A 70,647-nucleotide genomic window follows, 5' to 3' on the forward strand; every position below is an offset into this window, starting at 1 on the left:
ACATACATTTACTCTAATAAGTTGCTTAATTAATCTTACTCGTGTATATATACATCAATGTACATACATACATATATACTTTTTAATGTGGTCATAAGTGAAAGAATGTATACTTATTCAATGGAAACAGAATTTCTTTAATGTTTATTACTTTGGGACAATCAAGTTAATCTTCATTTCTTAAGCTAATTAAAGACTGATTAAAATATGGAGTTTGAAGGTTAAGCTTGCTCATTAAATAATTCATAAGTTCTAAAAGATAAAATGTTTGTTTGCTTAAACTATATTTTTAAAAAAATTATTTTCTGTATTAGAGAAATTACTTTGTCGAGAGTTGGAAACTGCGTATGTACTCCAGAATTACACCAAACCTGCACACTTACAGAAATAAAAGTACCACCCATTTGTTGAAAATAATCAGTATTACCTCTCCATTTCAACAAATTCTCAGATGCAAACGTTTCAAACCTAAAGTGTTCATAATATTTTCCTCTGACCCTTTATTCTATACGATCAAAGTACCACCCATATCTCTCCTTCTATTAGAACTTTTCTATAAACTTTTTCGTGTTCTAAAAAGATAATATGACGTAGATATTTTTTAGTCAACCTAGAAGAAATGCTAATCTATAGTATGTATAATTCTTTTATTAGGAAACTTCACATCTCAATTAACAAAGAAGTTGTGTTCTTAGAGAAAAGGAAAGAAAATCTAGTGGCCTATTTGGCTAGCTATTTTTAAAACAGTTATCTATTTTGGAAAACAACAAATTGTTCTCAAACACATTTATAAAGTTTTTGGTAAGGTTTTTGGCCATTGTTTTCTGAGATTAGTTTTTTAACACAAAAATTAGGAAACAACATTTTGTTGTTTTTCTTTATTCTGAAAACAATTTTAATATAATAAAAGTCATACAGACCACCAATTTAATATCACCTAACAAGATTAAAATTTGTAATCACCTAAACAGGGTTAAGGAGTGACACCATCCGAATGGGACTAGGGCCGATGTCCAATGAGCTAAATGAACCCGAAGCCCAAGAACACGCGAATGGACCTATCATATGGAACTGCTCAAATGACCTAATATCCAAGACGTATGAACAAATCAAGCACCCGAAACACCATAATGGGCTCAAGATACTTAGATTTCCGAACGCCCTTTATTTTTCTAAAACAATAAAAAAATTGTTTTTTATTCTTTATTTTAAAAACAATATTTCAAAAATAAAAAGCAAAAAATACAGCCAAGTAGCCCCTACTATTCTATTTTGTTCCTCCAAGAATAGTTTATCGGCTTAAACTATATCTAATTATTCTAATATTATAGATAATTAAAACCCAAAATTTTTTATATATTCAAATTTCTTTACTAATCTTATAGGGGAAATTTGATAGGGGGACTCAAAGAACTTGATGAGAGGCATATAAATGTATAAGGTATGCTAAGACAAATTAAGCAACGTTTGACGGTAACTGATTAGTGAGCTAAGGCAATATGCTGCCATATAATATTTTCCAAACTATGTATTCTCCATAATACTTTTCTTCTCCCACCTTTTTGAGACTATATTAAATTGGGGAATGAAAAATTTTTGAAACAAGTTATTATTGCCCATTGAATTTTACCTAAAGAGCATAAAAACATGTTCATGTTCATGTTCTACTAATGTCATTTGCATTGATTCCAATTGGAATCTTGCATCTTATGCCTCCATCTCTGTTGTGCTCCTCTAATAACGAGAAACTGGTATTCAAGTAAAGATATTAAATTGCTTTGATCCATATTATGTGCCATTTTTCTACTAGAGCTTCAAATTTCATTAGATTCAAAACTGCCTTTTCACTTAGGATCCTATATAGCCTCCTTAGCAGATAAGGAGCTCAACAGATGTAAAATATGAAATTAATGGGTTCTTAGTTTCTGTTTAGGCTTTAGACCAACTAGCTAATATTCTATACCTTGTTTGCATATGGTTAGTAGACACTGCCAGAATAAAATAAGAAATTGGCTTTAGTGGCAGGTAAGGATGCAAATTGAATGGAAGGCACTAAATGATGGCCACTTGAGTGAGAATCATCAGAATTACAATCATTGATCAAAATGATTTGGAATATACATATATATATATATATATATATAGAGAGAGAGAGAGAGAGGGAGAGACAGAGCATGTTCACTATCTCTAAACCAATTCTCCAATCTAGAGTTTTCTTAGTGGCCAAAGGCAGGAGCAGTTGATCAAAGCCCAAAGAGAACCATACCAGGACTTCTTTTTTTTTTTTTTTTTTTTTTTGCTGAGGACTATACCAGGACTCAAGTACACATTAATTACATAACATATATAGTTTCAATATTCCATACCATGTTGTCATTCCCATTTGCACTTGATCTAGTGAGTATGCTTGAAATCATAGGTCAACATGATGCTTTCATCCATTCTCTTAAACACAAACACAACCAAATTTGCTCCAAGATCCACAATTTCCTACAAACTCCTCTGCTCTCTCCAATCTCACTTGTCCTTCACCTCCACCTTCCGATCCCACTCTTCCTTCCTCCCATTTCATTCTCTCAACAACTAACAAACTCGACACCACTCCTTTTTCTTTTCCTTCACCATCACTACTCATAGTAAGCCAGTTTGCCCCATTGCTGATCACATTTTTGCCATCCCCGACCACTCCACCAATGGAGACTTCTTCCTTTTGAACAATAACATCTACAAAAACCACCTTGTTGCTCTTCATCATCTCTGCATTATCACATGCGAAAATCTTTTCCCACCTCTGATCAAGTGTAACTTCGTAAAACTTAGATTTCTTCATCTGATCCTTCAACTTCATTTTCTTCTTCATGCACACACGAAAGGACAATACCACTTCCCAACAAAAACTTGTTCAGAAGATGATTCAGTGCCAAACAAGTAGAAGTTGAAGTCTGGGAAACGATTTCGAAGGGAAGAGTTGAGGCCTGCAGCTTCATCTATCCGGCAATTTTTGGTTGTTACCATACAAACATTCAAGCCCATCCACCTCAAGTGGTAGGGAGGAATCCCACCTGGAGTAACAAATTTTGCTGAAAACTCCCCATACTTGTTATGAATTATCTCAACTTGCTGGTAAGTGTCTGTGAGGTCCAAAGGTCTAGAATGAGGCCGTTAATATTGAACAAGCTTATAGGGATAGGGAAACTATGTCCATACCAGGACTCAGACACATTACATAGCATATATGTTGATTGTTGTCAATATTCCATATAAAAATAAAATAAAAAGACCATATAAATATGTGGAAAATAAATATGGAAGTACATACCCTTTATGCATCCATTCCCGCCATATGACATAGTATTGATTGGAAGATAAAGGCTGATTAAGAACTGGAATGAAAAGAGCACAAAATATATGAATATCATCTCCAATTTGATCTGTAATTGTCATATCCTTATTATGAGGGAAAGGCAGATCTTTGATACTAGATGCCTTGAAAATCCAAAACAAGCAGTAGTCTCAGCTTCTTTATCCAAGATATACCCAAAATTTGGACCCTCTGGAGGTGGTTCTGTGAGACGCTCAGGAAACCTTCCATACAGTGACAGAGGCCCTGCACATCCATGTTCTTTACTAATTGCTTTATCAATCTTTCTCTTACACAAGTAACAACGTATACACAAACACATATCTGGAAATGGTTATTTATCACCATTAATGTTGACTATTGTTTGGACCAGTGTTTCCCAAATTTTTTATTATTATTATTATTATAGATGTTTGATGAAGTGATTAGAGGGCCTGAAAAAGGCTAAAAGCTATTTTTGAGAATAATAAATATTTTTGGGGCTTATGAAGGACCAGAATAAGGTCAGTAGCATATTTTGGAGATTATTTCTTATTGTTGACGGAAAAAACTATAATTTTTGTTAATAGCTTAATTAAGGAAAAAAAACCTTCTATACAATGACAGGCCTTGTCACATACATTTTCTCAACTAATTGCTTAATTAATCTTTCTCTTTTTTATATATACATACATACATATATATATATATATATATACACACACTTAGAAATGCTATTTGTGATCCGTTGTGGTAACTATCAAAATGAAGCTTCACCAAGATCCTAATTGAAATTTCACCATTCACACCATCTTGTGGATCCCTTTAAGATACAGACGGCCAATGCGTAAATAAAATTAATAATTCACAACAAAGAGCAGTGTGATGATTACAGATCACAAGGGATCTGTGGGGTCAATTAGAAGCAACTTACAGTTGGTTAATGATTTTCATTGTTTTAATCGCTTTAAAATAATCTATTCATTGTTTGTTTGCTTGAATATTGTCGCCTGTAGTATCTAACTATCTATCTCTACCAGCTTTTTAACTCATTTCTTTTCCAAAAAATTATTTAAACAAAAAAAACACACCTCACTTATATTGATGTAATGTATCGTGCATTATATTTTAATAATGTATCCAAGGTCGACTGGGAGCAATCTGAACAGTGAAAAACAAATTTTCTTATATATACATGCATCAATAGGTGTCCATAAGCGTATGAAAACTAAAACAATAGGAACACGGATCGTCGCTGGACAAAATTCACTATTATATATATATATGCATATGTTCATGTATACATTTGCACTCAGAATGAATTTTCTTAATTACCACTTTAAGAAAGAACATCTTATTAGTTTTTACCAACTAATTTAATTATGGCATTTTATATAATAATAATAATAATCTAAGTTAGAAATTATTAACATAGGGAATAAAATGAATTAAGAATCGAAATAGGAAATAAATTAAATTAAAATTTGAAATATCTCATATAGAATTCCAAATTTTCAAGACCATTTGCGCCTGAATTTGTGAGTTATTCTTGAAATCGTAGGTCAGTACAATGCTTCTCTGTCCATTCTCTTCATCACAAAACTTTCCACCAACACAAAACAACCTAATTTTCCCCACCCAATATCTTTCCCACCAAATTCCCCTCTACCTTCGCTTGCCTTTATCCCTACCAACCCATCCAACTCTTTCTTCCTTGCATTTGATTCTCTAAACGACTAACATAACCCTATTCTCGTTTCTTCTCTTCCACCTTCACAACTTGTAAACCACATTATCCCAGCGCTCACATTTCTAATCTCTAGTCTATTATATGCATAGTTGGACTCATTTCCGCAAATTCACCTAGAAACTCTGCTGGGATCAATATCAAAACTAAGTGAAAAACTAAAATAAATTTAAACATTAAAATGTCATCAGCGAAGTGATAATCTAGCTCACATCTCCATTCATTTCTGTGTCCTCAGCCATTATAATCTCCATGTCCCTGCTATCTCGCTTCAAAACATTGCCAAGTCTTGCAATGGCCCCTGTCTGCTGTTGTAAGACCTGCCTCACACAAAAAAAATATATATATTTATATACATATATATATATATACACATATATATCATCCATCAGAGAATACATTGCCAAATAAAGATAAGATCCTCTTGTTCTGTCAGAGTTTATACAAACAACCAAAATATTTAGTCATTAGCAAATTAGAAGAGAGAAGTAAGAAGATTGAAAGAAAAAGCTTTATATAAACTAGCCCACTCACCTCTTGCATATCAGCAAGACTTTGTTCATCTATTTTTGTTGATCCAGGAAGATATACAGAGCCATCGCCACCTAATGAATTTGCTTGAACACGAGAAATAGTGAGCAGGCTTTGTACCCTCCTTGAAAGCTCTGCTCCAGATCCTTTTAACTGGAAATGACCAACAATTCAGTAACATCACTTGATCAAAGGCTATGAGTAGGATGGACAAAAAGAAGATAAAAGAAAGAAAAACATTACCTGTCTAGTGATTGCAGCTAACTTTTCAGCTAACTCAGCTTCCCCTTTCATTAAGGGTAATCTGTAACCCTTACCTTCCAGTGCCTCCACTATTCTCATCATCTTTGGCACACAACAACAGGCAACAAAAGTCAAAAGCACATATACAAGCAGTAAGCGCACAAACTACTAAAACAAGAATGACCCACATATTTAATGGCAATCAACAATGCATCCTACACCTGGTTTCTCCAATAAATCAATGACATTTTGTTATGCGAGATTGAAAGAACTCAAAATAAAGATAGGTAAGCACTAAACATCCAAACAAGAATTATCTTAACTAATTTACAGGTAGATTGGAAGCAAGATCTTTTCAATCTAGACAAACATAAAAGCTTAAGAAGGACAATCATGCTTTATCACAAAACAATGTTCAGCAACAGGAGACCACTGGACAAGCCACCTTGCACCTTGGACGAAAGCAGTTTGCATTATGGATATGTCATTTGACTCATGACTACAAAAGTAAAGTAGACACTGTTCCTACCCGTAAAAGACGCCTCTGAAGACCTTGCTCTTTCTGTCTCATTCTTTCAATCCGAGGAAGAGTGTCAGCTTGAAAATGCCTTTGAAGCTAGAACAACACAAATTGGAAACACGTCATCATATAACGTGCATACCATTAGACAGATGTGAAAAGGAAAAGGAGGTACCATTTTCACATTGCTTTGAGTAATTCTCAACCTCTCTGCATCTGATAGAATGACTTCATCTTGGAGCTGCATCAACAGTTTCACAACATGATTGAGTAACTAGGCCAACCAGAAAACTATACAAAGGGAGGAGAGTACAATCTTCGCAACAAATAACATCACAGAATTTCAAAATGCATAGTCGGCTATTAACTCAAAATTGGAAATGCATGGATGGAAATTGCTGTATAATTATACAAGCCTCAGCTATAAAGTACACTTCAGTGGCTAATTTTAAGATGTGCCCATCTAAATATATTTCAATTTGTCAATGTAAACAGCTTTATTCTGCACACAACAATTTATCAAGACACTTTCTTTCATATCAGACCTAACAGAATATAACACAAACAATGACAGCTCGTAAAACTACTTGAATTGAAAGAACACTTTTTTATTCTTCAAACTAACAAAAAATTACCTTCAGCCGTTGAGAAAGATCTTTGAAACCACGAACAAGCTGAGGCCATAGTCGTTCCCGGTCAGTACTTTCCATGCCTTCAAGCTTCCCCATAGCCTCTGCCCACATTATCTGGCAATGCAAACTACCATTGAAAATTAGCCAAAAGAACAGAGCAATATATATATATATATATATATATATACATATATGCATATGTATATTACAACACAAAACCAAAGAAAGCAAATAGCATTTTTCAGGTAGCAAAAGTTAAAAAGAAATAGAAAGGAATAAACTCACATCCGATACACCAGCAGGTTTCACCCTATATTGAGGATCAGTAACACTGAATAGTAAATGCTGCGAAAATGAAATAGGTTTCATCGTTTAGGATTTCTGAATTTTATGAGCATCTAAACACATTTTAATTACCTAAAAGATAACAGAAATCAGTGGGGAAAAAAAAAAAGAACGAACCTTAAAAGCATATTTAGGGTTTCCAGGATCTTCCTTGTAAGCATCAACAATTGCCTAATTCACAAAACAAAAAATGAGGCTAGGTTTAGGTTTTGCTAAACAAAAATAAATAAATAAATAAGATAGAAGTTAAAGAAAAAGTACTTGAATATCACGATCCGCGAGAGAGAAAGGGATTGGAGCCACCGGAGCCATCTGAGTGGTCAGTTGTGAACCAGGAAATGGAATGGACTGAGGAGGAGGAGTAGGAGTAGGAGTAGCAAATGGAGTCTGAAAACCTAAACCACCGCCAGTTCCCGCCGGCTGCTGAAACAACTGCGGCATCTGCTGTTGTTGAGTTTGGGAAGTGAACGGACTCGAGAATAAGGAGGAACCAAATCCGCCAGTGGCGAATGAAGGCGTTGATGGAGTCCCGAAAGCCGGAGTCGAAGATGGCGCTCCGAATGCTGGAGTTGAAGATGGAGTTCCGAACGCTGGGGTTGATGATGGAGTGCCGAAGGCTGGGGTCGATGACGGAGTGCCAAATGCCGGAGTCGACGACGGAGTGCCGAACGCCGGCGTCGATGACGGAGTGCCAAAGGCAGACGGCGATGGTTGAGCTCCGAACATTTTGCCCTACCCTCTTTCCGTCTTTCCGTTTCTTTCGAATTTGTATAGCGAAGTGCTCTCTGTTCGACCCTATTTTTTTTTTTTTAATTGTGAAAAATAATTTTTTTAAAAAAAGAAAAAGGAAATTTATTTAAAATTACATGAATAACAAAAATTTGTAATATTTTTATCAAACTTTTATTTAACTTTACTTGCGTGTTTTTTTGGAACAAGAACTTACACATCCTATTTTATTAGATTAAATTATAAATTACACAGTGATTCAACAAAGCTGTCCAAAAATTAATTGCAAGAAACAAAAAAAAAAAAAAAAAAAAAAATGTGAGAGAAGTTTATGCATCTCACAAGAGGCCTTTTATGACCCAAAAAACACGCAAATGAAAAGTTTATGTTTTTATTTGTCAAAGATAAAAGAAAAGTTCATGTTTAATGTTTTTCATTTTTTTTTTAATATATAATTAATTAATTTTGCTAATTTGTGTGTACATAAAATAAAATGTACTAGAACCACCATATATAGCTGAAAAACAGAAGGGGAGCAAATGTTATAAACTTCCAAAAAATTCTTTATGCTTTCAGATTAAATCCATCAAATCCAGTATATACATATACATACATATATCATGGTTATTATATTAAGGAAGAAAAGAAGTTTTTGATTACAGAATAAAATAAACTGAATTTGACATCATTGCACAAAAAAGCAGCTGCTTAGCATGTGGCAAGACTATGAAGTAAAACATTCACAAAATGAACTTTATTACAACAGTAAATTTAAGAACCAAATTATCACATTCCCATTTGCTTCTGATCTGGTGGGTGTGCTTAAAATCATAGCTCAAAACAATGCTTCCATCCAATCTCCTAAACACAAACCTCTCCACCAACACAAAACAACCAAATTTTGTCCACCCAATATCTTTCCCTCCATATTCCTCTGCACTCTCTACCTTCACTTTCTTTTCATCTCCACCAACCCATCCAAATCTCTCTTCCTCCCATTTCAATCTCTCTACAACCAACACACTCAATCCTACTCTTCTTTCTTCTCCTCCACTGTTGCGATTCGCAAACCACATCACCCCATTGTTCACACTTATAGCATCCCCTATAGTTGCACCTCTTCCACCATTAATGAAGACCTCTTCTTTTTGAACCAAAACATCCACAACAACCACATTGCTTCTATCATTCTCATTATTGTCACATGAAAAAATCTTTTGCCAGCTTTGCTCGAGTGTCACTTCGTAAAACATTGATATCTTCATCCGGTCCTTCAACTTCAAATCTTCATGCACAAACATGAAAGGACAATACCACTTCCCAACAACTATAGCACTATCAGAGCTTTGATTCGACAATGACAAATTGTTAAACTCCGGTAGACGTTTTCTTAGTGAAGGATCGAGGCCTAGAGCTTCATCTAATTGGTAATTGTGGCGTGTGCTCATAAAAATATTCCAATATTTTCTCCTTAAGAATTCAGGAGGATGCCCATCTGGGACAACAGATTTAGCTGTAAAGCTTCCGTGCTTTTTATGAATTATCTCTACTTGTTGATATTCATCCAGTGGATCCAATGGTCCTGGTTTAACATCTTGAATGCAACGGCAGCACCAGCAGCAAGTGATTGTATCCTCTTCCTTCGAACTAGTGCTTGCTTCCCTGTAAATTTTCCATGCTTGCATCTAATTAGAATTTTAATTATTTAGTCTTTGGCTTAGGCTAAACTATTTATTTGATCATTTAACATCAAAGATATCTTAGGGTGGTTAACATCTGTCAATTACTGCGCTTTATATACAAATACACCCATTAAATTTTCTTTCTAAATTTCAATTTTTTTCCTACAAAGCTATGAGGAAATAACTTGTTGAATAAGGTTAACAAAGAATCCCTACCCCTGAATATTCTTCCTTATTCGTATAGTACTTAAAATTATGCACATGATCAGTCTAAGTTTACATGTAAGCACAAAATAAAACAAAACAAAATCAAAAAACTTACCCTGTATGCTTCCCTTTCCTACTCATTACATAATAGCAATTGGTAGACAAAGGCTGATTAAGCACTGGAATTAGAACGGCACCATCTTGGAAGGTACTTTGGCCTGTTGTGAAGGAAATTGTTAGACCTTTGTTCTGAGGGAAAGGCAGGTCCCTGATATAAATATCCTTGCACAACCCAAAACAAGTTGTTTTTTCAGATTCTTCATCCAAGATAACCAAATAACCGGAATTTGGACCCTCTGGAGGTGGCAATGAAAGAGATTCAGGAGACCTTCTATACAAAGACAGAGGCCTTGTCACATACATTTTTATTAATTTTTTTTTTTCTCTGCTCTTTTTTGTTCTTCCCTGTATATTTCTCTTTCTGTATTGCTTTATTTATCATCATAAATCTAGAAAAAAAAAATTACAAAAATTAAAGAATTGGTAACTGGTGGTGGATTATTATCCACAAGATTGAGATAAGAAGTTGGCCACCGGTCCTTTTCACTGAAAATTCTAACTTTTATGTCAACTTATGTCTCATTCTGTCATTCACAAGATCAAGCTTATAGTACCTTCTGGGAAGGTTCAAATGTCTCTTTCAGCTCCGGGTGGCATGTAAGTAAGGTGCCTGATTTTTTTTTATTTTTTTTTATTTTGAATTTTTGGTTTAATATTGAGGGTGAACCTTTGGATCTTTGTATTAGTGGCTTTTGCATTTATAGACTATTCCTTTTGCGACAAAAATATGCGATGTTTGATTGCGAGCTGTTTCTATTTTTGGGCTAAGTTGAGTTTTCTCAAGTTGTACTAGACATTAATGACAAAGTGTTGATTTGAAATAATCAAGCACCATGACGAAGGCATATTGACAAATATGCATGCCATTTGAAAATTCATTTTCTTTAATTAAGTAGTTCAAAAGAAACGCATTAGAAGTAGTCTTCACCAAACCTGCGCGAACTTTTTTCAACAAAATGGATATAAATTATACATTCTTTTATGAAAAGTGCAATAGTACTCTCAATTCTATTTTTTTTTTTTTATATATAATTTACATCTTCAATAACCTTCTAATTTGACTTCGAAATAACCTTCTAATTAAATTTTGTCTTAGACTGAGAGTGCCAGATAACCAGAATTTGGACTCAGGAGACCATCTGTATAAAAATTGAGGCCTTGTCACATACATTTCCTCTCTGCTCTTTTACAGTTTTACTCCATCCCTATGTTTGAAGAATTGCCTTATCTTGTCATCATATGTAGAAAAGAAAATAAAAAAGACAGAGTTTCAAATAGTAATTTGATGTTCATTAATGGCTTAACCATATGATCAATTATTGTAGCCGGTTGTACAACAAGCCAAAAAGAAAATGTTCACCAGAATAGTCAATAAATTCAAATTAATTAAGAAATAGACAATATCCAAAGCGATTTATGACATTGGTTGTGGTCCTTTGTGGTCCAACTACATTCACATCCACAAATTATATAAGCGTGCTTGAGAAACTTATCTATATAACCACCAAAAAAAAAAAAAAAAACAATTCAAGAATTATGCAGCAATGAAAATTTTTTTAAAAAAAAAATGCTTTTATTTAATCATAAATTAGACTGGTTCACATTCTTCACATAATAAATGAAAGAATTGTACATGTAAAAGAAAGTTAATAAAGTGAAATTAAAACAACAATTCTCATTCCCATCTGCTTCGGATCTGATGAGTATGCCTGAAATCACAAGTTAATACCAAGCTTCTATCCATTCTTTTCAACACAAATCTTTCAACCAAAACAAAGCAACCAAATCTCTTCCACTCTCCAACCTCTTCAACTTTCTTCACTCTCGCTTCCTTCTCTTTTCCTCCAACCCAGCCAAACCTTTTCACTTCCCACTCCATTCTCTCCACAATCACCAAACTCAAACCGACACTAATTCCATCTCCCTTATACCACACCAACCCACGAACCCCATCTCTCTCTTCATGAACTCCACCACCTTGTCTTCCACCAATGGCTGCCACTTTGCTCCCAACAGGAACATCAACAACCACTGAATTACTATTTCCCTTGCCAAGCTCAGCACTCTCATTCTCACAAGCATAAATATTTTCCCATCTTTGCTCAAGTGTCATTTCATAGTACATTGACCTGGTCATTTGATCTCCCGGTGTGCCTTCTTTGATGAACATGAAGGGACAGTACCATTTCCCTACAACAACAGGATCAGAGCTCCTATTTGATAATGGGAAGTTGAAATTTGGAAGTTGGGCTCTGAGGGAAGTGTCTAGTCCTGGTGCTTCACGTAAGTTGAGATCATGGGAAGAACTTTGTGTGTGAATTTCCCAACCTTTTCTTCCCAAGAACTTTGGTGGGAATCCGTCAGGAGCTATGGATTTGGCTACAAATCCACCTATTTGGTTAAAACTCCCTTTGTGGTGGATTTCAAACTGTTGGTATATGTTTCTGGGGTGCAATGGTTTTGGTTCCAAAGTGGGAGCAAAAGTGCAGAAACAACAGATTTCCAAGTCATCCTCGGTTGAGCAGGTGTAAGCTTCACTGGAAAATCACAAGTTTGAGTGTAAAAATTTGTGTTTAAAGATTAAAAAGTTAGTCTAAGAACTATATACATATGTATATAATATAATATAATGCATACCCTTTATGGCTTCCGCGTGACTTGATTGCATAATACCGATTGGAAGATAATGGCTGACCAAGAACTGGAACGAAAGCGGCATAGAAATGCTCAACACTTGTGTTATTATTGCTGGTGCCAGTTGAATAACGAAGCTTTATGTCTTTGTTTTGAGGTATAGGTAGGTGTTTGATCTCATGGCTCTTGAACAATCCAAAGAAACGTCTAGGCTCGGATCCTTCATCTTGGATGACCAAAATCCCAGTATTGGGACCCTCAGGGGGAGGCAAAGAGAGAGCTGAGGGATTCTCTCTGTACATGGAAAGAGGCCTTGTCACATACATTTTTTTTTTTTTTTTTTTTTTTGTATGTCTCTCTGAATTTCAACTTGGTCTTCTTGTTTTTATTAATTTTATCTAAATTTTTTTCTATATAATCTACGAACGAGCTACATGTATTTATAGGAAAGGAAAACGAGATTAAATTTGCGTAGCCAAGTTAAACAAGTTATGGAGGCCATCCAATGATTACTTGTCAACCTTTTGACTTTTACTAAACCGTGTGAAAATTTTGAGAAAGCAAAGATCAGATCAAAGTTTAACGTGTCAGAACATAATTCTATGTTTCTGCAATCTTTAAAGAGAAGAATATGACCATTCTTTAAGATCAGGAGGTTTGCAGAAAATCATGGATTCGAGTACTTTTTAGAATTTTCTCTCAATTTAATGCTTGCTTATAGTTAATATATGACTTGGCATTGGTCCAACGTTTGACAGTTCATGGTATGATTTTAATGAAGTGTCAAAGTTTGAGATTTCTTTTCTAACGAAACTACTTAATGATAAGTTGAGATCTTTGACCAAGACATGATTAATTATTAACATTATGCATTAGGTACCAATATTGTTCATATTTTACGGAGAGAAGGATTGAATATCAAGCAAAAGACCTGAAAATTAGAATAAACTACAAACCTATATTTGTTTAAACAACGTTTAACATCAAAATCATAGATTAAGGATGTTAATAAGCTAATGAAGAAATAGTACCATAATTGTCGTTTTGAATATAAAATGGCACTTGCCCTCCTCGTTTAATGTCAAAACAGAGGTCTTCTCCTTGACTATGTGTTGGAATTTTAATAGGAACATTGATTTTGATTTTCGACTAAAATTTTGATTGGATGAGATCAAAGCAAGAACAGATGGATAATGTTCTCTGCCTTTCTGCACAAGCTAGCTTGATCAATATGGTTCTTGTGGGAATTTTTAGTTTATTCAATTAGCAGAACATCAATCTTAGCTCAAGAGGTCAACAAGGCTATGAAAAAAAGATTTTGTTTTATAGCCTTCTTTAGTCTAGCTTTCTTTACCAATTAACATAATATGACTGCTCGCCTAATCAAATATAAGTCCAACCATGCAGTTGCTGAATTTTCAATTTGCTGTTTAAGACACTCCTTTTTTGTGAAAAACCATGTGGTTTACAAACAATTGATCCAATTATTAATTATACCAAGTGAAAATCTGCAAATCTTTGGCAACAACCAATGATCTCTTTTAGTCCCTTTTAAGTTGCAAGTACATACATTCTCATCAAAAATGCAAAAGATAAAAGACACTTTGGATGAACTAAAAAATGATTTATTCATTATATTTCTCATAAAGTACAGACTAATAAAATAACAACAAGGTTGTAAAGGAATATTATACAGCATACAAACTTTTTTTTTTTTTCTTTTTTTGGTGAATACAACATACACACTTGACATACAAGAAGAACAATTTTGTTTTCCAGAAGACAACCACAATTCATCATTCCCATTTGCTCCTAGTTTGATGAGTGTGCTTGAAATCAAGGGTAAGTACCAAATTTCTGTTCATTCTTTTCAAAACAAACCTCTCAGTCAACACATAACAACCAAATTTCTTCCATTCACCCAACCCTCCATATTCCTCTGCCCTCTTCAATCTTACTTCCCTCTTATTCCCCACAATCCATCCAACCCTTTCTTGCTCCCACTTCATTCTCTCTACAATTACTAAACTCAATTCCACACATGGATTAAGTGAAGAAATAATGTGAAGTGGCAGATGTATCCAGCATTTTTCTTCTTGTATGTTTGACATTTTCCCTCTGCTCTTTTAGTTCTTCCCTATATATTTCTCTTTCTGTATTTGCCTTATTTGTCATCATATATTGAAAAAGAAGGTGCAAAATTCAATGAGTTAGGTACATGATAAGTAGCAAATCTAAGAAAAATCTCCAGTAGTTTATAAGTCATTGTATTTGAATTAAGAAAGGACAATCCAAAGGGATTTATGACATTCTTGTACTCTGAAAATTCAAACTTTTTTTCAATTTTAGTCCTGCAGTCCAATTCATTAGTCTCATTCACAAATAAGAAAAGTTGGCTTGAAATGAAAAGCATCCTTTTCCTGCATATCTCATCAATAAAATAACACACCTGATCGACTTATTAACAGGTTGAAAAAGACACCATAGAAATTGTAAACTTCATTGACTATCTTAAAATACATATTGTAGCATCTAGCAACATATAGTTTTCCAAATGGAACTAACTGATACCAAATTCTCATTCCCATTTGCACCTAATCTGGTGTGTGTGCTTGAAATCATAGGCCAAAACAATGCTTCTGTCCATTCTCTTAAACACAAACCTCTCCACCAACACAAAGCAACCAAATCTTCGCCACCCAGTATCTTCCCCTCCATATTCCTCTGCTCTCTTTACCTTCACTTCCTTTTCATCCACACCATCCCATCCAACTCTTTCTTCTTCCCAATTCATTCTCTCTACAACTAACATACTAAACCCTACTTTTGTTTCTTCTCCACCATCACAACTTTTAAACCACATAACGCCATTTTTCACACCATTCTTAGCTTCCCCAACGTTTGCTGCTCTTCCACCATTAATGGACACCTCTTCTTTTTGAACAGAAACATCTACAAGAACCACTTTTCTTTGATCACTCCCAGCATTGTCACATGAGAAAATCTTATGCCATCTCTGCTCAAGTGTCACTTCATAAAAGGTAGATATTTTTATCTGGTCTTTTAACTTCAAATCTTCATGCACAAACATGAAAGGACAATACCATTTCCCAACAACAACATTTTCAGAACTTCCATTTGACAATGAAAAGTTGTTGAACTCTGGTAGACGCTTTCGTAGAGAAGGATCAAGACCTGAAGCATCCTGTAATTGATAATTCCGGGGTGTTCTCATAGAAACTTGCCAATATTTTGGCCTCAATAATTGAGAAGGTATCCCATCTGAAGCAACAGACTTAGCTTTGAACCCTCTATGCTTCTTGCAAATTATCTCAAATTGCTGACATTCATCCAGGGGATTTAATGGCCTTGGTTTAACATCGCTAATATAAGTACAACAACATCCAGTGGTTACGTCCTCTTCCTTTGAACTTGTACTTGCTTCCCTAAAAAAATTTAGACACAGTTTCTTACTCAAACTACAAGTTATAATAATCTTCTAGGAAGTTCACTTAATAGTCTTTTTACTTGGGCTAAATTAGTTCTATTATCTGTCAGAAAAAATAATATCAACCTGAACACCATAAAAAACCAGAAATTAGTTGTAAACGGTTTAAAATTTTAGTTTACTTACCCTCTATGGTTCCCTTTTCTCATGATAACATAGTACCGATTGGATGACAACGGCTGGTTAAGCACTGGAATGAAAATAACATCTTCATAATCATTTGTTGGAGATTCTGTTCCAGTTGCTGATCCATAATCAATAGTTAGATTCTTGTTCTGTGGGAAAGGCAGGTCTCTGATATCAGTATCCTTGCATCCCAAACAAGTGAAGGTCTCAGATTCTTCGTCGAAGAGTACCAGATAACCAGAATTTGGACCCTCCGGAGTTGGCAATGAGAGAGATTCAGGAGACCTTCTGTACAAAGACAGATGCCTTGTCACATACATTTCCTCTCTGCTCTTTTACTTCTTCCCTATGTTTGAACTTTGAACTCTTTCTGAATTGCCTTATTTTGTCATCATATATAGAAAGAAAAGAAAATAAAAAAAGAAAAAAAGTTTTCAATAATTAAATTGCATGTTCATGAATGGCTTATCCATATGATAAATTATTGTAATCGGCCGTCCAACAAGGAAAAAAAAAATGTTTAGTAGAAAATTCAATAATCTCAAATTAATTAAGAAAAGGACATCCAAAGGGATCTATGACATTGGATGCGGTCCTTTGTAGTCCAGCTAGCATTCACATTCACAAATTAAGCTTGATTGAGAAACTTATCGAGAAAATTATTTTTTTTATATAACAAAACAAAATAAAAACCAATTCAAGAATTATGCAGCAATGAAAATTTAAAAAGGTGCTTTATTTAATCATAAATTAGACTAGTTCACATTCTTCACATAATAAATAAAAGAACTATACAAGAAAAAGAAAATTAATAAAATGAAATTAAAACAACAATTCTCATTCCCATCTGCTTCTAATCTGATGAGAGTGCGTGAAATCATCAGTTAATACCCAACTTCCATCCATTCTTTTCAATACAAATCTTTCAACCAAAACATAGCAGCCAAATCTCTTCCACTCTCCATTCTCTTCAACTTTCTTTACTCTCACTTCCTTCTCTTTCTCTCCAACCCAACGAAACCTTTTCACTTCCCACTTCATTCTCTCCACAATCACCAAACTCAAACCAACACTAATTCCATCTCCCTTATACCACACCAACACTAATTCCATCTCCCTTATACCACACCAACCCATTAACCCTATCTATCTCTTCATGAACTCCACCACCTTTTCTTCCACCAATGGCTACCACTTTTCTTTCAACAGGAACGTCAACAACCACTGCATTACAACTTCCCTTGCCAAACTCAGCACTCTCATTCTCACAAGCATAAATCTTTTCCCATCTTTGCTCAAGTGTCATCACATAGTACAATGACATGGCCATTTGATCTTTTGGTGTGCCTTCTTTGATGAACATGAAGGGACAGTACCATTTCCCTACAACAACAGGAGCAGAGCTCCTATTTGATAATGGGAAATTGAAATTTGGAAGTTGGGCTCTGAGGGAAGTGTTTAGTCTTGGTGCTTTACGTAAGTTGAGATCATGGGAAGAACTTTGTGTGTGAATTTCCCAACCTTTTCTTCCCAAGAACTTAGGAGGGAATCCATCAGGAGCTATGGATTTAGCACCAAATCCACCTATTTGGTTAAAACTTCCTTTGTGGTGGATCTCAAACTGTTGGTAGATGTTTCTGGGGTGCAATGGTTTTGGTTCCAAAGTAGGAGCAAACGTGCAGAAACAGCAGGTTTCCAAGTACTCCTCTGATGAGCAAGCGTAGGCTTCCCTGGAAAAAAGCCAAGTTTGAATATGTAAAAAATTTGTGTTTAGACATTTAAAAGTTGGCCTAAGAACTATGTACATATGTATATAATATAAGTTATAATATACTGCTACCCTTTATGGCTTGCGCGTGACTTGATTGCATAATACCGATTGGAAGACAATGGCTGATCAAGAGCTGGAACAAAAGCGGCATAGAAATGCTCAACATCATTAATGTCAGTGCCAGTTGAATAACGAAGCTTATTGTCTTTGTTTTGAGGTCAGGTGTTTGATCCCATGGCTCTTGAACAATCCAAAGAAACATCTAGGCTCAGCTGCTTCATCTTGAATGACCAAAATCCCAGCAATGGGACCCTCAGAGGGAGGCAAAGAAAGAGCTGATGGATTCTTTCTGTACATGGAAAGAGGTCTTGTCACATACATTTTTGGTGTCCTCCTTTTTCTTAATTTTATCCTATAGTTTTTGTTTCTTTCTATGTAATATACGAACCAGCTACATGTATTTCACAGGATGGAAAATGAGACTGAATTTGCTTAGACAAGTTAAACAAGTTATGGATGTCATCCTTTTGACTTTTATTAAACTATGTGAAAATTTTGAGAAAGCAAAGATCAGATCAAAGTTTAACATGTCAGAAAATAATTCTTTGTTTCTGCAATCTGTAAAGATCAGATCAAAGTTTGACATGTCAGAAAATAATTCTTTGTTTCTGCAATCTGTAAAGATCAGAAAGCAAAGATAAGATCAAAGTTTAACATGTCAGAAAATAATTCTATGTTTCTGCAATCTGTAAAGATCAGAAAATAACCATTTTTTGATATTAGAAGGTTTGCAGAAAATCCTGAATCCGAGTATTTTTTGGAAATCTGTCTCAATCTAATGCTTATTATTTTTTGATATTAGAAGGTTTGCAGAAAATCCTGAATCCGAGTATTTTTTGGAAATTTCTCTCAATCTAATTCTTATTTACAGTGCATGCGCATGACTTGGAATTGATCCAATATTTGACAGTTCATAGCTATGATTTTATTGAAGTACCAAAATTTGAGATATCCTAGCGTTGACTTTTCTTTTCTAATGAAACTACTTAATGATTAAGTAGACATCTTTGACCAATACATGGTTAATTATCAACATTATGCATTAGGTGCCAATATTGTCCATATTTTATAAAGTGGAGGATTGAATATCAAGCACAAGACCTGAAAATTAGAATAAACTACTTACCTATGTTTGTTTAAGCAACATTTAACATCAAAATCATAGATTAAGGATGTTAATAAGCTAATGAAGAAATAGTACCATATTTGTGGTTTTGAATATAAAATGGCACTTGCCCTCCTCTTTTAATGTCAAAACAGAGGTCTTCTCTTTGGCTGTGTTTAGAATTTTAATAGGAACATTGATTTTTATTTTCAACTAAAATTTTCATTGAATGAGATCAAAGCAAGAACAGATAGACACTGTTTTCTGCCTTTCCGCACAAGCTAACTTGACCAATATAGTTCTTGTGAGAGTTTTAAATTTATTCAATTATTAGAACATCAATCTTAGCTCAAGGGGTCAACAGCCTATAAGAAAAAAGATTTCGTTTATAGCCTTCTTTAGTCCAGCTTTCTTTACCAATTAATATGATTGCTCAGCCGTCAACTAATCAAATATGATTGATTCATTGAAGTCCAACCATGCAGTTGCTGAAATTTCAATTTGCAAGAAACTTCTTTTTCTGAAAAACCATGTAGTTTACAAATAATTGATCCAATTATTAATTATACTGACTAAGTGAGAATCTGCATGTCTTTGGCAATGACCAGTGATCTCGTTTAGTCCCATTTAAGTTGCAGGGAAAGTATATACATACTCATCTAAAATGCAAAAGAAAAAAACACTTTGGATGAACTAAAATATAAAGATTCATTCATTCAATTTCTCATAAAGTACAGACAGTAAATGAAAGATCACATTCACGATTTTTAAATTCTAAACAGCAAAAACACAAGAAGGTTTCAGATCATACCATAGAGCATATACACTTGACAAACAAAAAGAACAGTTTTGGTTTTCCACAGAAACAAAAAAAAAAAGTTTATTCCCATTTGCTCCTAACCTGATGAGTGTGCTTGAAATCATGGGTAAGTACCAAATTTCCATTCATTCTTTTCAAAACAAACCTCTCAGTCAACACATAACAACCAAATTTCTTCCATTCACCCAACCCCCTATGTTCCTCTGCCTTTTTCACTCTCACTTTCTTCTCATCCCCCACAATCCATCCAACCCTCTCTTGCTCCCACTTCATTCTCTCCACAATTGCTAAACTCAATCCCACACTTGTTTCTTCTCCCAAATTGCTGAAACTCCTAAACCACAAGAACCCATCTCCCACATTTCTCTCATCAACAACAGCTTCTCTTCCACCAACCAAAACCAGTTCACTTTGTACATCAACATCCACAACTAGGGTCTTGCCTTCACTGCAGCCATTGTTCTCAATTGCAAATATCAGCTCCCAATTCTGCTCCAATGTCATCTCATAATACATCAACCTGTTCATTTCATCCTTCAATGTTTTTGGTGTTCTTTCTTTTACAAACATGAATGGACAATACCACTTCCCCACAACCACAGGCTTGGATTTTTTGTCTCCTAAAGGGAAATCGAAATTGGGAAGGCGGGCACGGAGGACAGCGTCTAGACCTGCTGCTTCACCTAAATCATATCCAGGAGAGCTCGAAATGGTGAGTTTCCACCAATTCCTCCCCAAAAATTGTGGAGGATACCCAGCTGCTGACTTGGCAGAAAATTTACAACCCATGGGATTGAGAGTTCTTCCTTCAAGACAAATCTCCATTTGTTGATATTTGTTATGATGATCCAAAGGTCTTGGAGGTACATCAGGACCATAACTGCAGAAGCAGCAGGCTCCCAAGTTGTCCTCATCTGAGCTTGTTAACGCTTCCCTACAAATTCCAGTTGAAAATGCCAAATCAGATCACAAAGCCAATTAAAGCACTTAAGCAATCTTCTTACACATCAACAACTACTACCACTTTATCAAAGGATGTGTAGATTCGACTTCTCTGAAATAATAATAACAATAAGCTCATGGTTCTAATACAATCTTAAAGTTTTGCTTCAAAGTTGGTGTCTTGAAAACCCATTTGCATATTCAGTCCTGACAAAAGCTCTAGACTCTAGAAATGACTAAATGGGTTAAACTTCCTCAATATCTAAGAACAAAACTGAAAAAGAAAAAAAGGTAAAAAAAATCATATGTATTAATTTCCATACCCTCTATCTTTCCCAGATGGGTGAATTGCATAGTACAGATTGGAAGAAAGTGGCTGATCAAGAACTGGAACAAAGAACACATTATTAAAATGGAGACTTCTCATCCAATAGATGCCTTGGGCGTAGTAAAGCTCAAGGCTTTTGTTCTGAGGGATAGGCAGCTCCCTAAGCTTTTCAGTTTCACACAATCCAAAACACTTTCTGGGCATGGCTTCCTCATCTTGGATAACAAGAATTCCAGAATTTGGACCCTCTGGAGGAGGCTCTGAGAGCAAAGCTGGAGACTTTCTGTACACTGAGAGAGGCCTCGTAACATACATTTTTTTGCCTCAAAGATTTCTAGGTCTTTCTCTGATTCGTTTTTCTTTTCTTTTCCTTCCTCTTTTGGAATTCCAATTTTCTGGGGGAAAAAAAATACAGAAGCTTCTGTTTTATTAACAAAGTTAGCCAAATTTGAAACTAGTTTGGGGATGACCCAGCTGAAACCATTTTCAGAGGAGATAGAATTCACTTATGCAAGATAAGAGTGAACCAAATAGCATTAGGTTGGAAAAGTCAAAAGGATAATTTTGATACTTCATTTATTTTATATTTATGATTGCAACTGCTGTCAATAATTTTCAAATCTATTCTTTTAGCAAAAAAAAAAAAAAAAAAACTTCAAATCTATTCATTTATTTTATATTTGTGATTGCAACTGCTATCAGTAATTTTCAAATCCACCTTTCATTTTATTTTTTCAATTAAAAGAAGAAAGAAAGAATCTACTTTCTTTTTCTTTTTAAATGCTTTGGAGTCTTCCAGAGGCTCCACTCCACATTGCGTGTTTTACATTTTTTTTTTTAATTAATTTTTTAGTCTTAAAAGTCAAAACACATTTTAGCTCCATTTATGAAAATTTAATTTCATACATGCTCGAATGGTGTTATAATATATATTTGTCTTTATCTTTATTTTTATTTTTATTTTTAATCATCAATCGATTTAAAGTGGACTAGATAATTACTTTTATATATATATACAAACTGCGTGTCCAAAACCTAAAAAAGATGTATACATTAATTTTCTTGAACGCCTAATGGAATTCATTATCATGATAAAATAGTGTGATAAAATAATTGTTTTGTTTTCTACTTTTTATTCTTCTATTGACTTATCATGTTAATATTATTATTTTTTATTTTTTATTTTTGCCAACTTCATTTGTAGTAATTAAGTTTTTTAATTTTTTTTATTTATTTGTAGCAAAATGAATCAATCCCATATTATTTCTATTGTATCGTATCGTGAATGAAATCTCCTTTCTAATATTTTGTTGAATTTATAAATTAGTTTATGTGATAAAAGTTGCAATTACAAATATTATTTATTTAATATAATAAGAGAAAAGACACATAAATAATAACAGTATCAATATGTTTAATTTATTTATTTTTTAAAAAAAATGGAGTAAAATTAGTACAGGATGATGTGACTATACTAAATATTATAAAATATTAATATAATACAATATGGTACTCTACAATACAATACAGTATAACATAATCATTTAATTCAATGTACCAAACCAGCCTTTAGTTATTTCCCTATATTTCTTTTTTCAGTATTTAATTTTTTGGTGAATTTTTTCTAGTATTTAATTTTTGCTTATGCAGATGGATACTATAGTAATCCAAGAAAAAATGTTGACTAGTGTATAAGTCAATGTAATCAAATTAAGAAAAAGACACTGAAAATTTTAACCCTGAAGCAGGCAACATTGGTTGGTTTGGGCTAATCTGAGTATTTCGAACTTGACTTGCACAGTGGGCTCTGAGCCCATAGTACTTTTAAGGAACTTGGGCTAATTTGGGTTCGGACATCTTTTCGGGTGGGAGCTGATTTTGGAAAGAAAGTAATCGTCTAGAAGTCATTAATGTACAAGCCGAATCAAAACAATTAATCAAGCAGCTTGACAAAGGCATATTTAGTGCCAAATTTGTATAATTAACAATTCTTATTTAAGTAACTAAAATCAGGCTTCTTTTACCACCGTGCTCAGTGTAATTTCTTCCTCATATAATTTTCCATTTAAAAAAGATTTTATTCTCAAATTCTATTTAAAAAGTGTCAAAAATTTAAAGGGAAATTGTTCTTTGGAATTTAATTTTTTGAAAATTAATTTTACTTGCATTATGTTATAAAAAATAAAAAATTTGAGATTTGTAAATAATTAAATTTAATATTGTATAATAAATTAAAAATAATTTTTTAAAAAAAATTATTAAAATTATTTTTCAGAGATTTTTAAAATAAAATTTTCATGAATAAGAGCAATTTTTCACATATTTTTTTCACATCGTTGAGAATAATATATATTTTTTCATCTCAAAATAAATATTCAAATAGATGAAAATTATTATTCTTTCAAAAAAATTAGATTTTTACAAACTTTATTATTATCCAAACAAATGAGAAAGATGGTTTCAGCATTTCCTTCATGATTATGGTCAAAATCATTGTTTGTCCCCTTGTATAATTACAAACAGTGAAGCAAATAAAACACTCAGTAAGAGATGTGGGCTGGAAATGTTTGACTCACATTGGAACTTCAAATGAAATGCATTACTTGTCTCTTCTATCTCCATATAAAATCTTCTCAACCTCTCAAATATAAAGAATACGATTTTCATTCCCATCACCACCCTTTACAACTACTTGTTCATATTAAGCCACCAGTTGTAGTTGATGAGTTGTCTCCTGAACTTCGCTCCTTTGCATGTCGAATGGAGATCAAGGATGATGAACTTGTTCTTTATAATTCCTTATCTACCTGCCAATAATGTTTTATTTAAGTGAAAGTGTCTATTTTATTAAATATATCTAATAATAATCCATGGTCTAGTTTTCTTAAAATTGGGGTCAACATATATGTATATATTGGGTACTTTTTTATCAATTTAAAATTGTGGTTTATTGCGTACTTTACAAGGCATCCTCTTCTCAAAAGCCAAAAGATGATGCCTTGAACACATCACATGAAGAAAATGAGGGTAACGTAGACGATGCTACTACAGAAGAAGAAATGACACTTAACTGCCGATGAATTACTCTGCGTAGAGTACGCCATTTTTGTTTCATGTTTTGTAATTTATATTATTTATTGGTGTTTTTCTTCTTTTGTTTCAAACTGTAAATTTCAATTTTTTTATTTTTTATTTTTTTGGTTTTTCAAAGATATTAGATTTTTATAAAGAATTTGCTAGAGAAGGGAAAGTTTGATGAAAAATAATTTGAACTTCTAGATATTAAATTGGCATGACCTTCAAATCTAGTTGTCTCCTGCTAGCTAGCTTCGGTGGTTTTTGAGTATTTTGATTGCTGATGTGAAACACCTTAACCTTGTCCATTAACTACTTGGCTTTATCTGCATGAAAATGGCTAACTTGAGCATCATTAAGTACATGTATAAATATCTGCAAAAGGTGGTTCAGTCTCAAAATTTTAGTTTCCTTACCCTCCTTTGCTGCCCATTTCTCATGATAAATAGTAGCAATTTGATGACAATGGCTGATTAAGCACTGGAATGAAAATAAAATCTCCATAATCATTTGTTTGAGATTCTGTTCTTGCTGATCTGTAGTCAAAAGTCAGATTCTGTTAATAAATTAAGAAAAGGACAAAATCCAAAGGGGTTTATGACAGTGGATGTGGTCCTTTATAGTCTAACTAGCATTCCCATTTGCAGATTAAGCATGGTTGAGAAAGTAATCAACTAAGCAAATTAGTGATTTTCAAAATCCATCTAATTATTCTTATAAAATCAAAACTTCAAGAATTATGCAGCAAGGAAAATATAATAAATTTCTTTATATTATTATAATAAAGCTATTTTCATGTTCATCAAATAATAATAAATAAATGAATTGTACAAGAAAAAAAAAATTAAAGAAAAAACTTTCATTCCCATCTGCTTCTAATCTGATTAGTGTGTCTGAAATCATAAGTTAATACTAAGCTTCCATCCATTCTTTTCAAGACAAACCTCTCAACCAAAACATAGCAACCAAATTTCTTCCACTCTCCAAACTCCTCTACTTTCTTCACTCTCACTTCCTTCTCTTTCCCTCCGACCCAACCAAACCTTTTCTCTTCCCACTCCATTCTCTCCAAAATCACCAAACTCAACCCAACACTAATTCCATCTCCCTTAGACCACATTAACCCATTAAACCCATCTCTCTCTACATGCACTCCACCATCTTTTCTTCCTCCAATGGCCACCTCTTCTCTCTCAATAGAGACATCAACAACCACTGCATTACTATTTCCCTTGCCAAGCTCTGCACTCTCATTCTCACAAGCATAAATATTTTCCCATCTTTGCTCAAGTGTCATTTAATAGTACATTGAGCTAGTCATTTGATCATCTGGTGTGCCTTCTTTGAGAACATGAAGGGACAGTACCATTTCCCTACACTAACAGGATCAGGGCTCCTATTTGATAATGGGAAGTTGAAATTTGGAAGTTGGGCTCTGAGGAAAGTGTCTAGTCCTGGTGCTTCGCCTAAGTTGAGATCATTGGATGAACTTTGTGTGTGAATTTGCAACCTTTTCTTCCTGAGAACTTGGTGGGAATCCATCAGGAGCTATGGATTTGGCTACAAATCTACCTGTTTCGTTTCCTCTTTGGAGGATCTCAAACTGTTGGTATATGTTTCTGGGATGCAATGGTTGGTTCCAAAGTAGAAGCAAATGCGCAGAAATAGCAGGTTTCCAAGTCTTCCTCAGATGAGCAAGTGTAAGCTTCCCTGGAAAAAGTCAAGTTTGAATTTGTAAAAGTTTGTGTTTAGACATTAAAAAGTTGGTCTAAGATACATATACATATGTATATAATATAGTATAATGCATAACTTTATGGCTTCCGCGTAACTTGATTGCACAAGACCAATTGGAAGACAATGGCTGATCAAGAACTGGAATGAAAGCGGCATAGAAATGCTCAACATGTCTGTTGGTGCAAGTCTTTCTGTTGTGGCGAATATTGTTGGCTCCAGTTGAATAACGAAGCTTTATGTCTTTGTTCTGAGGCAAAGCCAGGTCTTTGATCTCATGGCTCTTGAACAATCCAAAGAAATATTTAGGTTCGGCTGCTTCATCTTGGATGACCAAAATCCCAGCATTGGGACCCTCAGGGGGTGGCAAAGAGAGAGCTGAGGGATACCTTTTGTACATTGAAAGAGGCCTTGTCACATACATTTTTTTTTTTTTTGGTGCCTCTGAATTTCAACTTGGTGCTCTTCTTTCCCTTAATTTTATCCTATAGTTTTCTTTATGCATCTATAGACAAGTTACATGCATTTATAGGAAGTAATATGAGACTGAGTTTGCAAAGACAAGTTATGGAGGTCATCCAATGATTATCTGTCAATCTTCTGACTTCTATTAAACAATGTAAAAATTTTGAGAAAGGAAAGATCAGATCAAAGTTTAATGTGTCAGAAAATAATTCTATGTGTGTACAGAGAAGAAAATGACCATTCTTTATGATCAAGAGGTTTGCAGAAGTCCTGAATCCGAGTACGTTTGGGAATTTCTCTTAATCTAATGCTTACTTACAGTGAATATATATGACGTGGAATTGGTCCAAGATTTGACAGTTCATGGCTATGATTTTAATGAAGTGCCAAAGTTGAATATCCTAAATTTGACTCTCTCTCTTTTTTTTTTTTTTTTTTTTTTCCTAATGAAACTATTTAATGATTAAGTAGAGATCTTTGGCCAATACACAACTTTACGCATTAGGTATCATTACTGTTCATATTTTGTAAAGAGGAGGATTGAATATCATGCAAAAGACCTGAAAATTAGAATAGACTAGTTACCTATATTAGTAACCAACATTTAACATCGAATCATAGCTTAAGGCTCTCAATGAGCTAAAGTAGGAAGAAATAGCACTATAATTGTGGTTTTGAATATAAAATGGCTCCTGCCCTCCTATTTTAATATCAAAACTGAGCCGCTACTGCTGCCTCCAAGTATTTAATCTAGTCTGGTTTTCTCTTTGCCTCTGTCTTTGGAATTTTAATTGGAAAATTCATTTTGATTTTCAACCAAAATTGTGATTGGATGAGATCGGAGAAAGAACAGATATACACTGTTTTCAATATTTCTGAACCAGCTAGCTTGACCAAAGATAGTTCTTGAGACAGCTCATAGTTCATAAGTTAATGGAAGGAATTTTTAATTCATTTAATTAGTAGAACATCAAATTTAGCAAAAGGGGTCAAAAATGCTATCATAGGGAGGTTTTTGTTTTCAAACCTTCTTTAGTCCATTTTTCTTTACCAATTAATATGACTGTGTTCAGCCAATCAAATACGACTGATTCCATTCACAGAAAAAATATGATTGATTCATTGAAGTCCAATCACCCAGTACTATTAGTTGAATTTTTATTTGCTATCTATGAAACTTCGCTTTGTGACAAACCATGTCGTTTACAAATAATTTGATCCAATTATTAATGATACTGGCTATTGACTAAGTGAGCATCTTCATATTTTTGGCAATGAACAATGATCTCTTCTAGTCCCTTTTTAAGTTGAAGATAAAGCATACACCTTCTTGTCTAAACACGCATAGAAAAAAGACACTTTGAATGAACTAAAAATTAAGATTTATTCATTACATTTCGCATAAAATACAGACCAATAAATGAAAGAAGAACATTGTCATAAATTCTAAATTCTAAACAGGAAATATATAGCAAGGTTGTAAATCTATATTATGCAGCGTATACATTTTTATTTTTTCATTTTTTGGGTGAATATAGCATGTATACACTTCACATAAAAAATTTAAAAAAAAAAAAAAAAAGAACAAAAAACAAAACAACCATTTGGTTTTCCAGAAGACAAACAAAATTTATCATTCCCATTTGCTCCTAGTCTGATGAGTGTGCTTGAAATCATGGGTAAGTATCAAATTTCCATTCATTCTTTTCAAAATAAACCTCTCAGTCAACAAATAACAACCAAATTTCTTCCATTCACCCAACCCTCCATATTCCTCTGCCCTCTTGACTCTCACTTTCTTCTCATTCCCCACAAGCCATCCAGCCCTTTCTTTCTTCCATTTCATTCTCTTCACAATTCCTAAACTCAATCCCACGCTTGTTTCTTCTCTCAAATTGCTGAAACTCCTAAACCACAAAAACCCATCTTTTACTTTTCTCTCATCAACTACAGTCTCTCTTCCACCCACAATGACCACTTCACTTTGTACACCAACATCCACAAGTAGACCATTGCCTTCACTGCAGCCATTCTTTTCACTTGCAAATATCAGTTTCCCAGTTCTGCTCCAATGTCATCTCATAATACATTAACCTGTTCATTTCATCTTTCAATGTTTTTGGTGTTCTTTCTTTAACAAACATGAATGGATAATATCACTTCCTCGCAAACATAGGCTTGGATTTCCATCTCCTAATGGGCAGTCAAAATTGGGAAAGGTGGGCACGGAGGGCTCATTTCCTCCCCTAGAATTGTGGAGGAAACCCAGCTGCTAATTTGGCAGAAAATTTACAACCTAAGGGATTCAGAGTTCTTCCTGCAAGACAAATCTCCATTTGTTGATATTTGTTATAATGATCCAAATGTCTTGGAGGCACATCAGAACCAAAGTTGCAGAAGCAGCAGGCTTCCAAGTTTTCCTCATCTGAGCTTGTGAATGCTTCCCTACAAATTCCAATTCAATATACTGCATCAAATCACAAAGCCAATAAAAGCACCAAAGCAAATCTTGTCACAAATCAACAACTACTACCACGCCATTTTGTCAAATAATGTGGAATTTTAGATTTTTATGTTAAAAAGAGCTCATGTGATTCAGACAATCTAAGGAACATGTAACCAAAAAAGTTTTGATTCAAAGTTGGTGTCTTGAAGTCCTAGTTGCATTTAGTCCTAACGAAAGCTCTAGGCTCTAGAAATGAATTTGTGGGTCGGTTTTCAACCTTATAAACCCTCAAAATCTCATATCAAAACCAAAATAAAAAATAAAAATCATAATAGATGCATTAATTCCATACCCTCTATTCTTCCCAGATGGTTGAATTGTGTTAGTGTAATGTCACTTTTGTTGCTGTCATAAGTTGCTTTGTGATGATTAGTTACTGTACTTTCAGTTTTTGGTAAAAACATTGTTGTATTAGGTAGCCAAAATGCGGCTTGTCTTTTGGCAATATGATTACTGCAGTAGTAGGTAAAAATAGGTGGTTTACTACTTCTAAAAACTTGTGTTTATATGTTCTGTCCAAAAATGAACAAGTGTGTTCACTACACCAGTTCAAGCTTCTTTCTCTTTTGTTTTTACTGTGTTTTTTGTTCTAAAAATCCTACAAATGGTATTATAGCTCTAATGATCTTAGTGGGGCTGTGAGTGAAATAGCAAAAAAATACAGAAACATTCCTTCTACCTTTTCTTCCTTTTTTAAATGGCTTCAACTCATTTTTCTGCTTCATCACCTCCTATATTTTCTGGAGAAAATTATGCCATGTGGTCTATAAAAATAAAAGCTTACCTTCAAGCTTTTGACTTGTGAGAAGTAGTAGAGACTGAAAGAAATCCTCCCCCTTTGACAACAAATCCCATTATCGCTCAAATAAAACAACATAATGAGGAGGTTGCTAAAAAGTTTAAGGCTTTATCTGCCTTACATGCTGGTGTTTCAGAATTGATGTTCACCAGAATTATGGCTTGCACTACAGCTAAAGAGGTCTGGGACAAGCTGAAAGAAGAGTTCCGGGGAAGTACAAGAATAAGACAAGTGCAGGTATTGAACTTAAGGAGGGGTTCGAAACTTTAAGAATGAAGGATTCTGAATTGGTAAAAGACTTCATTGACAGATTCATGAAGGTAGTAAATCATATCAGAATTCTTGGAAAGGAGCTGAGTGACAGACGAGTGGTGGAGAAAGTGCTGGTCAGCTTGTCAGAAAAGTTCGAAGCAAAGATCTCATCCTTAGATGAGTCAAGAGACCTGAATCAGATTTCTTTGTTAGAACTTGTTAATGTTTTACAAGCAACTGAACAAAGAAGATCTATAAGACAAGAAAAAACCTTAGAAAATGCGTTTATAGTATTACAAAAAGGTAAGGCTCCAACAAACAATAATCAAAGGAAGCAGCAAGGTGATGGAAGTAATGTTAAAAGGAAACATGGTGCTGGTACGAGCAGAGAGGATGAGAGAAAAAAGTTTATGAAGTGCTCTCATTGTAAAAAGGACAACCATCCTGAAAAATATTGTTCGTTTAAGCCTAATGTTTAATGTAGAGCTTGCAAACAACTTGGACATATTGAAAAAGTTTGCAAAAACAAAGGAGGACCAATGCAACAAGCACACCAAGTACATGTTGCTGATGAAGCACGGCAAAGTGAGGAAAAGCTATTTGTTGCTACATATTATACAGAAAACGGCAGCAAGGAAGCTTGGTTGGTGGATAGTGGCTGCACTCAACATATGACTCATGATGCTGATATCTTCAAAACATTGGATAGAAGCTTTGTTTCCAAAGTCCAAATAGGAAATGAAGATTTTATTCAAGTTTAAGGCAAAGGAGAAGTGGCTATGGAAACTTCAACAGATACTAAACTCATTTCAAATATGTTATATGTACTCGAAATTAATCAAAGCTTATTAAGTGTGAGACAAATGCTTGAAAATGGATATTCTTTGAATTTTTAAGATAAGTCTTGCATAATATATGATCAACATGGAAGTGAAATTCTAAATGTTGGAATGAAAAATAAAAGCTTTGTTGTAGAGTGGAACAAGGAGGGAAACAATGTTTTTTATGCCAAAACTAGTGATGAATCTAAGTTGTGGCGTAAAAAACTTGGTCATTTTAACTATGACTCCTTGAATCTAATGCATGAAAAGAAATTGGTGGAAAATATGCCTGCTGTTAGCAAAAATCTGGAAGTGTGTGAAGTGTGTCAGGTTGGTAAGCAACAAAGGCTGCCATTCCCTTCGAAAGGCGCTTGGAGAGCCTCTGAAAAGCTTCAGTTGATTCATAGTGATGTATGTGGACCTATGAGTGAGAATTCTATCAACAGTAGTAGATATTTTCTCACTTTCATAGACGATTTTTCTAGAATATGTTGGGTGTATTTTCTAAAACAAAAATCTGAAGTTGCTGAGATATTCACTAGCTTTAAAGCCATGGTTGAAAATCAAGCAAAATGTAGCATCAAGGTGATACGATCAAATAATGGGACTGACTATACAGCTCAAAAGTTTGAGTTGCAATACAAAGAAGCTGGAATTTAACATCAGTTGACCTCTCCCTATACTCCTCAACAAAATGGGGTTAGTGAGAGGAAGAAAAAGACTATTATGGAGATGTGTAGATGCTTGTTATTTGAGAAGCAATTACCAAAGAAGTTTTGGGCTGAAGCAGTGAATACTTCAGTGTATTTGTTAAAATAGACTACCAATTAAAGCATTGGAGTTTAAAACTCCATATGAGGTGTGATATGGAATCAAGCCTACTGTGGAGCATTTGAAGATATTTGAGAGCATTTGTTATACACATGTTTCTGAAATTAAAAGAGATAATTTGGATCAAAAAGCTGATGTGGGAATTTTTGTTGGTTACAACAGCAACACGAAAGGGTACAGAGTATATCATTTGAAGACTAACAAGCTAATTGTTAGTAAGAATGTTAAAGTTGATGAAGCTATTGTTTGGAATTGGGAAAAGAGTGAAGTTCAAGCCTCGGAAAAGAATTTTATCCAAGAACATGATGAGATTCATGAGGAGACCGATTCAAATGATGAATATGATATTGGAATCCGAGATACAAGATCCTTGACTGATGTATATGAGAAAAGTATCCAAGGTACAAGACCTCTAATTGATGCATCCGAGAGAAGCATCCGAGGTACAAGACTTCTGACTGATGCATCCGAGAGAAGCATCCGAGGTACCAGACCCTTTACTGACGCATTCAAGAGAAGTGTCTGAGATACAAGACACCTATCTGATATTCGAGATACAAAACCCTTCCTGTCCGATGTCCGAGATACAAGACTCATGTCTGATGTCCGAGCTATAAGACCCCTATCCGATGTCCGAGATACAAGACTCATGTTCGATGTCCGAGATATAAGACTTCTGTTCGATGTCCGAGATACAAGACCCATGTCCGATGTTCGAGATACAAGACCCCTGTCCGATGTCTGAGATACAAGACTCTTGTTCGATGTCCGAGCTACAAGACCCATATCCGATGTTCGAGATACAAGACCATTGACTGATGTATATTAGAGATGCAACCTAGCATTGTGTGATCCAATTACTTTCTATGATGCAAATCAGTTCAAGACATGGAGAGAGGCCATGAAAACTAAAATCAATATGATAAACAAAAACAAAATTTGGGAATTGGTGAACAAACCCCAAGGCAAAAAGGCCATTGGAGTGAAATGGGTCTTTACGACCAAGCTAAATATAGATGGTACAATAAATAAGCATAAAGCAAGATTAATAGTTAAAGGTTATGTTCAGCAACTTGGTATTGATTATGGAGATACGTTTGCACCAGTTGTAAAGACATGAGACAATCAGATTTCTACTAGCATTTGCTGCTCAAAAAGGCTGGAAAGTTTACCATTTAGATATGAAATCTACATTTCTAAATGGTTACCTGCAGGAAAAAGTATATGTTGAACAACCCGAAGGCTTTGTTGTTCAAGGAAAGGAAGATAAAGTTTATAAACTGCATAAGGCTCTTTATGGCTTAAAACAAGCTCCTATAGCTTGGTATAGTAGAATTGACTCACACCTTGTTGGAAAGGATTTTAAAAAGAGTGAAAATGAGTTTACTTTGTATGTGAAGTCAGGTTCAAATGATGAAAAATTGATTGTTTCTCTATATGTTGATGACTTGTTTGTTACAGGAGGAGATTCACAAAATGTGTTAAAGTTTAAATCTGAAATGCAAAAGGTGTTTGCAATGTCAGATTTAGGAGTGATGAACTACTTTCTTGGCATGGAGATATATCAATTTAGTCATGGCATTTTCTTATCCAAAACGAAGTATGCTGTGGAACTACTCAAAAAGTTTGACATGGAGAAGTGTAATCCAGTTGACACTCCAATGGTTTACAATCAAAAATTTGAACTCGAAGATGGTACTGCTAAGATTGAAATTTTAACCTATAGAAGCCTTATTGGAAGTTTGCCGTTTTTATGTGCTTCTAGACCTGACATTATGTTTTCTATGAGTTTGCTTTCTAGATTTATGCATGCTCCATCACATATGCATTATTTTGTAGCTAAAAGAGTGTTAAGGTACATTAGAAGCACCACAGACTATGGTGTTTGGTTTTCGAAGTAAGAAGAAGGCAAGTTGATGGGCTATGTTGATAGTGATTGGGCTGGCAGCATGGAGGATTCAAAAAGTACTTCAGGGTACTTATTTTCTCTTGGTTCAGGTCATTTTTCATGGAGCTCACAAAAACAAGGTTCAGTTGCTCAATCCAAAGCTAAAGCTGAATATATTGCTGCTGCAACTACTTCAAATCGAGCTTTATGGCTAAGGAAGTTGCTTGTTGATTTAAATGAGAAGCAAGAAGAAGCTACCATTATATATTGTGACAACAAGTCTACAATTTCCATTGCTGAAAATCTAGATCAACATAGAAAAACAAAGCATATTCCAGTCAAATATCATGCTGTGAAAGAAGCTGAAAGAAATGGTGAAGTGAAGCTGGTTCATTGCAGTTCTGAGGTCTAGCTTACTAATATTTTGACAAAAGCTTTGCCAAGAAACAGGTTTGAAACATTAAGAAATGATCTTAGTATTTCTAGCAAAAGTGCCAAGGAGGAGTATTAGTGTAATGTCACTTTTGTTGCTGTCATAAGTTGTTTTGTGATGATTAGTTACTGTACTTTCAGTTTTTAGTAAAAACATTGTTGTATTAGATAGCCAAAGTTTGGCTTGTCTTTTGACAATATGATTACTGCAGTAGTAGGTAAAAATTAGATGGTTTACTATTTCTAAAACTTGTATTTATATGTTATCTCCAAAAATAAATGAGTGTGTTCACCACACCAGTTTAAGCTTCTTTTTATTTTATTTTTGCTATGTTTTTTGTTCTAAAAATCCTACAAAGCATAGTACAGATAGGCAGCTTTCTAAGCTTTTCGATCTCACATAATCCAACATTTCAGGACATGGCTTCCTCATCTTGGATAACAAGAATTCCAGAGTTTGGACCTTCTAGAGGAGGCTTTGAAAATAAAGCTGGAGACTTTCTATACATAGAGAAAGGCCTTGTAACATACATATTTTTGACTCGAGATTTCAGCCTCTTCTCTATTCTTTTTCTTTTTTTTTTTTTTTCTTTTTTTTTCTCTTTTGGCACCCCAATTTTCTGGAGGAAAAACATGCCACTATTTTGTTAACAAAGTTGCCAGGTTTCAAACTGGTTTTGAAACTGGTTGCCACATGAAACCATTTTCAGAGGAGACCACAAAATTGATCTCATTCTTCTTGGCCAATAGAATTCAGCCATTTGGAAGACAGAGTGCACATCCGCTCGCAGAAGATAGATTACCAAACAGCATGACGTTTGAAAAGTCAAAGGGTAAATTTGATACTCCATTTATTTATACATATGATTGCAACTAGAGAACAAAATAAAAATGTTTTATATCTATGATTGGCTTTTGACTTCGCTCTAAGAAGATGTCAAACAAATAATTTTTGAATCTACCTTTCATTAATTTCAAAAAACAAAAAAAAAAAAAAAAAAACTTTAACTTTCATTTTTTTTATTTTTTTTTAAATTATAAAAGAAAGAAAGAAAGAAAGAATCTACTTTTTCTTTTAAATGCTTTGGAGTCTTCCAAGGGCTCCACATTCCGCGTTTTACATTTATGTCTTAAACTCATATCAGCTCCATTTATGAAAATTTAATTTCATATAATGCTCTAATGGAATAATAAATGTTACAATATATGGGATGAGAGTTCAGTTCTATTGTTTTTCTTTCTTTCTTTTTTTTTTTCCTCCTTTTTCTTTTTAATTACTCAACTATATTTAAAGTGGACCATATAACTATCCAAAACCTAAAAAAATGTATACATTAATTTTCTTGAAGGCCTAATGGAATTCATCATCATGATAAATTCTTAATGTGTTATAAATTCTTTTATTTTTCATTAAAAAAGAAAGGAAAGAAATTGATTTTAAAGATGCAAAAGATAACAACTTTATAAAGTAGGGTAGGTGAAACATTGAAGCTGGTTGAAATTTTGAAAACAAAGCAAAGTATACAAGCTAATAAGAGAGAACCGACAACCCACTAAAGATGTTAAAAACATGTTAAGAAACTTTTTCTGAAGTTGTCCAATTTTGGTTGCATAAAAAGAAATAGTTTCATCCCAAGTAGAAAAACTTTTACTGTCTAAACGGCGCAAAATTCTTTATTTAAACCAACAAAATTAGTATTTTTCAACGAATAAGGACAATCTATTTAGACCATAGACCCAAATGCTAATAGATAAGTAGATAAGGAATTTTAATTCAATCAAAGATGTCATATATATAAATGAAGATCACTGTTTATAATATAAGATCATAATTCAAAGTGAAAATAGGATAAGTTTTGATAAATAAACACTAATAAAAGAATGAATAAGTCAAAAATAGAGAGAAATTTGAGCATGTGTGATATTTGGGTGGAGCAATTGATCAAGGCAGCAGAGAAGAACATAGAAAAAGGGGTCAGTGTGTGCAGAGAAAGACAGAGAAGTGAGGCCAAAAAACAGAGCAGCAAATAGCAAAGATGATGACTTTGTCCCAAACTTGATAGATACGTATGCCAGTCTGCTTGCCTAACACGCATTGCACACCATTTCACAACACTCTACACAACAACAACAACAACGCAGTGAGCTTTTCTTTGTTTCTCTTCCTAACTTTGTTTTTTCTCTCCTGTCAATGCTTCCACTGCAACATCCTTATCATCTACATCTTTTCTTGGAAACTGATTTAAAGCCCAAAATTTTCAATTTCAATTTTGGGAGTTTTCAAAACATTTTTTTTTTTTTTTGTCTTTTTCTTTTTTCACTTGGTAAGTTCAATCTTAGTGGTTCACAGGTTATAAAAATCCAAGATGCGTGTAATATTTGACCATAATAAACACAATGTGGAATTTCTGGTTTCTGGGTTTGAATCTTTTGTCTAATGATTCATTTAGTCCCCATTGGCAATTGGTTCTACAATGGACATCCCAAACCCATTTCAATCATTTTTTTTCAAAAAGAAAATAGTACATTGATTAGGTTAAATTCGTGATCGTACAATTTTCATGAGAGAATATGACAATGTAAGGGTCAAGTTTCAATTGCTGAGCTCATGTTACAAAGGTTATTTTGACTCTGAGCTTCCATTTAACTCTTCCTTCTCGCTTTATAAACATGAAAGAATTTTTGGCTCCCTTCCTTCCCATTTGAGTTATTTGCAATTTAAGGTTGTCTTAATCATGATTAGGTCACTTTAAATGATGCTTTAATGATGTCTCAGATACATAATGATGCTTTATTAGATACATGTAAGATATCATAATCAAACTGCTTGGATTTCTCTCCGATCTCCATTTCTCAGGGCTAGAGAAGGAATCCAAACCCCCTCTGGGTGTTTAGTTCTCTCTCATGGCCCAGAAGACAATTTGAATAATATATATTCATACAAATTATATAATAATATAAATGCAGATCAGTTGCAGAACAGCAAAAGACATTCCTCATTTCACTTTGTTCTAGTATTTTTTTCTTTTTTTCTTTTTTTTTTTTTTTTTTTTGGGGGGGGGGGGGGGGGGGGGGGGGGGGGGGGGGTTGTAGAACTTTTTTGTAATAATGTTAATCAAACAAAATCCCAGTTAGTATGAGCTTTTTTTTTTTTTTTTTTTTCTTAAATGTACTTAATCACCATAAAATACACAAGGCAAGAGTGAGAAAGAGAGTAAAAGGGCAGTAACTCTGACTATATGACTACAAATTGCAAGATAGAAAAAAAACACAGATGACACTGTTGTAAGCTACTAAAAGATACAATCTTTTTTCTCAAGTTTTGAACATCAGGTCTTCATCCTTCTTCCCTGCAGTTGATCCCCAACTTGGATGATGCCTGAAAATCCATTTCCAACCTTTCATGCTTCTCCTTCCCTTTTTGATCCCTCTGTCATTCACTGTGATCCTACAAGAACCCCCATTACCAAAAATTTCATCCCCAACAAAACTCCCAAAAGGACCACCACCACCACCACCACCACCGCCACCTCCACATTCCTGTGCGACAAATTCACCACCTCTCATGCTTCCAAAAGCAGATTCTGAATGTGATAGAATACCCATTTTGGCAGCAGACAAGTCTGGCTTTGATTCAGCTGAGTAGTCAAGTTTCAAATCAATGAATCCTGATTCATCCATTCCATTGAAATCACTCTCTTTGAGTGAGAAAACCCTTCTATTTGTTCCACTGAATCCATTATCAACTTCCATGAGACCGATCTTCCTCACACCTTTGAAATCAGTGCCAAATTCGGAAACTGAAGCGTTCTCACCATCAAAACCACTCTTTCTTGGCTCTGCTTCGCTGAATCCACTTCTTCTTCCAGAATCTAAAACCATACATGCTGTGACACTAGAACTCCTTGCTCCAGAAATTGAACTCCTAGCACCAGAAACCATCAAATCCCCACCTTCCTCTGACCCAAACCACCCACCTCCCCTGAAACTGCAGAGAGACCTAGACCTGGACACACCCATATGATCAACAAGCCACATCTCATTTTTATCATCAAACCCACCAACACTTTTGTTCCCACTGTCTTTTTCCCTTTTCTTCCTGAACAACTTCCCAATTTTCCAAAACCCACTTCTTTTGATTTCAACACAGCTACTGCTGCTCCTCCTCAGCAACTGAACCTCATCAGCTTTGTTTTGCAACTTGGGTTTGGAATTGGAATTGGAATTTGACTGTGAAACCTGATCACTTCTCTCATTCTCAATCAGGAAAGAGACTCTACCAACACTTCCTACCTCTACAGTGCATGAATTCCTATTGGATGAGATCTCAGAACAAGAACAAGAAGATAAACGCTGCTCACCACAATCCGAGCAAACCAGCTTGACAAGACGATCTTTGAGACAATAAGCACATATCCCAACGGAAGAAGAAGAAGGGTGTTTCCTGCATGGCATATCAGATGAAGTAGAATAGTATTCCATGTCAATATTGTTGTATGCAGATTCCACAGCTGCTTTGCCTCTCTCTTTCATGGCTTCACTTCCTCTTTGGTATTTTTCGCAGCTTTCAATATTTTGAAAGTTGGGTTTAAAATGAATAAAGGGTGGGTGAAAGAAAAAGCTCTTAAAGCATGGAAAATTAAAAAAATGAAAAGAAAGCTCCTAGTGATGAGCTAGGAATGAAAGACCACCAAAAAAAAAAAAAAAATGTGGTGGGTTTTGAAGAATGAAATTTTTAGATGATAGGAGAGAGGGAAAGAGAGGAGTAGTAAAGATAGATTTGTTTGGAATTCAAGAATCATAAGGTACTAGGGGAGATTTAGACCCATTGAATTGATGGATACAGAGGCGTCAACTTTACGTTTGCTTTCCAGCAAACAGTTTGTAGGTGAGCAAAATAAAAAAAATAAAAAAAATAAAAAGAAGAAGGAGAAAAAAAAAAAAAGAGAGGGATGCTAGAAAGCACTACTTCCTGCAGGCATTATTGTGGTGGGAAGTGAATATTACAACCAAAAAAAGAAAAAAAAAATTGAGAAAAAATCGGTGTAAACAAAATAAGTCCCCCCACCCCTAAAATTCACTTTTTTTCCTTTTTTTTTTCCAATAATAATAATAATACTGCATGCATTTGTACCATCAATGAAAGCCACAGAGACCCACCACTCCAACAGTCCCCTACTACTACTGCTCACAAAGTTCCACTTCAATGGCTTCACAAACAGTTCATTAGAATCCCACTTCGACCCCCCTCTCACATTGTCACACTCTTCTAATCATCTGGTCTATATCCATCAATCTGTCATCTGTTTTTCTCAACTTTTTCCCTCCCTTTTTTTTCCTCAAACATTTTCACGGCCCATTATCTCTCTCCCTTGACTTTTTATTTCCTCATAAACCAAATCATGTATTTGAACAACTGTTTTCCAATTTCTACAGTCCAAACTTAATTGCTTTCATTTGCCATGTTATAACTGTAATTGTACAATTTACCAACCCCCCAAAAAAAAAAAAGCATTTTGCCATAAAAGAAAAAAAATTACATAGAATTATTTAAATTTTTATTTGCTTTGCTGTTATGTGTTTTCTCATTTATTTTGAATTTTTTTTTTTTTTTAACTGGGTAATGAAAGTTACCCATCAGAGTAGCATTCAGTAAAGCAAAGCATATTCATTTGTCCACTGTCTTTTTAACATTCTACCATCATTCATTGAGACACAATCTTATACAATGTCGTTTTCTTCTGGATCTTCAGCACGTGTCCCACCGACAAATCCATCTTTTTGTGTTTAAGCCTACATCAACGAGTACTAACACAACCAAGCCACCACCAATGACTAGGGGTGGGCTCGGTTCGGTTTTGTGATCTTTTTTAAACCGAACCGACCGGTTCGGTTTGGGTTGGGTACAAAACCGAACCGAACCGACCGTTACATTCAACCCAAACCGAACCGAACCGAATGAATATTTTTCGGTTTGGGTTGGGTTCACGGGTTGGGCTGGGTTGGGCTTTCTGATGGGCTTCGGCCCAAATTTTTTTATTTTTGGTTTAGGCCGGTTTGGGCCTTATGATGAGCTTCACTTTCAGCCCAATTTTTTGTATTTTTGGTTTGGGCCAGTTTGGACCTCATGCATATTTCATGACTAAACCTTCACCTTTGGATTATTATGGGTCGGTTCGGTTTGGATTGGGTAAATTTTCTACCCACCCGTAACCCGAACCAAAAACCACGGGTTCAATACATATGTAACCGAACCGACCCGTTTAACAGTTAAAAACCAACCCAAACCGACCCAAATAGTTCGGTTCGGGCGGGTTGGTCGGTTTGGGTCGGGTTTTGCCCAGCCCTACCAATGACCAATCTGGCTCTGTGACCCTTCTTTTTGAGACTTTGTGATGGGTATTGATGGCTGGGATGTGCTGTGGTGCAGCGCCAATCATGCACTTGAGAAGCGTAATAACTCCACAAACTCTCTCTCTCTCTCTCTCTCTCTTTGGTCATTGAATTTTTATTTATTTATTTATTCTTTTTGATAATGAATAGCCCATCAAACTCTCCAAGACTAAGGAGATGATATATAGTCTGCATGCGTGACACATTTTTTTGTACCACATCAGATGTGATCCTTTTTGTTGACGTGCCGTGGTGTGTATAAATTCTCGATTTCTGCTTGCTTCCTCCTACCATAATACAAATCTTGTGGGACCCTCTTTTTATATTTTTTCTTCTTTTGTGCATTGTTGTTGACCACCACATATCACATACCATGTTCAAATCAGATGCTGTTCCTTGACTCTATTGATTTTCACCATCTTAGCCTAGGTTTCAATTTGATGAAACACTCCAACAGTTCTTATATTATAACAAAGTTGTTGAACATGGTTTTTTGTTCTTCTTCTTTTTCTTTTTTTTTTTTTTTCTCACTGCAGATATACTTCATCAAAGCAATATAACTTTTTGCTTATAGCTTTTTTGTTATTTTGTTCTTCATATTTTGGACCATAAATTTCCAATCAATCATGGAGTTTTTTTTTTTATTTTTTATTTTCCCCAAATGAATGAATGCAAGTTCCAATTCCAAACTCCATTATAGAAGATTTAATGTTGGTTTTCCTATTATTGTTTCCCCAATAAGGTAATTAGCTGTTTAGAGACCAATGATTTGACAGGAAGATAAGTTTGGTACACATCCCTTTCTCATTGGTGCATAGACATATAATGAAAAAACCTTAGCAGCCTAAACAATGACTGTCACAGCTTCATCAAATTTTTTTTTTTAATCTTTATTTTTTTCCAGGGGGCTTGTTAATCAACTTCTGTATTAGGGTTTTGAAGAGACAAAAGAGACAAATTTCCCTTGAGTCCTAGTATTTGTCATGAGCAGTGAACTTTGAAATTCTTGTTAATTGGTAGATATTCATGTTCATATATATTATAAAGTTTCATAACTTTACCATTTTACACACTTTGACTGTCATTCTCGTAATCTAGATGGACACTTTTTATGTTGCTATATAAATCTTCCACAGTAGTGAATAGATACAATTATAGAATGACAAAAATATCGGTTAATAAAGCAGATTATGGTCAATCAAATTAACCTACTACATATTGAAATAAATAAGGCAGATTCCTTTTATGTGTCAACATTAGTGATGTAATTACAATTTCCATTTAATCAAATTGGATCCAATAAAAGAAAACTGAATTTTGAGTGGCCAAAAAAAAAAAAAAAAAAAGAGAGAGAGAATAAGCAAATGGTACAAGCACGTCTGGCTTGAGGTATAATAACAAGGTGGCACGCCCCACGCATGCAAAAAACTACATGCACCATGTGGGAGACACATAAACAATTGCTTAAGGAATGTTTGGGTTTTGATTTAATTAATAATTTGAGAATGGTTATAATCATGATGTTCCATTTTGGTCTGCGCTTCACTAATTATTTTGTTGTTTTGCAATTGATAAGTTCAAGATGTTGTTTCTGGGATCTTGAGGCTAAAAAAAAAAATCCATATCTATATATATATATATATCAATGTATATATATAGCTTTTGTTTTGAATGTTGTTCATCATTAATTATTACAAATTTTACATTCAGATCTATAAAACATATACGTTTGCTGTCTGACATGCACTTTCTTGGGACCCATCAAATGTCAAATGCCTTTTATGCCAACAACAAGGTTTTCAATGCATTTACTATGCCTCCATCATAATCCCTAATAATGCAAATTATTTGAGAGTTTTTCTTAATTCAACTCCAAAACAGCTGACCCACTCTAAGTTCCTCTTCCCACCCAAAGAATTCAGGAAAAAATTAAGATCTTGATTTTTGATATTTATATCTTTTTGTTCAAGAAAAATTTATTGTTCCATGGTCAATATATATATATATATATATATATAACCCTAATTATCTAAAGGAAGACTATATGTAATTGAAATGATATCTAAATCATTGAGTTTGTTCTTCTGATTTTTCTGAAATAGTTATCAAAAACTGATATTCTTTTACTTTTTTTTTTTCCTTTTTTAATTTATATAAAAGTAGAACTTAAATAAACAGTCCAAGAAAAAGACAACATTACTACTGTTAGTAATACTAATAGTTAAAACTCAATAACATACGATTTAAAGGTAAAGCTAAATAAATAATTATTTTATTAGGATGTAAAATATATATATATATATATATAAAAGTAGTAAAAAAAAAAAAAAGGAGATTTCTATAATTTCAAAATAAATAAAAAAGTTTTTTTCTTTTTCTTCTGATTAATGATCTTTTTGAGCATCAAATAGAAAAACAAAAGTGGCCCAAATTGATAAACAAGAACAAACAATGAGGCCCAATAGCTTGACAAGCCCAATCTAGAAATCCTCTCCCGCCCTAAGTTTCCGGCATCCACTTGTTTTTCTCAGACACTATTTTCTTCCGATTCTTTTTCCTCCATGATTTCTCTGAAAATTCACCAACCCAATATTTTTCTCTTCGTTTCCCAAACTACCCCTCTCCGCTCCTTTCTTTCTCATCCCAACTCTCCAGTTCCTCCAAGACCCAGATTTTCTCTCAAACCCAACCCTCTATGCTTTTCACCTTCTCAAATCCAATCCTCAATTTACTTCAAACCCCTCAAAGTCTCAGAACTTCAGCCATCAGTTCGTCCCAATGAAGAAGGAGAAGAAGAAGAAGACCTTCAAAACTCGCCTCAGCTCCAAGACTTGTCCCCAAACGGCGCCGTTTACCGGAAAACGCTGGCATTGGTCGAGTGCTCCATGTTCGCTGCCCTCACAGGCTTGGTTTATTTCTTGAGCAATTCTCTTGCAATTGAGGTTCGTTGAGGTGAAATGGAAACTGGGTTGTTTTCAAATTGTCAAATTTGTTTTAAAAAATTGAAGCTTTTTTTAACTTTCTTTTTGCCGTAGTATGTGGGTGTTTTTGAAGCTTTTTTTAACTTTCTTTAATAAACCAAAAAAATGGAATATTGGCTGTGGAAAAAAGAATAAGAACAATTTGGTTTCTTAGTTGCATGAGAAATTCTTGTCATTATTGTCTATGTAATTGATGTGTTTCTGATTTGGTGCAGAATTATTTTGGATGTTTTTTCTCACTGCCAATAGTGATATCCTCAATGAGATGGGGCATTGCAGCTGGAAGGAAAACTATGGTTTGATAACATCCATGAACCACCATGTTAGATATAGATATAGACATTCTTGAATGCTACACTAGATTTGTGTAACTTATTATGATATGATCATTTCATCTTGATAGGTTGCAACAACCGTGCTGTTACTCATCTTGTCTGGACCAGTAAAAGCCTTAACCTATTTGGTGAGCCTGCTTTCGAATTTATCAGTTTCTCTTCCTAGTGGACCCTATCCTATTCTTGTACATGGCTCTTTCCGTCAGTTTTGATGTAATTTTTTATTCTTCCTGTCGAGAACATGTTGTGCTTTTTAGTTCTTCAGAATGCTACTTCTCATAGATATGGTTTAGTTGCAATACAGCATCCTACTTGCTGAACGTCTTGAATCTTTTGGGTCAATAATTAATCTTTAATATGGATCTAATTTGGCCATTTTGCCTATTTTGACCGCGATTTGTGATTATATGAACTTTTTGGGATGCGTTAAAATTTTTCTCAAATGGAATCAGTGGATGCAAAAATTAAGTAGAGTTAGTTTGTTGACAAATAGGTTTAATGAAGTCTGTTTGAAGGGAAATTGGGAATACAGGGATTATAATCTGAATGCTTTGCTATTTTATACTTATTTGGATAGATGTCTAACCATAGCAGCTAATTGTTCACTTGCTTTGTTGATGACTTTTTGGCAGCTTAGGCATGGTATAGTTGGTTTCACAATGGGTGCTTTGTGGAGGTATGTTTTTCATGAATTTATATCCTTTTGTTGAAATAACTACATGTTATCTTCATGCACTTCTGGTTATGTCAAATTTATCCTTGAACATGTAATTGTAGCAATCATTTTTGAAACTTTTTTGTTTATCAAGTAAAATTGGTATAATGCTACTAGGAACAAGCTATTCAAATTAATTAGGCAGTGATTTTCTTGAGTGTGATGAAAGAGGAGAGCTTCCAAAACTGCTCCGTCAACTTCAATTATTTATTTGCATTTTTAAGTTCCTTCTATCTTTTCAGGGAAAGAAGCCGTCATTTTTCTCCATTGTTTTTAAAGATGTCAATGTGAGGCATAACTTTATTTCAATTTTCTTTTTAAATTTATTTTCTTGCAATATTCTCAGGATGGGAGCAGATTGGAGTCTCTCGATTTTCTTGTGCACAATTGTAACGTTTGCTATCTTCTGCCCCAATCTTTTTAAAAACCTTTTGAAGCAGTGGTTTATCTTATTATCTCCAAATTAGAGAACTCATTTGTGATGTAATTTTACATATGCAGGTTCGAGCATTGGGTGCTGTAGGATATGTCTTAATAACCTCATTCTTGATAAGAGAAAACATTCTTGCTTTGGTAATGATTATCTTTAATCTCTATGTTTGGTTGACCCAGTGCAAATAATCCAGTCACATAGTTTTTTCTAACTTTATTTCTTGCAGATCACCATAAACATACATGCTTCTCTTACATTCATGTTCACTGCAGCGGGAATATATACAATTCCGTCGATGGAGTTTATATACACCCTATTTGGGATCCTCGTATGTCTGATTTCCCAATCCTTCATTCTTTTCTCTACTTTATTTGTACCCATCTTCATACTTGTGTTTTCTGTTTAACAGGTTTTGCTAAACAGCGGATCCTTCATGTTCTTGCTGCACCTATTATACTCGGTGTTCCTTACCAGGCTTGGGATGAGGACTTCGTTGAGGTTGCCAAGATGGCTAGAGAAAGCAATATAACAGCAAGTTATCTAAAGATTTCCCACAGGTAGCATATAATTTCACCAGGGCTGGCCTTCACAATTGATTTACTGTTATAATTCCCCAAGACCAAACATAACTCCTGTCATGGACTATTCAAGTTAGTCCATTGTTGACCAGTCTATAGAAAGCTAGCAATGATGGCACCGCAATTCTTTCGATTGCATAGATATCTTGAAAATTACCTTTGTATATGTATACATTTTTATGCATTAAGATACCTCTATGTACGACAATAATGATTAAATAGGAACATGAGTTTTCCAAAGAAGTACTTAAAATCTCTTTTTAATATATTATTAATTTATTAATAAACACCCTTAGGTCTGCTAATTTGAGTGGGACATCTTTGTAATTGTATGGAGAAATTTTGGCTTTAGTGTTATCCGGCTGGTGAAAATCGAGTTCTTTAAAAATAATAATAATATTATTAATAATAAAAGTTATGAATTTTCGAAAATTCAAATCCCTGATTCCAATCTTAGACCAATTTAATTCAGTTCCCAAAATTTTCCAAAACTATGAAGACTCAATATGGAACATCCATTAACAACTAACAATATGGATAAATCAAAATCACCATAGCAAAAAATGGCCTATTCTTCTATTCTAAAAACAAATTACAACAAATAGATGATTAAATCGGGTCTCTCCGGTCACTACTTTCATCTTGTTATACAAAAATACATTAATCAAAAACCTCAGCAAAGATTGCGTCATTCTTCACTTGCCTGGATTAAAATGCAATTAAAGAAAAAATCAAAAAATAATATTACCCAAGAAAAAAGGAAAAACAAGTAAACTGTACATGGAAAAAACATACCAAAAAGAGAACAGCAGAAATCAAGCTTCTTTCCTAGTTATCCTGTCATTCATCGAACAAACAAAAAGTATTAGGAAATGGATAAATTTGAGAGAACTTCAGCAGAGGGATCCAGAAAAACAGTCAACTATTAATCAAAATGCTAATGGAAATGGCAATCTCAAAACATTGTTAATATTCTAGAAATACCAATCCTATAACAATGGTGCCACCCTATTCTCACCTGAAGCAGTAAATTCCCAAGGCTGATGTGATTTCATGAATGACTGATGTGGCAAAGTGCAAATAGAGTGAAACTGAGTTCACCAAAAGACAATTGTCAGTCAAACCATGATTAATCCCCAAAAAATAAAAAAAAAATAAAAAAAACAAAAAAAAATTGCTAAAAGTTAAAATGTTTCTTATATGACAATGAACTATACTTAATTAAATATATAAAGTAATTCCCAATAGTTGCAGCAGTAGCATATATAGGCCTATGAGTACTCTGTAAAGATTTAAGAAACATTTTCTTTTGTTTCCAAAAATATAGAGCTACAATATGAGATCGGTGACACTGCAAGCAGATGAAAGGCTTTGAAAATATGACAACTCCCACAATGAAACTATTTTAACAATTCGTCGTACCTGTGAATAAACAGTAACCAAAAAGAACCAATCTCTCATCAACTAAAGGAACTCTGCAACAAAAGCCAAAAGGTGAACAAAAGTGTGAGAGAACAGTAAAAAAAAAAAAAACCCACCAATAATAGACCAGACATGTCCAATAACAGAAACACAACATACCCATCATTCAGTGTAGCTGTGAGTGCGTTTGCAATAGCAAAAGGAAGGTACAGTAACGACTGCAAAAAGCAATGCTTGTTCAAGTTAGTAGTCTGGTCTAACATTCACACTAGCGATGTCATCCAATATATTAATCATGCAGAAAATTTAAACAATCGTTTTGGTATTGAAATGGCTACATTACCATGCACATCCCAGTTTTCAAGCCCTTTGGTTCATCACACAGGTGAGCTAGAATCATTCGTCCCTGCCAAAATACGCTTTCCTTCAGTAACAATGGAAATAATAGAGTTTCGTTTTCCAAAATTCAGGGGGCCCAGATATACAAACCAAATGAGCACGATGTGTTAAAAGGTAAATCCATAATTTTTCACTTAAACTTAGGTTGGAACTATATGTCAATCATCTGTCTTTTTCGAAAAGACAAACCAAGTAAAAATACAACTACAATTACTTGCTCACAACTACAAAACCCCTATCATGAAGTTAGAGCAGTTCAAATTGCATATATACCAGCAATAGAAACCACAGAAATTCAAATTGGATAAAAAAATAAAAAACTAAAGATGAATTTGGTCAGAAGCAAAAACAGATATCTTACCACAAGAAATCCAAAAGCAAGTCCAGTTCCCACAACAACTAAATGCGGATAGTTGCCCATAATATCAGATGGAGACAAATAATCCCTGGACATATATAATTATGCTGTGTAAGCAGTAGACAGAATAAATTTTCTCAAAAATAATAGACAAGCGTGAAAATGAAAAGCAAAATAAAAATAAAAATCGCAGAGACATACCAAGCAAGGACTCCTCCTAGAAGTACAACAAAAGGGTAAAGCTGACCAGAAATGTTAAGAACCCGTTATGTTTGTCATTTGATAAGCATCAAATATTAGAGATAAGTATACAATAAATGTACCATTACCATTGCCAATGCCAGAAGCATGTTTCCTTTTCTTGCCTGAACAACCTTATAAACATTGTACACACTGCACAGAAGCATGAGAAAATGTAAACTCTCACTGCCTTTAACACTTAATGGTTATGAAGTTTTGCAGAACGCATGAATCATTTGGAAGTCATGCTATGGATGTCAAGTCAAATTAAAGATAGAGAGGATGCTACACAATAATTCACTCTTACTCCAGTTGTTTACTAATAGATCTTTATGCTAATAACCAAAAAAGATATAAACGTTAAACAAATGAAAAAACTGCAAGCCAGTAGAATTGGAACTATTGGAATAAAATAATGTGATTCCATTGCTGCGCCCACAAGCAAAGAGTTTTCAAGATACAGTAATTAAGCAACACAATGAAAATAATTTGATAGCAGTGCAGTGTTACGATACCGTATTCACATCAAGAACAAGGTAACGATTTTTAATATATCAAAGTTCACGACAGAGGAACAAATTTCAGGTTTGGCTTTTCCTGTTCTTTCTAAGTAAGGTTCCAAGTGGGCCAGCCAAAATGAGGTTACATTGAGATAGAATCATCATCATTAAATATCCAGAGTTCAAAAGAACACAAAAGTAAAATGATGGACATGAGAAAGATGCCTCAAAAGTCAAAACTAGACAATTTTAGATACAGAGAACAACGTACTTGAATGCGACTGTTGGTATAACACCAAAAGTTATCATTAAAAATAACACAGCTCCATATGTTGGGAGTTCTGAAATTGCAAACAAAATGAAGTTAAAGTAGACAATGGTAACTCAACAGCAATGAGAAACTATATGCACATTCAAAAATAGCATAAAGATTCTATGTGAGCTGCTAATACGAAAAAGCATTTCTAGATCATGATCATCACTATAAGGCAATCTTACCGTTAAGAAATGGGACCCAACTTAGAAAAGGAATAGACTTCCCCAATTGGTTAGCCCACCACTCAGCACCTGGAAAATAAATAAACACAGCCCAAGATTGTACAGTAATAGAGAAAGCCAAAAAAAAAAAAAAAAAAAAAAAAAAATGATGTTAGATGCTATTCAAAAATAGAATTGTAAATGTACTAAAGCAAACCAAGACAAAAGCTTACCCACAAAAGCTGTGAAGAAATGGGCCACATATATCAGCATGAGACCTTCTGTTGGTCCATTTATAGCTGGTAGAATAAGGGTGTTGGTGAAGTAGCTGAATCAAAAAAGTTCAAATATAAACTCTGCTTACGGTTCAACAAAATAGAAATACAAGTTACATCTAATATAAATTATGATAACCCATGCCAAGAAAAGATGAGCATCAACAGTCTAATAAGAAGGTTTATCATAATTCTTATCCAATGAAAAGAAATTTACATTGCACAGCCTCAAAGGGTTCGAATTATTTAACTTACTGTTCCCATGTTGCACCATAAAATGTTACGGCTGAAATCACCCAGTACCAGAAAGTAGTTCTTCCACACATGGCAGTGCTCCCAAAAGCCATCGCTTCAAACTACAAAAAACCATAAATGAAGATAGATATAGCTTTCAGAGAAAGTAAGAAAAAACATGTATTCGTTTTCCCAGGTGCGAAGAAACATACAGCACATGTAAGTGCATCACATCCTGCAAAATATTGGAAAGCCCGGAATAAGTATACACTTAGAATACTAAAGAGACAAAGGGGAAATACATGATAACATCAAATACCATGATCAAAAAGTTCCCCCAATGGACTAGAAGAACTTGTTCGCCTTGCTTGCTTCCCATCAACAGCATCAAAGGTCTAGCATGCAATTTTTGAAAAGTCAAAAAGGAAGCTCACAGCAAAAGGACAATGACAACATAAAGAAAACAATCAGATGATAGAATCTGTGCATGCACAATACAACAAAGAATAAGGCAAAAGACGATATATTTAGCTATTCAAAAAAGTAGAAGGACAAAAAAAAAAAAAAAAAAAAAAAAAATTGGAAGAAGAAGAAGAACAAGAAGAGAGCGACAAAGATTATGAATGGTTATGTTAAAGTCATCAAGAATTCTTTCAGGGAAGACATGTACGCATGCTAAAAGGAAATCCAGCCAAAGAAATGAACATACAAGCAAGTGGGTATAACTAAACTGCTCAAATAAAGTTTTAAAAACCTGATACAAGAAAAGTAGCAATCCATGAGCAAAATGAACCCATCTTGGAGGAGCTGAATCCAACCGCGGTGAATATATCTGACCAGAAAATAAACAAGTAGTGAATCCACTGAAACCAGAGGAGAACTGAAAATAACACTCTTTCTTTGAACTCTAAATGCTGGAGCCTCCTAAATTCCTCACATAGTGAGTGATGCATCAAATAATACAGCATTATAAAAGAGAACATAAAATGCAAATTAAAAAACAAAAAAAATTCTACTTACATATCCAAGAAGGGCAGATATGACTAAAAACATGAATCCTGTTAGTGTTATCTGGCAACAAAGTACAGCACAATCTATCAGAAAATAGGCTATAAAAAAATTTGTAGGAGAAGTACAAAAAGACACAATGATATCTACTAGGAGAAGCAAAATTTCCTACCATGTTTGGACTGATGAAGACCCCGGAATCAAAAAACGTACATAGACCAAAGTAAAGGGAGGAGTTAGCACACATCAGTAGAAAAACATCAGAAAGAAAAATTCAAATTACACATATTAGTAACAAGAAGTTGTAAGGAATCGTAAAACCCCTGCTCTTAGTTTGGGAAATGAAATTACAAATTAACCAAATGTCTTCCACATGCCAGGATAATAACTCATTTGCAAAACAGAATAATCAAATAAGTAATGATCATGGAGAAACTCATAAAATCAAGGAAAAATGTTAAGATAGGAAAAAGACGAAGAACTCACGGCACCCAGAGGGGAAAGATTTTAACAAATCGGGTCCAAAAGGGTTGCAAGACATATTTGGCGAGATAAGAGTGATCCACACCACTATACTTGTATCTGTGCAGCGCAGCTACACCATGTGGTCCAATATATCCCATTTTCCTTTTTTTTTTTTTTTTTTTTTTTTTTTTTTCAAATTAGGCTTCAATTTTGGTTCCAAAGAAAACCCAGTTCACGTCCCACTATAACCTGTTAAAAAAATAGAAACTGAAATTAATTAGAAGCAACAAATACAAGCATTTGCAGGAACCCATCTAAGAATACATGGTCAAGAAGCAGGTACTCATCAAAACGGAATGAAAATATGGAACAAAAATTGCACGATTTAATTGGTTTAAGCATTTGACTAATGCCAAAAATGTCGAAAAAAACATGAAAGGCAATAACCCATTACATCAACAGAAAAAAGGAACAAACTTTTAAAACAGAAACTCAGAATATAACAATGAATCAAATACTTAATTATGAAAATACGAGGATTTAACAAATAAAACTACAAAAAAAGATTTCATTTTTAACAAAGATGGGCATGGATGGGATGTTTATAAATCACAAATGACATGGATCTAAACTCCAAAAACACAAATCCAGAAAGGAAAACGGAGCAGATCAGAAAAAAGCTAAGAAAGTAAAGATATAGAAGAAGAAGAAGAAAAATAAAGTGGAAAAGTTTAAAAAAAAGAAAATGAATAAAAGATGAACTTTTACCTCTATGAATCGGAGAGAGCAAGCGAGCGAGATGGGCTTTCTTCTTATGGAGGTGGCGAAAAATCGAAATAAAGGCTACAATGCCCAGTTTCTTTGGTCTCCCGCCCTAAAGCAGAGTGAGATTATATTCGTTAAAAAAAAAAAAAAAAACCAAAAAAAATAAATCTTTCTGATTCCCTTTCTTTATATTACTTTTTTAATCATTATAATTTTATTCTTAAATGAGAGATTATATATGAATTTTCATATGTAAAAACCTGAACCAAAAACAACTACAAAACAATAAAAATATCAGCAAATAACTGGAGTTTAATAATACTGCTAGCAATGAACAAATCCAATTTATTTTAATGAATTTTGGTAATAAAAGACTACGCGTTTTCACGCGATTTCTCCATATAAACTAACACGTAAAATGATTCAATGAATGAGCCCAAAAACGACACCGAATTGACGCTTCGTATTAGGGCTGTGAGGTCGGCTGTGTTTGTCAAGTTCAGTGCTCCACAAGTCCCACCTTTCTATGATAAAAGGAAAAAGATAGGAACAACAATGAAAATAATGAACGCTATCAATATTTTTATTATTTTGTTTATAAAGGAAAATGAAAGAGTAGATCAAACTATGGTTTTTGTAAATATTTGTTAATTAATAAGAATATAGGAAAAAAAAGTTTCACAAGAAAATTATAAAATAGTTAAAGTTTATCAAAGATATATATTAATCATATCAAAATGAAATGATTTGATAATTTTAATATGGTATTTATTTTCATTGATTACTAATTTATATCAAAAATTATGATTTTAAATTAAAAATAATCAAATTTAAATTTATTGATTTATTAAAATTTTATTTAAAAAAAATAAATCTAATCAAAATTTGATAATTAATTAATATAATTTTAATTTTTAATTTTTATATAATTTGAAAATTAAAAAAAGAACTTCTGGTATTAATCATAATAATAAAATTTAATTTGAATCTAATTATATATATATATATATAACATAGTTGAAACAAATTATATTTTATTTATAGTAAAATTTGATCTTCTAGATATTTGAAAATTATAACCCCTTTTCTTCGGGTAAGAATAAAGAACTATTAAATGTATATATAAATATATATTTTTATATAGATCTTGAGGTTCGTAAGAAATTACTTTATAGGAAAGTGACCGACTTTTGTCACAAAGTGTTTTTGCCCCATTGGACACCCAAAAACATAGGAAAAAGTCTTCCAAGAGCCTTGTATAGAAAGCCCTGCATTTTATCCTAAAAGAATAAAATCAAAAGTATATCTTGTTTGAACCGCAGAAGCATATTATTATATCCTCACCTTGATGTCTATTCAGTGCCAGTTTTGATTTTGTGTTTAATGGAAAAGGCCAAAAAAAAAATAAAAAAATAAAAAAGCATATAATAAACAATGATAAATTATAATTATTATAAAACTTGGAAAGAAACGAAGTGATTCTCAAGTTTCTTTTAAAAGGGTCATTTCTATTATTATTTTTCCAAGTAACTTTTTTGACTTGTTCTTGATCTCACTTTCTTATTGTCGCTTGTGAAATGAGTTTATCGTAAAACAAAGTAGAGAAATTTTGGTTTTTATATTGAATTCCCCATCAATGAAAATGTTTGAAGTTCGTTGTCGGTAAATTGGAAGCATCTGGTGAGTTTTCTCACACAAATCCAATGGCCACCAAGTCTAGACGTTTGGTGGCAATGAACCCAAATCCAAGCTTCGCTTTCGCTTGAAATTGCATTCTTTGACACGACATATTTGTAGAAGTGGGCTTCACCGTTTATATAAGCCCAGTCCACTACAAAGTCCAAGTGAGTTTGGTCTACTATATTGATACAGTTTATATGATCCGGTGGAGTTCTAATACAGTAGAAAGTTTACTATATACACCTATTCTTTCATTTTTTCCCTTTTATGGTTTCCTACTCATTTTCTTTTCATTGGTTTTTAATAGCAGGTGAAATCATAATCATTCTAAACTTTGTTGTTTACTTTGGGGTGTTATATTCTGAGTGCAGAATTGCTTGAAATAATGTACAAGATCCTTCTCAGGTCATGTTTAATCAGCATTTTCTTTGATAGATAAGGATCATACGATTGCAAATGCTCTCAAGTTTGTAAATTAATCAATAATAAGTTTCTCTTTTTTGTAATGTGTAAGTTTAACTATAAGATAGTTCATTCCCAAAACTATCAAATAGCTGACCACTTTTTTTCTTATTGAAACATGTGGAATTATATTGATAATTAGTCTATGATTCAAAAAACCAAAATCAGAAAAGGAAAGCTCATTTAAACCATATACATAGCATCTTTATGATAGTAGTGATTATACTAGAATACATGCAAATTAAAAGTTTATAAATCTATTGCTTTTTGCAATCTAATTATGTGAATTTTGAATTTACCCTATTTAACTTAACAATTGCAAAATTTTTGCACTCCAAGGTTAACAATTTGTGGATCATCATGAAACAAGTTTTTTGGTAAATCGTTCTGAAATATGCATGCCCGGATCTAATGCTGATGTGCCAGATGCTCAGGAACACCTTTGACAAAGCTGTGGTTGATTCCAAAACAATGTATTCTGTTTTATGAGTACCTAAAGTTCAAAAAGTATTTGGCCAAGTCATTAATATCACTATGCCAAGAGTTTGAGGTAGAGGATTCAATTATTGACTCCCAAAGGCACACAAAAAAGCTAGAAATCCGAGCAATACAAAGGGCACAGAAAAACCTGAAATTAGAATTTCTTAAACTTAAAAAGTATCAAAAAAACTCTCTCAAAACGAAAGGACATTATAGACTAAAATTTTACAAAAAGAAAAATGATATGAAATTTTTTTAAATGTATATACACGTGTGATTATGTCTGCATGACGTAACAAAGACGAATAAACAGTAGCCAAAAACAGTTGGAATACAGAACAATTATGCAGCAAAAGTAGTCCTTGTTTAATATTTGAAAGAGTATTTTGCAAAAGCACTTTGTAGTCAAAAGGAAGGGTTAATTAAAATGCCAATTACATGATATTTTTCTAATGAATGTGGCATTTTTTTTTTTTTAATATTACTTTGTGGTTTTTGTATATACCCTTTGTAGCCCATGATTTCTGGAGTCTTTGAACCTTTATTTAGGCATATTACTTTCTCTTGTAATCTTATTATTCGTTTTGGCTTTGATTGGAGGCAGCTGAAACCGGCCACTCAAACAATTGAGGAAACAAGGCCAAAACATGAACTTTAAAAGCCATATATGCCATGTATATATAAAAATAAATAAATCAATATCCTGAAGCTTTTATTCTCTCATCTCTCTGTGTTAATGAGCTTGTTTTTCCATGAATACACGTGGATGAGAATCAGCAAAGTGAAAGAAGCAGATCGAGACACATATATGTTGTGATTTCCGTGCTTGTGTTGCTTTTCTTGGTATCTGATCCAATGCATTTGCAGCTAGTTGTGTCTATTTGCTTAATATTAGTAGGCCGGTCGGCAAAGGAAATGACTTCATTCAAAGGTCGGCAAATAAAATTAAGCACTTCTTAGCTAGCCTACAATACATTATTCAAATTTGTCATTTTTTTTCAAAAGAATAATTTTTTTTTTTTTTTGGTAATTGAATAATTTTTTTTTTTTTGGGTGTGCATTGAATAGTCATTATCATATTGAAAATGGTTTATCTTCAAAGCATGTGCACACAAACATATATAGAATATGTATATGACATTTTTTACAGGCCTAATTTATATACTATATTTATGTGATTATATGCCTACATTACCCCAAAAAAAAAAAAAAATTGTGATCATATGCCTACAAAATATGTATACTATTCGTTTATATGCATGAAATTAAGATAATGCTTTTAAGGCTGCAACTGGATATAAAACATGTTTGAAATTTTGAATAACTCACAGTGAAATGAACTTTTTCTTTTTATAAGAATAGGGTCATTATATTGTGTTTTCCATTCCAAAAAGGTTACTTATATAATTTTCAGACATTATTTATAAATTAAATTTTATACACGGTTCAATATTGAAAGAGGGAATTATTTCAGAAACCTTTTTAATGGTAGCATCCCTACATTTTATAGCCTTGAAATTTGTTAAAAGGTACGTTTTAGCAACATATTTATAAGTTTCATATGAATTATGGAGTTTTAGATTTATTATTAAACAACATATTTATAAGTTAAATATAATATATATATATATATATATATTTGGGAAAATAGTTAAGTTTATTCTTAGATTGGGCTGGTGTTATGCCTAGACTTTTTGTTTTTTAAGAAACAACAAAATAGAAAAGAAAAAATGAAATAGATAAATAGCAAGTGGGGATGGAAGACAGGAGCCAGCGGTGTTCCAACATGCGAAAGAAAAATAAACATATTGAAATCCAAACACTAAAATAAGCAAAGATTTCTTTTCTTCCACTAGGGAGCAGCCAAATAAAAAAATAAAAATAAAAATAAAAAATGATAAAAGATACATAATACTTACGTGTCAGAATCTCTTTGGGCCTCATCATCAGCCAATGACCACCAATCTTATCCCCAAATAATGCCACACAAATCTAGAGATGGCCTTTCCCTCATGAATCAGATTCTCTTAATATTTCTTTTTGTTTGCATTCTTTTGCCCTTTTCTCAATCAAAAGTTGTAATCAACCCAAAACCCAACCATGCATCAAAATCTTTTACCAAAAAAAAACCATGCATCAAAATCCCTTTATTTATTACCAAAATAATAAGAAGAATAATAAGTAAATAAACTTTTCTTCCCCAAATTCTCTAAATGATCCGTTTTAACACAGCATATTTACATTTCAATTGGACTACTTTTTCTCTAGCTGAAATATGATTTGTGTATCTACGGCTGTGATGGGGATCACATAGTTTTCCTAATGGACGCATCTTCCAATTAGTGGGAAAAAATTGTTTTTGTGCCGTGTGGATATACAAATGAGAATAAGGCAAATATATATTATATAAATATCATTACTTACACTATTACTTAATCATTCTTAGCCTATATAAGAAGCTAGAGAATCTCAAGTAGCAGCTTAAAGAAAAAAGAAAGATAAGTACGAAATGGTGCTCTTACAAGCCAAAATTGGGTATGTATATATTGGAATGTATTTGATGAGGTATCTTCTTTCTTCTTTTTCAATAATTTTATTCCAATGATTTGGGTTCAGGTCTGAATTTTTAATTATTACTTGTTATTGTTACTATAGTCTAGCTATAAAAAGTAAATGATGACAGTATTTACAGTCATAAAAAGTTAAAAACAATAATTTATTCATATAATCAACTATTATTGTATGGCTTCTATTGTCTTGTTCTGTGTTTCCTACTTTATTGTTTACTTAACTTGTATTATTTAATAAAATTAGATAGAGAATCGAGTTGAGTTGAGTTTTGTATGAATATGATAGAGAACTAGACATTGACAATACAATATTTTATCCAGGAACTCTAAGCCTAAGGGGCTTGAAGACAAGTATTTTAAGAGTGGAAAATTACTAGGTTGTTCCCATGGAATATTAATTACAAAGTTAGATAAAAACATAAGAGAGTTCAATTTTCTTTTAATGGAAATAAGAGAGTTCAAATTTTGGTGTATAACTAAACTACACAAACAGTAAAATGTTGAGTTTGATTATAAAAGAGAAACTAAATTTATAAGTGTATAGTCGTAAAATATTTATTTTTATATAAAAAAACAATAATACAATAGACATGTTTGATATGCGGAATATATATAAAAATAGAATAACTATTTTATAAAATTAACTATTATTATAATTGATAGATTTTAAATTTTAGAATTATTTATTCCATATGAATACTTATTCATCTAACTATAGAAATAACTAGTTTTTTTTTTCAAAAATCTTAGAATTGTTATTCTTTCATTTGAAAAATATAATTTTATATTACATTTGTAATATATTCAAATTAAGATTGATTATCCTAAACTTAAAATACATAAATAATTATAAAATTTTATTTTTAATTAATTTTTATCAAATTGAATTTTTTGGAAAAAAACCTTTACAAATAATAAACATTTAACCTAATTTAAGATAACACCTAATATATTAATAAAAATATCTATTTCTTCTCTCTTTTTTAATTTTTATGAAAAGACATTCTCGTAACCTAAGTGAATATATATAATTTGCTCTGAAATATAAGCATTTTGAAAATAGTTTGAATAATGGTCTTATAACTTCTTCTTTTTCTTTTTTTTTTTTTTTTTTTTTTTTTGTGAATAATAAGTTAATGAACCATATATGCAAAGAAGCTGTCTATAAGATTGAACAAAGCTGTACAAGAAATTTATCAAAAAAAAAAATGAAATAAAATATTATACAATACATAACTCTTTTATGTCTATATAGAAAGATTTTACAAATTATCTATGTTGAGCTACATTTACATTGCCTGGAGTTTAAGGTTCGACAGTTCCACTATTATATAGATATATATTAATATTTTGCTATAAAAATTTCTCTCCATTGAAAATTTTGTTGCACAACCAATGAAAATAATAATATTCATCGTTTTCAGACAATATAAATTACAATTTTTAATCTAATCTTGTGATATTAAATTCAAGTCTCATATAGATTGATCATAACAAAACACGGCTGACGGCTATCTCCTTAGTTGTATTATATTATATACAACATGTTTAAATTTTAATCAAGACAAATATTTTTTTTTAAGAAATCAATTCATGTTTTATTATCATGTTTGGTATAAGCAAACTTATATTCCTACACACGTTATGCATTCTTTTATTAAAAAAAAAAAAGAAAAAAAAAAGGGCCCATTTGCTTTCACATTTTTTGGTTAAATTAATTAAGTATGTTGACCAAAATCTTTGAAGCAAAGTTTTAAATATTCAAAATTTACTTAAAATTTTTTTGAAATTTTTAATTTTTTAAAAGACCGAAATAAAATTTAGATTTCAATTGAAAATGGATAAAATTTTCATAATATCCATCAAAATTTTTAAAAATTCATCAAAATTTCCATAGAATTTCCATCAAAATATCTATATCAAATTCTTAACAATTTGGTTAAAAAATCTATAATATCCATGGAAATTTCTAAAATTTTCATGTAAATTTATGAAATTTTCATGAAAATATCATTGAATTTTTTTTAATATTTTTATAAAAAATTCAAAAATATTATTGATATTTAGTAAATTATTTTACCAAATTAACTCTAGTTTTTTAGAAATATCTATGATTTTTATAAAAAAATTCAAAGATATTATTTATGTTTGGTAAATTATTTTACCAAATAAACTTTAGTGATAGTTTTTTCTTAAGTTTTTAATTATTTTCTTAGTATTTAATGTAAAATAAAATGAATTGAATTTCATAGTTTTAATAATTTCTATTCATTGATAATATATATATATATATATATATATTTGTTACGCATTTTGTATAAGATGGATTTATTAGAATCCAATAATTACAAATTAATAATTAATTATATAAAAATAAAAAATAATAATATGGAAATATAATATTGTGTAAAATTGATATTGACAGTATTTAAATTAATAACATTAAGTAAATAAAAATAAAAAGATAATAAAATATATTATACTAAACATAAAGAGTAATTATATTTAATATAAGATGTTTATGATTGACATATTAATAATTACATAAAAAATTATTAAGAAGATATATGTTTGAATAACTACTTTTCATATTTCAAAATGAGAACAAAAAAGATATTAATAATTTTCAATTATCTAAGAATTTTGTAAATATTGAAATGATATTTATGAAATATAATATAATTGTAATGATTGTTTTATTTTAATTAATAAACAATTTATCAAATATATATTTTTATCAATAATAATTTATTTACGATCATTAATACTTATTGTAAATTAAATTAGTTTAGAAAAATATAATGTTTATTCAATATTTTTACAATTTTTATAATAAATATAATAATTAATTGTTTAAATAAGTTAATATTAAAGTTTCAATAAAAATTTTATTTTTTAAAATAAATTTCTATCATTTTTTGTGAATTTTTATCGATATTCGATATTTTATAATATTTTTATAGAAATTTCTATACATTTAAACTCTTGATAGTTCTACCAATATCAAAATTTTGAACTTTATTTTGGAGCAATATTATTTTGAAATGATGTCTTTTGAAATGTTAGAAGGTGAAATGTTAGTAAAATTTTAATCTATGTTTGATCCTATACCAAAATTTTCTTTCTATTTAAAAAAAAAATATATATCTATATATATATATATAAATATTCAACAATTCAATATTTTTCGTTTTTGTTGTTTAAAATAATAAAACATTTTAATTTTTTTTTTTTTTTTAACGTGTGGATTAATTTATTTTTTTAAAAAAGAAAAAGGTCAGGAGAGGAAAATTCTTAACAATTAGTCACCAGCTGTTTCCAAGAAATATTCTGAGTCATCTTATTGGAGGAGGGGCTTTATGGTCAAAATGTCCACACGAGCAAAGAAATTTCATGGAATGTAGATAGGGGTAGGACTGTAGTTTTTTCCAAAACCAAGGTCAATCAAGCAACAGTGTTACTGCGTCACTATAAATAGAGACGTAACTCATTTCCGACGACTTGGCAGAAAAACACGAAAACAAAAAACTCACGCAGAGAGAGTCCGGTTCCTCTTTCCCTTCTGTTTTCCAAAAAAGGCAAAATAAAATATAATCCGACGCCGTTTTGCAGCTCTCTCTATTTAGGGTTTGGTTCTGATTTTGTAAAGGTTTGCTTGGAACACAACAGCGTCGTAGTGCTGGTTTTTGAATAGAACAATCGCTTTTCACATCTCTGGTATTTGTAAGTGTCTCCTTTGTTTCTATGTTCTTTAATTATAACAATTTCGTGAAGAAAAAAAAAAGATTTGATTTTTAGTCGGTTTGTACGTAATTCTTGTTCATATTTCATATATATATATATGTATGTATTTTTTTTTCTTGCCTTGTTTTATATTAAAAATCTTTGCTTTGTATAGGATTCATGCGGATGTTATTTTGTATTTTGTTTACTTGGCTATATTTTTTTTGTTTTTCGCATTTAAACGGTTTTATGGTGATTTTGAAATTAGTTAAGACCCAAACCTAATATTGGATTCTTATTTTGTTCACGGTTTCTGTTTGTTGGGTTTGGCATCTGATGAAATTTAGAGTTTTTGAGATAGTAATTTTTTGTTTCTTGTTTTAGGCTTTACAATCTTTCTGAGTTTTGTTACTATTATAAAAGTTCAAATTTTGTGCATAGTGGTGCTATTTTTTCCTTTTTTCTTTCAGATTTTTCGTTTTTTTTCTCATTATTTATTGTTTTGTCAATCATTCTAATACTGAAATTCGTTTTATGGGTTTGTTTAGGCTGGATTGGATGATCTAATGGAGTCTAAAGGTGGCAAGAAAAAGTCCAGTAGTAGTAGTAAATCATTGTTCTACGAAGCTCCTCTTGGTTACAGCATTGAAGACATTCGACCAAACGGTGGCATCAAGAAATTCCGATCTGCTGCTTACTCCAACGTAAGTTCCTGTTCTGTTAAATGTTTATCCACTAAATTTGTTCGTTTTGTACTCTAAAATCAATATTGTAGGTTTTTGAAAATTAAGATTGTATAGCAAATAATTCCAAATTTTTGCTTTTGCAGATAGTAATGAGTTTCTGTCTTGTTAAATGTTTATGCCTTAAATTGGTCTTTTTGTACTCTAAATTAAGCTATTTTAGGCTTTATTTGACTCCTTTCAAATGGAGTTTTGATTGTCAAATAATGCTAACTTCTTGCATCTGAAAATACCTTTTGCAGTGCGCTCGCAAACCATCCTGATATCCTCAAGCCTGGTAGCCTGACCACGCAACGTGGTTCATTGACAGTTTATTACGCAGTTTTTAGTTAGCATCTCATCTTCAACCTTCCTCTTTCTCTTTCCAGCTCTTTGCAATCGTCATCTCTTTTGGAGTAATAAGCATTTACCATTTAGTCAAAAATGGCCTTGCCAGTTTCTGCCATCGGTTTTGAAGGTTATGAGAAGCGATTAGAGATTTCCTTCTTTGAACCAAGCATCTTTCTTGATCCCGAAGGAAAGGGCCTTCGATCACTGTCCAAATCCCAATTGGATGAAATTCTTGGACCTGCTGAATGTACTGTAGTTGCTTCAATGTCGAATGACTATGTCGACTCTTATGTTCTTTCTGAGTCAAGTCTCTTTGTTTATCCTTACAAGATCATCATTAAAACCTGTGGCACCACAAAATTACTTCTTTCTATCCCACCTCTCTTGAAGATGGCAGAGACCATTTCCCTTGCTGTAAAATCTGTGAGGTACACTCGTGGGAGTTTCATTTTTCCTGGTGCACAGCATTTCCCACATCGTAACTTTTTGGAAGAAGTTGCTGTCCTTGATAGCTATTTTGGAAATCTTGGTACAGGCAGCAAGGCTTTTATAATGGGCAAGGCAGACACACCAAAGAAATGGCATGTGTATTCTGCTACCGCAGATTTGTTATCTGCTTCGAAACCCATTTACACTTTAGAAATGTGCATGACTGGCTTGGACAAAGAAAATGCTTCCGTGTTTTACAAGGATCAGTCAAGCTTGGCAGCTCTAATGACGGTTAATTCTGGCATCAGAAAGATTCTTCCAGATTCTGAGATTTGTGATTTCTCGTTTGACCCATGTGGATATTCCATGAATGCTATTGAAGGTCCTGCAATTTCTACCATTCATGTCACTCCAGAAGATGGCTTCAGCTATGCCAGCTTTGAAGCAGTGGGATATGATCTGACAGAAGTGAATCTTAATCACTTAGTTGAGAGGGTTTTGGCTTGTTTCCAACCCAGTGAATTCTCTTTAGCTGTGCATGTTGATGATGTTTGTAGATCTCTTGAGCATAACTGTTCGCCTGATGTGAAGGGATACTATTGCGGAGAAAGTAGCTATGAAGAGCTTGAAATGGGGGGTTCTGTTGTCTTCTATAGATTTGCCAGAACTGGTGACTGCTATGGGTCTCCAAGATCAACTCTGAAAGGCTGCTGGAAAGAGGAAGAAGAGCAAGATTAGTATAATGGTTAACATATATGCCGTGATCGTTGAATAATGAAAATTTGTTCCTGTTATATTATTTTTATTTGTTTTTATGTGAGACTTGATGATAAATATATTCTATATCTCTCTGGTTGTCAAAGAGAACTATTAATTTGATTGTGTTTTGTCATCTTATTTATTATTGTTATTTTTTTAAAATAAAATTTTATTTATGGTCGTGGTGATCGTATTCTAGCTTTTAAGTCTTTTGAGACAAAAATTCAAAATGATCCTTTGAATTTTTGTGGCGAAGCTGATTGAGAAGTTTGTTGGCTTTTAATATTCTAATTTTTTGTTTTGGTGTCAATTGAGAGAAGATAATGCATCAGGATATGGAGGGGCAAAATCTGGTTCTGAACTTCTGATAAGATTCTGTGCCTACAAAAGTTCTTGGCTGACAACTCTCCCCATGGAATTTGCATGAAAATGGAGATCCATGGACATAAATGAGCCTCTGTTCGCTGAATGAGATTTCAGCAAACTAATGGATTATTTTTAGTTTTCATTGGCCCTTTCATGCTTACCATATCTGTTTTGAAAGCTGAAGTTTTGTATGTATCCCCTCTTTGACGTGTGTTTCAAATTTAGTTTGCGCTTAACTTGTAACAATATCTTACAATCTCTACGTGTTAAAAAAAAAAAAAAAAAGGGACAAGAAAAAGAAAAACCAATAAAAGCAAGAGAAAATAGGTGGAAAAAGAAAGAAAACAACCTGAATCAGTGGCTATCAACCTATGAAAATGACTACAGTTGTACAAATTAACAATATCTAAATGATGATGGTTCATGATCAGAAGGTGAAGATATTAGCAGAGGCCCGTAATATTAAGAGTAGTAGAGCTAAGCGTCGTGATGGCTTAAGCATTTGGGTTTCAGATTAAGAGGTACAGTACTGAAGTTCAGCCCTTTAAGCATATAGGTCCATCTTGCCAACAGAGAAAGATTTGCCTTTCCTATAAAAGTTCGAAGTTTGAAGGTTGTTTTTTCATGTTTAAGTTAGTGAGTTGTTTTTTATGTAAAGATTGATGGGTCCTTTATTTTCAAAATAGAATAAAGTACCTTTGTTTTAGCCTAATATCCTCATTATGGTCAACAAATTGATTAACACCCTAGCAGGTTTAGTTGTCTGTCATTGTCCTCACCTCATAAATTTAGTTTGGATCCAAGAATTTGTTGGAAAAATATAATTGAATATATATGTAAATACATGTGAATACAACAGAATAATATAAAATAAAATTACAAAAATAATAAGATAAGTTAGAACCTGTAATTCCTTGAATTGATCCGCTTTTTGGAAGTCTAACCGAGGCTTGTGTGATACCACAGTGTTCTTAATATATTTTACGCCCACCGGTATAGGAATTTTGTGACGAATGTCTCCCAGAATACAATGGCTACAAATAAATTGGACAAAGCACCTTCAAGATCTTTTCCTATGAACTTTTTGTGTACTTTTACTTTACCACACTGATAAAAATTATTGTAATTTTTCCTCACTGTGTTTTTCACGTAAAAAACTCAAGAATTTTTTTTTCCCTATGTTTTTCCAAAAACTGAAAAGAACATTAGAAAGGAACTTGTGTTAAACCAACTCTCCACTCCAAAGTCCTTTTTCCCTTCAAACTCTCAACTCCTTATTTTTAAAATATTATTTGATTTATTAATTCAAAACCAACGGTAGAAAATAAAACAAGGCCCAAAAACCTTAAGGCCCAAATCATTTACATTGTTAGGCCCAAAATTCAACAATCCCCCACATGAATGATTTGACTTTTAAAATAAAGTATGACTCTGGTGGTAAAGCTTTACAATTGGAACTTGCACAGGATAGGTAGATGTTATTCTTTGAACCTTTCCTTGTGAGACTACATCTTCTTTACTGACTTATGGTAGATGCGATATCTTTGAACCATTTTGTCCTTTATGTAAATGAAACATAACCCACACATGACTCCTTCCTTGTACACTTCAGTTCTCACAGTTGTGTTCATTTTGGCCCTGAACACCTCCCTGGTTCTGTAAGAGTTTCTAAAGAATTGCACCCTTAACAATTCTCTTTTTAAGCGGCCACTCTTCTCTCCTACATAGGTGATTTCTATTCCCAATATAATCAGCATAACTATGCATAGATTACCACACATACTTATAGGAATCATTAAAAACATACTTTATGCTTCGCCTTTTCCTATCACTTTTCATCATAAGAATGGCAGAGGATTAACCCCCACAGTGATCCATACCAGTATTTACAATTGCGTAGTCCCATTGAACCTAGATCTTGGGATCTCCAATCAACTAGGTTGGGTTTCCATCGTATTGACTTTATTCACGGGCTTCAATCTCATTTCCCTCGATGACTTCTCAACTAATTCTCTATTTAATCTTTTGGTTAGTGGATCTGCAATGTTATCTTTTGATTTTACATAGTCTATTGAGATAATTCTAGTTGAGATTAACTGTCTGATGGAATTGTGTCTATGACGAATGTATCTAGACTTCCCATTATACATAATATTTTGTGCCCTGCCAATCGCAGATTGACTATCACAATGTAAACTTATTACTAGCACAGGTTTAGGCCACCTTGGAATGTCCTCTAAAAATTGACGTAGTCATTCTATCTCTTTACCACATTTATCTAATGTGATAAAGTTAGATTCTATCGTGGATCGAGCTATCACAGTTTCTTTTGAGGACTTCCACATTACGGCTGCACCCGCTAATGTGAACACATAGCCACTGGTGGATTTTGAATCCTTTATATCTTATATCCAATTTGCATCACTGTATCCTTCTAATATAGTAGGATATTTTGTATAATGTAGTTCGTATTCACGAGTATATTGTAAGTACCTTAGTACTCTAACGATTCCTTTCCAATAATCATCATTTGAATTATTCGTGTATCTACTCAGTCTACTTATAGTGTAGGCTAAGTCTGGTCTGGTGCAACTCATCAAGTACATCAGACTTCCAATCACCCTAGCGTATTCCACTTGAGATACACTTTCCCCTTTATTTTCAGATAAGTGTAAACTCAAATCAATGGATGTTCTGGCTATACTAGTATCATTATTACTAAATTTAGCCAGTATTTTATCTACATAATGAGTTTGACTGAGAATGATTCCATTTGAAGTCCTCGTGATTTTTATACCTATAATCACATCACCAAGTCCCATATCTTTCATGTCAAATTTGGAATTTAACATGGCTTTTGTAGTTCATACCATATTGTCGTCACTGCCTACTATGAGTATGTCATCTACATATAAACATAAAATGACATATCCATTATCTGTATCTTTTACATAGATACATTTGTTACATTCATTTATTTTAAATCCATCTTTTAGCATGGCATTATCAAATTTTTGATACCGTTGCTTTGGAGCTTGTTTAAGTCCATATAAGGACTTTACCAATCTACAGACTTTCTTTTCTTGTTTTGGAACAGTGAAACACTCAGGTTGCTCCATGTAGATCTCTTCATCTAGATCTCCATTTAGAAAGGTTGTTTTCACATCCATTTGATGCACTTCAAGATCTCGCAAAGCAGTGATCACCAGTACCATCCTTATGGAATTTATTCTCGTTACTGGAGAATAAGTGTCAAAATAATCAAGGTCTTCTTTTTGCTTGTATCCCTTAATTATAAGCCTTGCCTTGTATTTATCTATTGTTCCATCTGCTTTCATATTCCTTTTAAAGATCCATTTGTAACCCAAAGGTTTACAACCTGGAGGAAGATCTACTAATTTCCAAGTGTGATTCTACAAGATGGAATCAATCTCACTCTTTACAGCTTCTTTCCATAAATTTCCTTCAGGAGAATTTACAGCTTCTCGGAAGCTTTGAGGTTCACTTTCTATAAGTAAGAAAATCAAGACCATAGGATTTTTCGGTTCTTACTCTTTTGCTATGTCTAATCTCATCCTCAGTCTCATCTTCATTCTCTTGTGCTCGATCACTATTATTATTATCATCACTAATAGCATCGTGAGTTCGTTTAGATGAACTCAGTCCTTCTTCCATTTTATATGGAAAAATGTGGTCGAAAAATTATGCATTTCTCGATTCTATTATTGTGTTCTTGTGAATATCAGAAATTTATGACCTACACAAGAAACTGATATGCGCTAATATTCTGTGCATATCCTATGAAGATGCAATCAACAGTTTTGGGACCTATCTTCACCTTCTTAGGTGTAGGTACCACTACTTTAGCTAGACACCCCCACACTCATAAATATTTGTAAGAAGGTTGTCTTCCCTTCCACAACTCATAGGGTGTCTTTACCTTATCTTTCCGGGGCACCTTATTTAGAAGGTCGTTCGCCGACAAAATGGCTCTACCCTATAAGTTCTGAGGTACTTTAGCATTTATCAGTATTGCATTCATCATTTCTTTTAAAGTTCTATTTTTCCGTTCAGCCACACCATTTGATTGTGGCGAATATGGTGGAGTAACTTCATGTAATATGCCATGTTGAGCACAATACTCACCAAATGGAGTTATATACTCTCCACCACGATCACTCCTGATCACTGTAACTTTCCGGTTGAGTTGATTCTCAACTTCCGTTTTATAGAGAATAAATTTCTCTATAGCCTCATCCTTACTCTTTAGCAGGTATACATAGCAATATTTTATGCTATCATCAATAAAGGTAATAAAATACTTATTACCACCTCTAGTTGGTATGAATTTCAAATCACATACATCACTATGTATTAAATCCAAAGGTTCATTATTTCTATTAATTGTTTGATATGATGACCTCATTGATTTTGCTTCCACACAAGTTTCACACTTATGATTGCAATCAATTTCAAACGTGGGAGTATGATTTAAGTTAATTAACCTCCGTAAAGAATTATAATTAACATGTCCTAGTCTACATGCCATAAAATGGAATACTCAAGCAAGTAAATAGAAGAATTACTAGCTTTATTCATTTCTTTAGGCTTTACAATCATTACATTGAGTTTAAATAAACCATTAACTACATAGCCCTTTCCCACAAACATTCCAAATTTAGACAAAATAACCTTATCTAACTTAAACACCAAGCGAAAACTATATTTTCCTAGCAACAATCCAGATACCAGATTCTTGCGAATGTCTGGAACATACAGTACATTATTCAGAGTTAGCTATTTTTCTGAGGTCATCTTCAGGATTACTTTGCTCTCACCTTGGATTTCTGAGGTAGCGAAGTTCCCCATAAACAACTTCTTCCCATTCTTTTTTGGTTCGAAGGAAGTGAACTTACTCTTATCTGAACACACATGGCGAGTCGCACTAGTATCTACCCACCACTCTCTAGGATTGGATCCTACCAAGTTCACCTCAGATATCACAGCACTAAAGTCAATGTCATCAATCTCTCAAGTGATATCCTCCATCACCAGTGCTTGGTTCCTCTTTCTTTTTGGCAGCCTGCATTCGTAGTTCTGTGACCCATCTTGTCACAGTTAAAGCACATGCCTTAAAACTTGGCCTTCTTGGAGATTCATCCTTTAGGCCCCAACTTGGAAGCTTTTCTAGTCTTCTTCTTATCCTTGGAGCTTTGACCATGCTCCACAACATTATCCTTCAATCCGGCCTTCGAAGCTCTCTTATTAGACTTTTTGTTGTCATCTTCAATGTGATGCTTGCCAATAAGAGCCTCCATATCCATCTCCTTTCTTTTGTGCTTCAGATAATTCCTGAAGTCACTCCAACTTGGAGGTAGCTTTTCAATCATACAAGCCACTTGTAAAGCTTCATTCATGATCATTACTTCAACAACCATTTCTTGAATGAGCACTTGTAACTCATGTACCTTATTCATTAATGGCTTCGCATCCACCATCATGTAGTTCAAGAATCGGCCTGTAATAAACTTGCCGGATCCAGCATTCTCAGTCTTGTACTTCCGGTCTAGTGTTTCCTATAGCTCCTTAGCTGAATTTGTGCCACAATATACTCCTTACAGGGCATCGAAAATGCCATTCATGACATAATTTCGACATAAGTAATCGGAATTATTCCATGCATCCACCGCTATGAGTGTTTTCCTATCACTCTCTTCATTACTGGATGGCACATCTTCAGTCAAGTATTTCGCAAGTCCTAGGATGGTCAAATAAAATAGCATCTTCTGTTGCCACCTCTTGAAGTTTGCTCCATTAAACTCCTCAGGCTTTTTTGCATGAGCTGCAGAAAGAGGCATTTGAATCCCAGAAGCCTGAGTAGGCACAATCCTATTGTCTCCACTTGCCATTTCTGTAAAATCACAAAATAGAAATCAATTAGTTGTTATTTTCTATTTCAACAAACTAATTATAAGAAATTTCCAATAGAAAAACACAAAAATTGTGATTTTTAGGACTTTTGTGTATAGCACAAAAATCACTGTATACACCTAAAAATACTGTTCACGTATGTACTGTTTACCGATACTGTTCATCGCCACGTGTCACTATGCTGACGTGGCACGATGCCACATCATCAATTGATGATGTGGCACACACCTGCTGACGTTGTGTCGCCACGTGGCATTCACCGCTGACGTGGTCAGGCCACGTGGCAAGTAGAATGTCTACTGTTTCCCGACATATGTCACCTCCAGAAACTTCCACGTGTCATCTGTATCAGGTCGACACGTGGCGTATCCAGAAGATGACACGTGGTGGACATTAAGGCCGACACGTGTCACATGTGGCATGTTGACACGTGCCCCAACTCATCGCTCGACACGTGGCTTTATGCTTGGTCGACATGTAGCCTCGCGACTGTACGACACGTGGCCTCATCACGGTGTGCCACATCGCTTGCCACTGTGCGACACTTGTCAGCATTTCGTCTCGCCACGTGGCTTGGGTCTGGGTCTGAATTGGGCCTGGGTCTTGGGCTGAACAATAGCCTGTTTTAACCACGGGCTAGGCTGGAAAACTGGGCCAAATCCAATGAAATTTCACCCATAAGCGGCCCATACCATCTTCTGACCCATTAACCCGATTTTCGATCCGTCTTCAACCTCCAGCCGGGTTTTTATGATCCGTTTTACTAGTAAACGGGTTTTGGCGACCCGATTTGATTTTTCCACCTCTTTTTCACTTTTCCGGCGCTAAAAAAATACCGAAAATTCACCAAAACGTTTAGAAATTCATGGGCAATTCAATTTTGGAAAGAATTTTGACTTAAAACAAAATTTTAATAATTGCCCAAAAATTTTTAAACCTCACGGGTTTGATGAAATATTTATTTATTTTTTTCCTTTATTAAAAACCAAAGCACACAGATATAAAATAAAACAAATACAAGAAATAGAAACAAGCATGTATCTGTAGGTAAATCAATTTTGATTAGAAAAAAAAATATATATATATATTATATACATGCCCAAACACACGGGTATGAACCAAATTTTTTTTTTTTTTTCATTCAACGGGAAACACATAGTAAACACAAAAATAAAATCTCCACATATATATATACATATATAAAAATCTATAAAACGTCTTAAGATTGTTGGAAAAATATAATTGAATATATATGTAAATACATGTGGATACAGCAAAATTATATAAAATAAAATTACAAAAATAATCAAATAAGTTAGAACTTGTAATTTCTTAAATTGATCTGCTTTATGGAAGTCTAACCGAGACTTGTATGATACCACAGTGTCCTTAAGACGTTTTAC

General features: G+C 33.3%; 8 protein-coding genes and 4 pseudogenes across 9 annotated transcripts; 2 read left to right on the forward strand and 10 right to left on the reverse strand.

The window, feature by feature from the left end:
• Positions 1–2,243: 2,243 nt before the first annotated feature.
• Positions 2,244–3,683, reverse strand: LOC107428252 (uncharacterized; annotated as a pseudogene).
• Positions 3,684–4,784: 1,101 nt separating this feature from the next.
• On the reverse strand, positions 4,785–8,281 carry LOC107428259 (nuclear pore complex protein NUP54). The gene is made up of 10 exons (XM_016038765.4): positions 7,620–8,281; positions 7,476–7,529; positions 7,299–7,358; positions 7,017–7,127; positions 6,557–6,622; positions 6,391–6,477; positions 5,862–5,963; positions 5,622–5,771; positions 5,300–5,407; positions 4,785–5,212 (listed from the first exon to the last, which is right to left on the reverse strand). The coding sequence occupies exons 1-10, from the start codon at positions 8,082–8,084 to the stop codon at positions 5,204–5,206; spliced, it is 1,212 nt and encodes a 403-aa protein (XP_015894251.1). The 5' UTR covers positions 8,085–8,281; the 3' UTR covers positions 4,785–5,203.
• Positions 8,282–8,687: 406 nt separating this feature from the next.
• LOC107428260 (uncharacterized) lies at positions 8,688–13,144 on the reverse strand. Of its 2 annotated transcripts, XM_016038776.4 has the most exons (3): positions 12,734–13,144; positions 10,092–12,633; positions 8,688–9,749 (listed from the first exon to the last, which is right to left on the reverse strand). In XM_016038776.4, exons 1-2 carry the CDS (start codon positions 13,054–13,056, stop codon positions 11,772–11,774), a joined length of 1,185 nt encoding a protein of 394 aa, XP_015894262.3. In that variant the 5' UTR covers positions 13,057–13,144; the 3' UTR covers positions 8,688–9,749; positions 10,092–11,771. The 2 variants fall into 2 exon arrangements, with proteins under 2 accessions (XP_015894262.3, XP_060669279.1); XM_060813296.1 differs by lacking the exon at positions 12,734–13,144 and having other exon boundaries at positions 10,092–10,476.
• Positions 13,145–15,127: 1,983 nt separating this feature from the next.
• Positions 15,128–16,793, reverse strand: LOC107428268 (uncharacterized). Its single transcript, XM_016038775.4, has 2 exons — positions 16,365–16,793; positions 15,128–16,176 (listed from the first exon to the last, which is right to left on the reverse strand). Exons 1-2 carry the CDS (start codon positions 16,682–16,684, stop codon positions 15,309–15,311), a joined length of 1,188 nt encoding a protein of 395 aa, XP_015894261.3. The 5' UTR covers positions 16,685–16,793; the 3' UTR covers positions 15,128–15,308.
• Positions 16,794–16,984: 191 nt separating this feature from the next.
• LOC107428254 (uncharacterized) lies at positions 16,985–19,839 on the reverse strand (annotated as a pseudogene).
• Positions 19,840–19,989: 150 nt separating this feature from the next.
• On the reverse strand, positions 19,990–21,938 carry LOC107428267 (uncharacterized). The gene is made up of 2 exons (XM_016038772.4): positions 21,386–21,938; positions 19,990–21,054 (listed from the first exon to the last, which is right to left on the reverse strand). Exons 1-2 carry the CDS (start codon positions 21,703–21,705, stop codon positions 20,181–20,183), a joined length of 1,194 nt encoding a protein of 397 aa, XP_015894258.3. The 5' UTR covers positions 21,706–21,938; the 3' UTR covers positions 19,990–20,180.
• Positions 21,939–25,212: 3,274 nt separating this feature from the next.
• Positions 25,213–27,761, reverse strand: LOC112493216 (uncharacterized; annotated as a pseudogene).
• Positions 27,762–28,264: 503 nt separating this feature from the next.
• On the reverse strand, positions 28,265–29,205 carry LOC125418649 (uncharacterized; annotated as a pseudogene).
• Positions 29,206–37,396: 8,191 nt separating this feature from the next.
• On the reverse strand, positions 37,397–38,966 carry LOC107428255 (uncharacterized). The gene has a single exon (XM_016038760.4). It carries the CDS (start codon positions 38,724–38,726, stop codon positions 37,509–37,511), a length of 1,218 nt encoding a protein of 405 aa, XP_015894246.1. The 5' UTR covers positions 38,727–38,966; the 3' UTR covers positions 37,397–37,508.
• Positions 38,967–43,096: 4,130 nt separating this feature from the next.
• Positions 43,097–46,332, forward strand: LOC107428266 (uncharacterized). The gene is made up of 8 exons (XM_025078293.3): positions 43,097–43,528; positions 43,783–43,863; positions 43,971–44,030; positions 44,535–44,578; positions 44,964–45,006; positions 45,119–45,190; positions 45,277–45,378; positions 45,460–46,332. The coding sequence occupies exons 1-8, from the start codon at positions 43,148–43,150 to the stop codon at positions 45,577–45,579; spliced, it is 903 nt and encodes a 300-aa protein (XP_024934061.3). The 5' UTR covers positions 43,097–43,147; the 3' UTR covers positions 45,580–46,332.
• LOC107428265 (choline/ethanolaminephosphotransferase 1) lies at positions 46,071–52,315 on the reverse strand. Its single transcript, XM_016038770.4, has 21 exons — positions 52,183–52,315; positions 51,775–51,880; positions 51,028–51,255; positions 50,714–50,723; positions 50,554–50,604; positions 50,288–50,365; positions 49,853–49,928; positions 49,746–49,768; positions 49,555–49,655; positions 49,258–49,352; positions 49,046–49,114; positions 48,819–48,888; positions 48,137–48,200; positions 48,009–48,049; positions 47,811–47,895; positions 47,394–47,456; positions 47,210–47,268; positions 47,051–47,103; positions 46,647–46,719; positions 46,424–46,465; positions 46,071–46,331 (listed from the first exon to the last, which is right to left on the reverse strand). Exons 3-20 carry the CDS (start codon positions 51,162–51,164, stop codon positions 46,444–46,446), a joined length of 1,170 nt encoding a protein of 389 aa, XP_015894256.1. The 5' UTR covers positions 51,165–51,255; positions 51,775–51,880; positions 52,183–52,315; the 3' UTR covers positions 46,071–46,331; positions 46,424–46,443.
• An 8,136-nt stretch (positions 52,316–60,451) lies between these two features.
• LOC107428270 (S-adenosylmethionine decarboxylase proenzyme) lies at positions 60,452–63,067 on the forward strand. Its single transcript, XM_048463165.2, has 3 exons — positions 60,452–60,686; positions 61,235–61,390; positions 61,672–63,067. Exon 3 carries the CDS (start codon positions 61,853–61,855, stop codon positions 62,924–62,926), a length of 1,074 nt encoding a protein of 357 aa, XP_048319122.2. The 5' UTR covers positions 60,452–60,686; positions 61,235–61,390; positions 61,672–61,852; the 3' UTR covers positions 62,927–63,067.
• The last annotated feature ends 7,580 nt before the right edge of the window (positions 63,068–70,647 follow it).

The sequence above is a fragment of the Ziziphus jujuba genome, chromosome 12, assembly GCF_031755915.1.
Source record: "Ziziphus jujuba cultivar Dongzao chromosome 12, ASM3175591v1".
Lineage (NCBI taxonomy): Eukaryota > Viridiplantae > Streptophyta > Magnoliopsida > Rosales > Rhamnaceae > Ziziphus > Ziziphus jujuba.

Bases quoted from the DNA above. Each gene is read 5' to 3' on its own strand.
- LOC107428255 (XM_016038760.4), bottom strand. From the start codon at position 38,726: ATGAAAGAGAGAGGCAAAGCAGCTGTGGAATCTGCATACAACAATATT.
- LOC107428259 (XM_016038765.4), bottom strand. From the start codon at position 8,084: ATGTTCGGAGCTCAACCATCGCCGTCTGCCTTTGGCACTCCGTCATCG. The intron at 6,478-6,556 runs GTACCTCCTTTT...GTGTTGTTCTAG, and splicing joins CTCAAAGCAATGTGAAAATG to CTTCAAAGGCATTTTCAAGC. The intron at 5,772-5,861 runs GTAATGTTTTTC...GGTCATTTCCAG, and splicing joins TAGCTGCAATCACTAGACAG to TTAAAAGGATCTGGAGCAGA.
- LOC107428265 (XM_016038770.4), bottom strand. From the start codon at position 51,164: ATGGGATATATTGGACCACATGGTGTAGCTGCGCTGCACAGATACAAG. The intron at 48,201-48,818 runs GTACGTTGTTCT...GCTTCTGTGCAG, and splicing joins ATACCAACAGTCGCATTCAA to TGTGTACAATGTTTATAAGG. The intron at 48,050-48,136 runs GTAATGGTACAT...ATTTCTGGTCAG, and splicing joins TGCTTCTGGCATTGGCAATG to CTTTACCCTTTTGTTGTACT.
- LOC107428266 (XM_025078293.3), top strand. From the start codon at position 43,148: ATGATTTCTCTGAAAATTCACCAACCCAATATTTTTCTCTTCGTTTCC. The intron at 45,007-45,118 runs GTAACGTTTGCT...TTACATATGCAG, and splicing joins CGATTTTCTTGTGCACAATT to GTTCGAGCATTGGGTGCTGT. The intron at 45,379-45,459 runs GTATGTCTGATT...TCTGTTTAACAG, and splicing joins ACACCCTATTTGGGATCCTC to GTTTTGCTAAACAGCGGATC.
- LOC107428268 (XM_016038775.4), bottom strand. From the start codon at position 16,684: ATGTATGTGACAAGGCATCTGTCTTTGTACAGAAGGTCTCCTGAATCT. The intron at 16,177-16,364 runs GTAAGTAAACTA...AAATTTTTTTAG, and splicing joins AGAAAAGGGAACCATAGAGG to GGAAGCAAGTACAAGTTCAA.
- LOC107428267 (XM_016038772.4), bottom strand. From the start codon at position 21,705: ATGTATGTTACGAGGCCTCTCTCAGTGTACAGAAAGTCTCCAGCTTTG. The intron at 21,055-21,385 runs GTATGGAAATTA...TGGAATTTGTAG, and splicing joins CCATCTGGGAAAGATAGAGG to GGAAGCGTTAACAAGCTCAG.
- LOC107428270 (XM_048463165.2), top strand. From the start codon at position 61,853: ATGGCCTTGCCAGTTTCTGCCATCGGTTTTGAAGGTTATGAGAAGCGA.
- LOC107428260 (XM_060813296.1), bottom strand. From the start codon at position 10,399: ATGTATGTGACAAGGCCTCTGTCTTTGTATAGAAGGTCTCCTGAATCT. The intron at 9,750-10,091 runs GTAAGTTTTTTG...GAAAATTTACAG, and splicing joins AGGAAAGGGAAGCATACAGG to GGAAGCAAGCACTAGTTCGA.